Source organism: Ranitomeya variabilis, chromosome 3, assembly GCF_051348905.1.
Source record: "Ranitomeya variabilis isolate aRanVar5 chromosome 3, aRanVar5.hap1, whole genome shotgun sequence".
Lineage (NCBI taxonomy): Eukaryota > Metazoa > Chordata > Amphibia > Anura > Dendrobatidae > Ranitomeya > Ranitomeya variabilis.
The window spans coordinates 117,205,852-117,273,290 of record NC_135234.1 but is presented as its reverse complement, the minus strand read 5'-3'; the positions used below and the strand labels follow the sequence as shown (position 1 = coordinate 117,273,290).

The 67,439-nt window shown below is 44.2% G+C and overlaps 1 protein-coding gene across 1 annotated transcript; it reads left to right on the top strand.

The window, feature by feature from the left end:
- The first annotated feature begins 18,655 nt into the window (after positions 1–18,655).
- On the top strand, positions 18,656–51,998 carry EIF2S3 (eukaryotic translation initiation factor 2 subunit gamma). The gene is made up of 12 exons (XM_077294587.1): positions 18,656–18,986; positions 24,576–24,639; positions 26,009–26,136; positions 26,459–26,580; positions 26,970–27,064; positions 29,786–29,944; positions 30,567–30,701; positions 31,456–31,550; positions 32,576–32,720; positions 33,308–33,477; positions 33,586–33,758; positions 51,605–51,998. Exons 1-12 carry the CDS (start codon positions 18,918–18,920, stop codon positions 51,666–51,668), a joined length of 1,419 nt encoding a protein of 472 aa, XP_077150702.1. The 5' UTR covers positions 18,656–18,917; the 3' UTR covers positions 51,669–51,998.
- Positions 51,999–67,439: the final 15,441 nt, after the last annotated feature.

Genomic DNA, 67,439 nt, shown 5'->3' with positions numbered 1-67,439 from the left:
TGTCATGACTACCATTGCAGCCTGCGATTACCTTGCTGGATTGCTGATTGGATGGGAAAGGGAGCCTCCTCACTCTCCAAACTTTCTAAATGCTGCGATAGCTATTGATTGCAGCATTTAGAGGGTTAAACAGCTAGAGATCTACTGTCACCTAAGCCGAGCTCCACATGGCAGTTGTGCCGGTAAAGCTCTTGTACCTGCATAGTTGTCAGTATGTACCTGTACGTCCATTTGCGGGAATGCAATTCAAAATAGGACATACCAGTACGTCCAGTGATCTTCCCATCTTCATAAACTTTATAAATAAATGATTGATAAGAAAACAAAATTAATAAACTAATAATGATTAATTATCAGGAAGTGCAAAACTAACACTGAAATCTCATTGTTAATATCAAAGTCCAAATTGCTGAAGTGTTATAGTCATATACTGCTAGTCTTTAATTTAATATCTTCTTTCCGAGAACATTTGGCGCAGATATAGTCAGTTGGCAATTTGTTTGCATTTTGTTTTAAGACACTCCAAATGCAAACAATTTCTGCAACCACACCAAAATACCATTTCAAGCAGAGGGGTATAGTTTCCCTGACAAGTCTCAGCTAGACAGTTTGACCATCTGCTATGATCATCCATAAAGTTAATTGAGTAATCTATCAAGGGCATTTCAGACAGTTTAATGTCTGTCATGGTCCATTTTTTTTAAAGACCAATGCAATTTACCAAAATTGTCAGTCTGCTTTTTCAAGACCAGTTTGGATTTGGGCTCTTTGCTGTTCTGCTGAAATTTTAAAATATGTTTAAAATAAAAGTTAATTTTTAATAGTATCCTCTAGGCTGGATGTGCTAATTATACTGAGGAGGTGCCCTGTAAAAGACACAAACAAGGGCCTTTTTTTGCGTAATACCCTTTCACTAACACCAGTGAAACAGAGTGCTGTCAGCCCAGTAGGACTGCCACCAGTTCCTCGTTAGATATAAGCCCGTTATCGGGATTATATCGGACCAGAAACCAGCACCGGTAGCATGGAAAGTTAAACCGAGAAACACGTGTGGATTCATGGATCGAGATAAAAGAGCAGCCAAGGTTAAAATATATACAGTATTTAATCACCTTAAGGGCACACTATACAATACACTATATACACGATGGTTATACATATACAATGGTCAGATTTGCAAATACAGTAGTGGTAGGGCAAAAGATATAAGCAGAATATATGGATCAGTTACCAGTAGATGTAAGGTCCGGCTTTCTGGGAAGAGGGCTACCACATGGGAAGCTTGTGGTCCCCTCTGTTCCTTTACTTCTCCCCACGCAATATGTTGTCTTGACCTACCCATAGAAAAAGCAATACGCCACGATTTGATCTGAAGAATGTAAGTCTGCAAGGACAGGGTCCTCTCCCCTCTGTACCAGTCTGTCACTGTAAATTTGTTTACTGTTAACGATATCTATAACCCTGTATGTAACCCCTTTTCACATGTACAGCACCAAGGAATTAATCATGCTATATAAATAAATAATAAATAATGATTTACACAAGCATTTAACCCCTTTCGGTCAATCCCCTCCTGCCCTCTGTGAACCTAAAATCCTCTACCTTTGCCTCTGGCAGCTAAAACTCAAAAGCCCAAGATGAGTCATAGCTTTTTAATGGTCAGTCCTAAGGAGGCTGGTTTGGCGCAATCGGATCCAGCCGGGCCCCTGCTATGTATTAAGACCAAGCTCAGCTTTGCTATTTGCTTTCTCCTTTCTGTTCTATGTATCTCCACACCTCTGGGTGCTAGAACGGGTCGAGACACAGGTGGGCGTTCGCCATGTTCTGGTAATCTCGGAAATATACACAATGTACACCTAGGAAGCATAGTATCTCTATAACTCCTTATGGAATCATAGCTGACTCAACAAAGCAGTTTAGACCACATGGTATCTACATGGCAAACAAGCCTTTTGTTCTGAGCTTAGCTGGCTCAAGGTGTGAGATGTCACTGCCTTTTGACCCCCTGCTGGTGCTAGCTGCACACTGAGGGGGGTCTAGGTTTTCTGTTACACCTGCACGTTTTCAGGATTGTAAGCTGACAAATCTCCCTATCCTTCATACCCACAATTAGGTATTTGTATATATTATATATTTAGCACGGCTCCCACTATGGTTTAATTACTCATTGATGTCCCTTGTCTTTTATTTATTTATTTTGTCAAACAATCAAAAAAAGCCTCACTTTTTGAAGGCTATGGATTCTTTAGAGTGTACAATCATACCAACTGCTTTCTTGCACAGCATCCTCACACAAAAAGATATTTCATTCAGTCATGTTACATTTTAAATTACCCAACTGGTAGCATGCTGCAGTGTGACACTAGTCGCTACTCATGGCCGAGCCGTGAGGCAGGATAGTTAAACGTTCCGGGGTCAGATGCCTAGTGGCAGTAAACAAAAGGAATAAGACAAAGGCATAGTCAGATAATGGTCCGAGGTCAGAATACCAGCAAGATACCAGATCAAAACAAAGGAGCTAGGCAAACGAATGGTCAGAACTAGGTCCAAAGTGTGGGGGCAATAGCTCAAAAAACAGCACAGAAATACAAGGCAAAGCACCAGCGACCAAATGCTATGATTGCCAGAGATCTGTGGCTGACAGGTTAGCTAAGTAGCTGGTTAACAATCTAGAACAGGGAACACCTGTAGAAAGCTCAGCACCTCAGTCTCAGATTAGACATGTCACGTACCCACTTCCCAGCACGTGACGTGGGTGTGTCAGCAAGGGTTCATTTATCTCTTTTCACTCAATCCAGCAATCTTACTGGCTATAAAGTGAGCATAAATCACATCCCCAGCACAGACTACGCAACACGGATACGCAACACGCTGCCACCACTCATCAAACACATGGGATAATGAGTTTCCGAAATATGTTACTGTCAGGCAATCAAAAAAAGTCCGCACAATTTCTGAAAAGCTGTGGATTCTTTTGAGCATACAATGCTTAGACTTAAACGTTTCTGTCTACAGTTATCTTCTGTTTCCTTGATTGAAGGAGAAATGAATTAGCAATCACAATCGGCAGACGCTGATTCCCACATGTGAACACGTTCCTATTGCGTCACCTTTTATATGCCTGGTCCTGTGCTCATATTTCCAGGTTGGCCTGGATTGTACTATTTAAAAATTGTTGTTGGGCTAATTTATGGGCCAGAGCCTTGCATTTCAAATATCCTGTGTCTCTAGCTACAGTACATAGGTAATATTCAGCTTGGTTATAATCACCATCTGTTCACACTTTGAAGCTTGGCTCTCTAGACCAAGGTGTCACAATTGACATTTCTCAGTATTCTTCCAGAAGACTCTTAGGCTACGTTCACACGATCCTTTTTTCACTGCGGATTTTTCAGGTCCTTTTTCGGGCAAATCCGCAGTGAAAAACGGCGGTGCTTCTCTCTGCGGTTTTGTGTCCTTTTTCTACTGCGGATTCCACTGCGGGTTTCCAACTGCAGTTTCCTATTGGTGCTGTTGGAAACCCGCAGCGGAATCCGCAGAAAGAATTGACATGGTACCGTATTTTCCGGCGTATAAGACGACTTTTTAACCCCCGAAAATCTTCTTAAAAGTCGGGGGTCGTCTTATACGCCGGGAATCGACTTGTACGCCGGTGTATATGGTGGGTGGGGAGGGGGAGTGATCCTGATGACGAGGGGGCGTCTCACAGGAAAGTGAGTAATCCCCATTACCTTATCCTAGCGGTGCAGCGTGGGGGTGTCAGTGCTGGGAGCGGCGGCGGCTGCTGTGTTCTGGTGCGGCGGCTCCTCTTCTGTGTGGGGCCTCTGTGCTGTGAGGTGGCGGCGGCAGCGGCGTATCTTTATCCAGTTGGGGCTCCTCCGGCATCTCCTTAGCCCTGGAGGCCCCGCCGCAACTCCATCGGTGCAATGTGGTGGCCTCCGGGAAAATGGCCGCTGCTCAGATTCAGATCTCGTGTCCCGAGATTTCGGGACGAGATCTGAATCTGAGCAGCGGCCATTTTCCCGGAGGCCACCGCATCGCACCTATTGAGCTGCCTCCGGGAAAATGGCCGCTGCATTGCACTCATGGAGTTGCGGCGGGGCCTCCAGGGCTAAGGAGATGCCGGAGGAGCCCCAACTGGATAAAGATATGCCGCCGCCACCGCCACCGCACAGCAGAGGAGCCGCCGCACCAGAGCACAGCAGCCGCCGCACCAGAGCACAGCAGCCGCCGCCGCCACTCCCAGCACTGAGACCCCCACGCTGCACCGCTACGATAAGGTAATGGGGGATACTCACTTTCCTGTGAGACGCCCCCTCGTCATCAGGATCACTCCCCCCCCCCAAAAGGCACATATTCACCGGCCCTATAAGACGACATAGGGTGTATAAGAAGACCCCCGACTTTTAAGAAGATTTTATATTTTAACTGGTAAAGTTGGGGGGTCGTCTTATACGCCCAGTCGTCTTATACGCCGGAAAATACGGTACTTCTTTTTTCTGCAGGCAAATCAGCGCGGATTTGCCTGCGAAAAAAAGGATCGTCGGCACAGCGGTTTTTGTTTTCCATAGGGTAACATTGTACTGTACCCTGTATGGAAAACTGCTGCGGATCCGCAGCTGCAATTCCGCTGCGGATCCGCAGCAAAAACCGCATCGTGTGAACATAGCCTTATGGTTCTGAATTCTTGCAATAAGAGTAGGCAGAGATTATGTCCTTTGTGTAGAGACAGTCATGTGGATGCAGACTTAACTAGTTATTTTACTGAAGTTATATATTCCCCTACAAGTGTATATTTCCTTCACAAGAAGGCTGAGCAGTTTATCAAAGTACCGACAGATCGGCACACCCTCGCACTACATTGGACGGCTGAGCTGTCACTCACTGCATCCAAGACACACTGAGCAGAGGAATCTTGACATGCAGCAATTGAAACAAGCTTTGAAATGTTTGCTTGCGCGCTTTCAAAGCTTTGCATGAATCAAGAATGACAATCTCCTTTGTTTTAAGTATAATCACTCCTAAGCACCAGTGCAGACTAGTCCATATACATCTGTAATAAAATGAACTAGCAAAATATCCTTATTAGGAGTGGGGTTGTTTGCTAGAAAACTGTAGAATAAACTACTGCGCCCTCTCACAATGCTCAGATAATTATAAACTGGACACAAGATGTTTTTCTGCATACTTTAATTTACAAATAAAGTTCATAATGACTTTCTCTACATCTTCTCCCCAGAGCCCGGCAAATGGTTCAAGGGTTTCTTTTAAGTCCTCCTATAGATTTTCAAATAGAGTAAGATCTTGTTTTTTAGGTTGCACATTCCATGGTTCACAAATCAAGTAAACATTCAATGCCTTTTTTGTTTGGTGTTACATGTTTTGGGAATAAATTATTCCCCAAAAAAATTGTTAGAAAATTAATCATTCACGTTCTCATTTGTATCATCTCCTTCAAATTTTCTTTGAGAAACAGTGTTATGTTAAGAATCTGGAGCAGGTAAAATATCATAATCGAGCTTTAGCTTCTTCCCGATTTGGTGCTTCTGTCTCGCATGCATTTTAGAAGCAAACGCAATGAGTAGGTATGTCTATCATTCCCACCATTTAGACTAACTGCTATTTCAGCTGCAATAAAATGGTAGCATTTCCCAGTACTATTATAAGAGCATGTTGGTTCTGGTGCAAGTTTTACAGCTTGAACTTTAGGACCCCTGAAGTCTCTAATTGTGAAAGTGAAACATGTCCAGAGTTAATAATCATTCTAGCCATTGATTTCTGTGTCGGCCTGAATTTTTTTGAAATTTTCTTTCTTCCATAGCATTTCTTCACAGAAGCTGGAACTTCTCCTTTTATAGCCACAACAATTTTTTCTAGTTCGTAAAGTATGGGAAATTCTACTTCATTGCAGTGCTTTAGCAAATAGGAAAACTGCTCTTTCACGTGATATTTCCCCATGTTACAATATGCTCGCCGAAATTCAAAAAGGTAAAAACACCGCATCTTGTACATTGCAAGCACTAGTGCTTCAACGGGTTAATTCTTTCCATTCAGTTTATTCTTTCACCATTTTCTTCTAATTCAAAATTTGTATTGGTTTTAATATAGGAAGATACAAACAAATCATACTCCACAATCGAGAGATAAGAAAATGCAATACCATGAAACGGGTCATTTAGCAAATCCAAAATTACAATATATGAATGAAGTTGATATCCTAATGCCTGTTCATTTGGCATGATAATTAGAAGTATAAATGCATATTCTTTCACCATTTTGTTGAAATTCTCACATATTGTTTGTTGCTGTACAGTCTTTTCGAAATACAGCAAACTGTTCTGTAAAGAAATCTGTTGAGAGTTTAGGAAAAGCCATCTTGAATTAGAGATCAAAGTATGTTTTAAATGCACTGATCCACATTTTGCTGTAGTGTTTGTATTTTTGGCTGTAGTCTTCAAAAGAATTGCTGTTAATTAGCTGAATCTTAGGATCCCTAAGGACCTTCAAATCCTCTTTTTTTGGCACCATGATTCTGAATCCATAAAGCAACATCTCTTAGTATATGGTTATCACAGTGCACATTTTTTGAGGAAAGTATTTCTGCAGTGCTCCTGTAAATCCGGGTTCTCTATCTGTGACCAAAAGCACCAATGTCATATTTGTGCAATCTAGTTGGTGGAGATTGTCACTTAAAAAATATTCATGATCCCTCATAAATGTTTTCACAAGGAGGAATGCAACAGGGAATAATGGATCTCTTACTAATGCTACATTTCTCATAATCAATGGAGACAGGTATCAAATCTCCAATATTGAAAGTTGTGTCAAACTTGACAAGATTGCCGTATAAGAGTACATGCTTATTGATACTGTAAGTTCTGGAAACATTTGAATTCTAATAACTCCAATTGATTGCATAGCTCAAACAGAAGATTTCGTCATTACCGATTTTCTTATTTAATTTGTAGCCCAAATTTTGAACCTGTTTTAAATCACATGGCAAAACCACAGCCATCTACTGTTCATTAGGCTGTGACATATTGGCCAACAAACTGCTGTGGACTTTTTTTTTTTTTTTTTTTTACAGTTCTTTGACGTCATAATGTCTTTTCTTAAATCAGTGAACATAGTTTTTGTTGTAGGACCGAAGGATCGCTTTGACAGTTTTTCATCACCAGGAATCTGTTCCTCTCTATTGATTTTCTGAGAAAATGTACATGTTTTTTGAAGCCAATGGTTGTTTTTTTTTCTTTAAGGTAGTAGTATTGTTTAATAACTGTAGTTTAATTTGTGAAATCATATTAGAACCATTGCAAATATACCTGTACAGGTAATATTTGAAATCCATTTGACGCCTTTTCCGGTGATTGTGAGCAGCACACATATACTTTTCCTTTAGGCAATGCAGGGGGCATTGGAATAACTTTTCATTCATTTAGTTCTATCTTGCTAAGAACCTTAACATCTTCATCAAATGATAATTGCTCATGCACCCCAATTATATGGGGTAATTGTAGGCAACATTTTTGAGATTTCTCAGAACTCGTTTTTTTACACAAGTGTGACTGTCAGCTCGTCCTCACTCCACAACCTTCAGCAAATGCTGACACATACCTGCAAACTGAGACCGTTATGCTCATCACATGATACAGGAAAACAGAGGAACCAGTTAACGTACACCAGATTTGAAACTTGTAATAAAGTGTCACCCCAAGTTAGCCTACATGGACCATAATGTATTTAAGCCTCCATTAGCATTCCCTGTCCTGCATCTGGTGGGGTCATGTGTGCCTTTGTTAGTCTCTGTAGGGGGTCTGCCTGATATACAATATCACAGGCTAGCCAGAGTCCCAAATTCAGTGACCTTCTTCCACACTTTGAATTGAATATAGCATTTAAACTACTAAAGCAGAATGGCACCGTTTAAGCTCTAAAAAAAAAAACTATAGGGAGAACAATACTTTATCTAAAAAACTAATTAAAGCTGCCAAAAAGAAAACAGAGAAGCACATTGCTAAGGAGAGCAAAACTAATCCCAAACTGTTCTTGAATTATATCAATAGTAAAAGAATCAGAAGTGAAAGTGTAGGCCCCTTAAAAAAATAGTGAGGAAAGAATGGTTGTAGATGACAAGGAAAAAGCTAATATATTAAACACCGTCTTCTCCACGGTATTCACGGTGGAAAATAAAATGCTAGGTGAAATGCCGAGAGACAAAGAAAACCCTATATTAAGGGTCACCAATCTAACCCAAGAAGAGGTGCAAAACTGGCTGAATAAGATTAAAATAGATAAATCTCCGGGTCCGGATGGCACACACCCACGAGTACTAAGAGAACTGAGTAATGTAATAGACAAACCATTATTTCTTATATTTAGGGACTCTTTTGTGACGGGGTCTGATCCACAGGACTGGCGCATAGCAAATGTGGTTCCAATATGCAAAAAGGGCTCTAAACGTGAACCTGGAAATTATAGGCCAGTAAGTCTAACCTCTATTGTTGGTAAAATATTTGAAGTGTTTCTGAGGAATGTTATTCTGGATTATCTCAATGAGAATAACTGTTTAACTCCATATCAGCATGGGTTTATGAGGAATCGCTCCTGTCAAACCAATCTAATCAGTTTTTATGAAGCTGTAAGCTATAGACTGGACCAAGGTGTGTCATTGATTGTGGTATATCTTGATTTTTCAAAAGCGTTTGATACTGTGCCACACAAGAGGTTGGTGCACAAAATAAAAGTGTGTACATGGGAAAGTAACTGGCGTAGGCCTCTTTCACACTTCCGTCTTTTTCCTCCCGTCGAAATCTGTCGATTTTTGAAAAAACAGGATCCTGCAAATTTTTCTGCAGGATCCTGTTATTTCCCATAGACTTGTATTAGCGACAGATTGTGACGGATGGCCATCCGTTTCATCAGTCGTGCACTGGCTCCATCAGAAAATAGCGGTCTTTCGTGCGGAGAAAACGTTCAGAGGAACGTTTTTTCTGCACGTCGGAAAAACGCTCAGCGATGGGTCCTGCACTGTCTGTCGTTGGCTATAATGGAAACCTATGGATGCAGGATCCGTCGCTGAAATTCAGGTACTACCAAATTTGACGTATCCGTCAGGTTACTGGATGTGTTACATCCGTTTGCCAATCTTTTTTCAACGTCCGTCAATACGTCGCGCTGACGCATTATGACGGCCGTCTCAAGACGGAAGTGTAAAAGAAGCCTTAGTGATAGAAAGCAGAGGTTGGTTATAAATGATATATTCTCTAACTGGGTCGCTGTGACCAGTGGGGTACCGCAAGGGTACGTATTCTCTTCAACATTTATTAACAATCTGGTAGAAGGTTTACACAGTAAAATATCGATATTTGCAGATGATACAAAACTATGTAAAGCAGTCAATACAAGAGAAGATAGCATTCTGCTACAGATGGATCTGGATAAGTTGGAAACTTGGGCCGAAGGTTGGCAGATGCGGTTTAACAATGATAAATGTAAGGTTATACACATGGGAAGAAGGAATCAATATCACCATTACACACTGAACGGGAAACCACTGGATAAATCTGACATGGAGAAGGACTTGGGGAGCCTAGTTAATGATAAACTTACCTGGAGCAGCCAGTGACAGGCAGTGGCTGCCAAGGCAAACAGGATCATGGGGTGCATTAAAAGAGGTCTGGATACACATGTTGGGAGCATTATACTGCCTCTGTACAAATCTCTGTTTAGACCGCACATGGAGTACTGTGTACAGTTTTGAGCACTGGTGCTCAGGAAGGATATAATGGAACTAGAGGGCAAAAAAATTAATAAAGGGGATGGGGGAACTACAGTACACAGAGAGATTAGCAAAATTAGGATTACTTTATCTAGAAAAAAAGATGACTGAGGGGCGATTTAATAACAATGTATAAGTATATAATATCTCTCCGAGGATCTGTTTATACCAATGAAGGTAACGGTCACAAGGGGGCATTCTCTGCGTCTGGAGGGGAGAAGGTTTTTCCACCAACATAGAAGAGGATTCTTTACTGTTCGGGCAGTGAGAATCTGGAATTCCTTGCCTGAGGAGGTGGTGATGGCGAACTCAGTCAGGGTCAAGAGAGGCCTGGATGTCTACCTGGAGCATAACAATATTGTATCTTACAGTTATTAGGTTCTTTAGAAGGACATAGATCTGGGGATTTATTCTGATGGAATATAGGCTGAACTGGATGGACAAATGTCTTTTTCTGCTATGTTACTATGTTAGGTATTTATAGGGGGTGGGGGTGGGGTATGAGCACCTCTGCACAAGTGGGCTGATCCCAAGAGGAAATTGGTAGATGGGGAAAATAGGGATTTTTGTGTACTCACCGTAAAATCCTTTTCTCCGAGCCATTCATTAGGGGACACAGACCATGGGTGTATGCTGCTGCCACTAGGAGGCTGACACTAAGTGATACAAAGAAAGTTATCTCCTCCTCTGCAGTATACACCCGCCTGCTGCCTCTCAGAGAACCAGTTCAGTGCAAAAGCAGTAGGAGATCAATAACAACATATGAGAGTATAACATGTCAAATCATAAAACAAGCACAAGCTAATAACGGTGGGAGCTGTGTCCTCCAATGAATGGCTCGGAGAAAAGGATTTTACTGTGAGTGTTGGAGATAGGCTGACATCTAACACGGAAGGACTCCTGGATGGTGAAACGAATCCACCAGGCTAACATGGCCGATGAAACGGCTAAACCCTTCCTGTAACCATCAGGAAGCCTTCCTCTTACCATCAGGAAGCCCAAATAAAGTGTCCAACCTTCGGAAGGACGCCATCCTCTATACGTACCTACTCAGAGCACTCACTTTGTCCAGAATATGGGGAACCCATTCCGTTTTGTGCATTGGTGCCGAAAGAGATGAGAGAAGAACGATGTCCTCGTAACAGTGGGAATACAATACCACCTTGGTAACAAGGGACGGGGATGGCCTGAGGACAACGTTGCCTTGATGGTAATAAGGAAAAAAGTCTGAAAGAACAGAGCGACTAGCTCCGAAGACTCATCAGGATGAGATCGCAGAGAAAAAAGGGCGACCTTCCCTGGTAGTAAAGTCTGTCCGGATCAAAAGGAGTCTACTGTAAGACTCCCAGGACCATTAAGGACCCAAAGATCTAACGGTATGCGATAGGGAAGAACCACATGTGAAAACTCCCTGCAAGAAATTACCTACTTGCAGTTTTGTTTCAATAAGACGGAAAAGTACTAGCTCCGCAACGAAAAACCTGACGTGGTCAGTGCAGATCTGCCAGGATCACTGGGGCCCTTCCAGCTTCCGAAAGGCTCTCCGAAGTAATGGAAGCGGGGTTATGGAAACTGGTACCATGGAAGAACCAGAGCATGCACTGCGATGGCTTTTGGATCTCAAGGCCGAACCATGAACTCGAGTACATTGGTGTTCAGTCTGGACGCCATCCGATCTACATCTGGAGTGCTCCAGTGAAGGCAGATCTGATGGAAGACTTCCGGGTGAAGTTCCCACTTACTTGAGGCGGAACCCTGACGACTGAAGAAGTCCGCCACCCAGAGTTCTACTCCTGGGATGTGTACTGCCGAGATCACCGAATGCTAGATCTCGGCCCATCAGAGAATATGATGAGGTACCTCGGCCATGGCGCCTGACCGTGGGTACCTGTTAGATGATTGATGTATGTCACAGCCGTGGCATTATCCGATTGAATTTCGATGGGGTGACCCGCCAGAAGGCAGTGGACCTGCTGTAGGACTAGCCGTACCGTTTGGATCCCCAGAACAATGATTGGGAGAAGAAGACTGACATCGGTAGTCACTAATAACCATTGAACCGGGAGAAAGGATCTCCCCTGGATGGGGGAAGAGCTCAGAGACTACCCTCTGAAAGCCTGTTTGACCTGCAGAAAACGAGCGGACCGAAGGAAACTGCTTCCATTGCTGTCACCATTTTTCCTCAGAACCCTCCTAGCAAATCGAATGGAATGAGGGGATGAGTGATCAAGTGCGCGAGCTCCCTGTTGAAGGGCCACAGCCTTGTCTCAAGGGAGAAATACCAACCTTCTGGAAGTGTCCAGGATCATCCTCAAAAAGGATATCTGCTGGGCTGGAAATGAGGAAAACTTGTCTAAGTTTAGCTGCAAGCCCAGGTGAAAGATGATATCGCAAGTGTTATAGACGACTCGGCGACTGGATACGATGGTCCCCAGGGGTTTGAATGAATCTTTAAGTTTCAGCCCATTTTTGTGATGGCCCTGTACGGTCCTATTTATCCATCGGTTATGCCACTGCGATTGGCAGACTTGCACCATGTGACAATGGGTCACGGCTAGTTTAAGGTCCTTTTGAGACCCAATCAGTATCTCCTTGATAAAGCGGCGTTCCAGCCAGCGAAACGCGCGTCGGGGTCTACATTCTTTTGGGCGTCACCACCAGTCGGTTCTTAATATCCTGGTAAGCCATTCCTCATTTATTGTTAGACATTGTGTGGTATATTTGATCCTAATGGGTGGTTATTAATATGGTTTGGCTATTAGTGAATGTGGTATCATGCACTGGCACTTTATTTGTTGCTACTAGTGGAAAGGTGACCCCTACCTATTGTGAACTGTCCTGGGTATTCCTATTTATTGTACTACTAGCTGTTTCCAGCCAGCTAACGCTCGGCATGCTCATTGCTATCTAATTAACGCTGCTGGTGATTAAACTAAAGTAAATAATGACCACATTCAATAGCACTTACGCAGGTGGTAAATTAACTTAAAATGAAGTTAATAATTGTGGTAATGTGGTGGGGGGGCGGGATTATGTGTGGTAATGTGGTGGGGGACGGGATTATCTGTGGTAATGTGGTGGGGGGCGAGATTATGTGTGGTAATGTGGGGGGCGGGATTATGTGTGGTGATGTGAGGGGGCAGGATTATGTGTGGTAATGTAGTGGGGGGGCGGGAATATGTGTGGTAATGTGGTGGGGGCGGTATTAACTGTGGTAATGTGATGGTGGCGGGATTATGTGTGGTGATGTGGGGGGCGGGATTATGTGTGGTGATGTGGTGGGGGGCGGGAATATGTGGTGATGTGGTGGGGGGGCGGGATTATGTGTGGTAATGTGTTAGGAGGGCCGGATTATGTGTGGTGATGTGGTGGGGGCGGGATTATTTTTTGTGGTGATGTGGTGGGGGCGGGATTATTTTTTGTGGTAATGTGGTGGGGGGCGAGATTATGTGGGGTATTGTGGTGGGGGGGCGAGATTATGTGGAGTATTGTGGTGGGGGGGCGGGATTATGTGTGGTGATGTGGTGGGGCGGGATTATGTGTGGTGGGGGGCGGGATTATGTGTGGTGATTTTGGGGGCGGGATTATGTGTGGTTATGTGGTGGGATTATGTGTGGTGATGTGGTGGGGGGGCGGGATTATGTGTGGTGATGTGGTGGGGCGAGATTATGTGTGGTGATGTGGTGGAGGGGCGGGATTATGTGTGGTGATGTAGTGGGGGGGCGGGATTATGTGGTGATGTGGTGGGGGGGCGGGATTACGTGTGGTGATGTGGTGGGGAGGGATTACCTGTGGTGATGTGGGGGGGCGGGATTATCTGTGGTGATGTGGTGGGGGGCTGGATTATCTGTGGTGATGTGGTGGGATTATGTGAGGTAATGTGGTGGGGGCAGGATTATGTGTGGTAATGCGGTGGGTGGGATGTGATGTGGTGGGGGGGCGGGATTATGTGTGGTGATGTGGTGGGGGCGGGATTATCTGGTGATGTGGTGGGGGGCGGGATTATCTAGTAATGTGGTGTGGGGTGGGATTATGTGGGGTATTGTGGTGGGGGGATTATGTGTGGTGATGTGGTGGGGGGCGGGATTATGTGTGGTAGTGTGGTGGGGGGCGGGATTATGTGTGGTAGTGTGGTGGGGGACAGGATTGTGTTGTAATGTGGTGGGGGCGGGATTATCTGTGGTAATGTGGTGGGGGGTGTGATTGTGTGGTAATGCGGTGGGTGGGCGGGATTATGTGGTAATGCGGTGGGGGGACGGGATTATCTGTGGTAATGTGGTGGGGGGCGTGATTATGTGTGGTAATGTGGTGGGGGGGCGGGATTATGTGTGGTGATATGGTGGGGGGTGGGATTATAAGTGGTGAGGGGGCAGGATTATGTGTGGTGATGTGGTGGGGGGGCCAGATTATGTATGGAAATGTGCTGGGGGGGAGGGATTGTGTAGTTATGTGGTGGGGGCGGGATTATGTGTGGTAATGTGGGGGGCAGGATTATGTGTGGTAATGTGGGGGGCGGGATTCTGTGTGGTGAGGGGGCGGGATTGTGTGGTAATGGGGTGGCAGGAATATGTGTGGTAATGTGGTGGGGGCGGGATTAACTGTGGTAATGTGATGGGGCGGGATTATCTGTGGTAATGTGATGGGGCGGGATTATCTGGTAATGTGCTGGGGGGTGGGATTATGTGTGATGTGGTAGGGGAGCGGGATTATGTGTGGTGATGTGGGGGGCGGGATTATGTGGCATGGTGATGTGGTGGGATTGTGTGGTAATGTGGTGGGGGGGCGGGATTGTGTGGTGATGTGTTAGGAGGGCGGGATTATGTGTGGTGATGTGGTGGGGGGCGGGATTATGTGTGGTGATGTGGTGGGGGGGCGGGATTATGTGTGGTGATGTGGGGGGCGGGATTATGTAGCATGGTGATGTGGTGGGATTATGTGTGGTGATGTGTTGGGGGGGCGGGATTGTGTGTGGTAATGGCGTGGAGGGCGGGATTGTGTGTGGTAATGGGGTGGAGGGCGGGATTGTGTGGTAATGGGGTGGAGGGCGGGATTGTGTGTGGTAATGGGATGGAGGGCGGGATTATGTGCGGTGATGTGGTGGGGGCGGAGCTACAGTGCAGGGGGTGGGATTAGCGAGTAATCACGATGCCTCATATATATACAGATTGTGACTTTTTCTATTGTGATAATTAATAAAATTCATTATTTGTAATTTTAGCACTTGATACTCTTTTTCTCCGATATGCTAATTCTGTATAGAGTGGGTGCAGTTTTTGAGGGGGTGTTTTAGCTACCAAGGGTGCTTCACCCCCCTAGTAGTATGAAACTGGTTCGGTTATCATTAATGCTTAGTGTGTGGCCTATGCAGTGTGCACCAGTCATGCGACTTCTAAGGGTATGTTTCCACGGTCAGTAAACGCTGTAGGTTTGACGCTTCGTACAGCCGCAGCATCCAGATGTTACAGCATAGTGGAGGGGATTTCAAGACATTCCATCTCCACTATGCGTTAAAAGAAGCCTGTGGCTTCCATGCATAAACTGACATGTGGCGCGTATTTCCCATAGACTATCGTTAGATGCGCTAAAACCACATCATCTTTATAGTCACATGCGTAGTAAGTGGGGAAACGCAGCTTACTACGCATGTGTACTAATTTAAATAATGTCTTACCTTGTTTCAGCTGGAAGTTTGCGTACACTGCAGTTCTCGTGATGAGATCAGCTGCCCGCAAGAACTGCCGTGTACGTGACCACCGGGGTTATCTCCGGTCACTAGCAAAGTGTTCAGCCAAAGGCATCCAGTTGTAGCAGACCTGGACTCGTCGTGGAACACTCGGTAATTGGACTACGTCGGACAGGGAGTATTTGTGTTCAGTTTTTGCTGGTAATCAAGGGTGTCGGCGATGCAGTAAGTATGGTTAATTAAGATTATTAAAGGACTTTATTCTGGCCCTGTCTTTATTTACCATACAACTATAGGATTAGTAATGGATAGGTGTCATAGATGCATCTCCATTACTAATCCGTGGGCTTGATGTCACCAGACAATACAAAGGTGACATCAACCCCACAAATATTACCCCACTTGCCACCGCTAAAGGGCTGTCGGATGTGATAATTGTGGGAGCGGCTGCGGGCTGCTATTTTTATCCATGGGCCTCACCAGCCTGAAAATACCAGCTGTGTTTTTTCCTTGGCTGGTTAACAAAAATAGGGGGACCCCACTCCGTTTTATTTTGGAGGGGATGCAACTGTTTTTGATAACCATCCAAGGTAAGCAGACTGCTGCGGCCTGGTTTTATCAGGCTGGTAAGATTCATGGATATTGGATCCTTACAAGCCTGAAATACGAGTCCCAGTAGTCTGCTTTACTCTGGCTGGTTAACATATATAGGGGGACCCCACGCTATTTTTTTTAATTATTAAAAAGGAAGGGACCTCTGTGCTTTCCTTCACTTTCTGTGTCATATATGTCCGGCTGTGTCACAAGATTCACCTTTATTTAAATTAATGCACATGCACAGTAAGCTGCGTTCCCGCACTTAATACGCATGTGATTAGTAAGATAATGCAGTTTTACCGCATCTAATGAAAGTGTATGGGTAATTTACACAGCGGAGACTGAGTGTCTCCACTACATAAATTGACATACTGCAGTCTGGAAAGATGCGTCACATGTCCGTCACTGTGGGTGAGCCAGGGGCATCGGTGCACACATAGTGGGTATGGGATTTCTTGAAATCCCATCCACTATGCTGTAACAGCTTGATGCTGCAGATGTACACAGCGTCCAACCCGCAGCGTTTACTGACCGTGGGCACATATCCCAATATATCTGCAAACAGGAAATCACTTTTTTTCCTTCCCAGAAGCCAACTTTCATTTAGCTTTATTTCAAGTGACAAAAAAAGCATGAAAAATGCATCAAAAACGCAGGGGACCTGCCGGTGACCTCAGATGCCGATTTGGTGCAGATTTTATCTGCGTCAAATCCTGAGCCATTCCTGACCGTGGGAAAATACCCTAATACTATAAGCTGTTACAATACACAGCAGCTCTAAGAGCCCTTAGCTGGGATTCCTTGCATTTCGCCCACGGTCGTGTCTGCAGGTAATTAGATCCAAGCTGCGATCCGTGTCGGTGGTCGGATTGCATCATCTGCAGTGTCGGTGGTCGGATTGCATCATCTGCAGTGTCGGTGGTCGGACCGCATCATCTGCAGTGTCGGTGGTCGGACCGCATCATCTGCAGTGTCGGTGGTCGGATTGCATCATCAGCAGTGTCGGTGGTCGGATTGCATCATTGCAGTGTCGGTGGTCGGACTGCATCATCTGCAGTGTCGGTGGTCGGATTGCATCATCTGCAGTGTCGGTGGTCGGATTGCATCATCTGCAGTGTCGGTGGTCGGATTGCATCATCTGCAGTGTCGGTGGTCGGATTGCATCATCTGCAGTGTCGGTGGTCGGATTGCATCATCTGCAGTGTCGGTGGTCGGATTGCATCATCTGCAGTGTCGGTGGTCGGATTGCATCATCTGCAGTGTCGGTGGTCGGATTGCATCATCTGCAGTGTCGGTGGTCGGATTGCATCATCTGCAGGGTCGGTGGTCGGACTGCATCATCTGCAGGGTCGGTGGTCGGACTGCATCATCTGCAGGGTCGGTGGTCGGACTGCATCATCTGCAGGGTCGGTGGTCGGACTGCATCATCTGCAGGGTCGGTGGTCGGACTGCATCATCTGCAGGGTCGGTGGTCGGACTGCATCATCTGCAGGGTCGGTGGTCGGACTGCATCATCTGCAGGGTCGGTGGTCGGACTGCATCATCTGCAGGGTCGGTGGTCGGACTGCATCATCTGCAGGGTCGGTGGTCGGACTGCATCATCTGCAGGGTCGGTGGTCGGACTGCATCATCTGCAGTGTCGGTGGTCGGACTGCATCATCTGCAGTGTCGGTGGTCGGACTGCATCATCTGCAGTGTCGGTGGTCGGACTGCATCATCTGCAGTGTCGGTGGTCGGACTGCATCATCAGCAGTGTCGGTGGTCGGACTGCATCATCAGCAGTGTCGGTGGTCGGATTGCATCATCAGCAGTGTCGGTGGTCGGATTGCATCATCAGCAGTGTCGGTGGTCGGATTGCATCATCAGCAGTGTCGGTGGTCGGACTGCATCATCTGCAGTGTCGGTGGTCGGACTGCATCATCTGCAGTGTCGGTGGTCGGACTGCATCATCTGCAGTGTCGGTGGTCGGACTGCATCATCTGCAGTGTCGGTGGTCGGACTGCATCATCTGCAGTGTCGGTGGTCGGACTGCATCATCTGCAGTGTCGGTGGTCGGACTGCATCATCTGCAGTGTCGGTGGTCGGACTGCATCATCTGCAGTGTCGGTGGTCGGACTGCATCATCTGCAGTGTCGGTGGTCGGACTGCATCATCTGCAGTGTCGGTGGTCGGACTGCATCATCTGCAGTGTCGGTGGTCGGACTGCATCATCTGCAGGGTCGGTGGTCGGACTGCATCATCTGCAGTGTCGGTGGTCGGACTGCATCATCTGCAGTGTCGGTGGTCGGACTGCATCATCTGCAGGGTCGGTGGTCGGACTGCATCATCAGCAGTGTCGGTGGTCGGACCGCATCATCAGCAGTGTCGGTGGTCGGACCGCATCATCAGGAGTGTCGGTGGTCGGACCGCATCATCTGCAGTGTCGGTGGTCGGACCGCATCATCTGCAGTGTCGGTGGTCGGATTGCATCATCTGCAGTGTCGGTGGTCGGATTGCATCATCTGCAGTGTCGGTGTGCGGCTGCTGTGAAGGCTTCAGAGCGAACCATTAACTACTTCCGGTTGCCCTATTTCACGACCCCCGCAGATGACTGCACTGTGACACCGTCCGGATGAATGAGCAGAGCACGTAACAGAGCAGCTCTATAAACTATACCCGGCGCTCAGAGTGTAACCTCTATGTACCCGCCCCTAAATCATGACATCACCGTCCATCCACCAATCACTTGCTAACCCTTGGCCAGAAGGGGCGTTGGTCCCAAAATGATGTGGAGGTGTGGAACGCAATCTGAACCGGAAGTGGTTTCCGTGAGCATGCTGGGATTGCCTGTCGTCTGCCAGTGACTTCCTCTTCAGCAAGATGGCGGGTGACGAGCCGGGAGTGACTCTGGGACAGCCGCATTTATCTAAGCAGGATCTGACTACTCTGGTGAGCTCTTCTTTATTGTGGCCTCGAACAGTCCCCGAGAGCTGCTGCCGGAGTGTGCGGCAGTGAGGAGGGAGCCGGGGCCGTGCAGGGAGGGGACGCATGACCGCAGCGTGCCGGCTGGGCTTATCTGCTGCCGCGTGTGCTGCCGTGATCCGCACCGCAGGCCCGGGCACAGCCGCTGTGTGCGCACCGGGGCCTCCCCGGTCACCGGCTCCTGCTGTGCACCCGCCTCAGGAATGAGTGTCGGGGGCAGCTATGGCCGGGTGACCCCATGTTCTGGTAATTAAAGGAGGGAAGCCATCACCATGGAGAGTGCGAGCAACCTGCAGGCGCCATGTTACAGAGCAGGGCTGCTGTATAGTTCTGTGAGAGACTCCAGAGAAGATGTGTTCTCATCACTTATTCCTCTGCCCCAGGGGCCTGGCCTGTCACTCTCCGTACCCCTGACATCTCAGTCTTAGCCTCTCACCCCGCCAAACCAGATCTCACACTTTGCACTGATGAGGGGTAGTGCCCCAAAACACTGTCTGCAAATTGAGATTTAGTTTTTATCCGAAGTCGTATTGCAAGGCTCGTTAAAGGCTCAATAGTGTAGGATTGGTGCTTCCACTAGGATAGAGTTCAAGTTAGTGATACAATTAGAGCTATGGAGACTGTAAGGGTATGTGCACACGTTCAGTAAACACTGGGTTGGATGCTGTGTACTTATGCAACATCAAACCTGCAGCGTCCAGATGTTACAGCATATTGGATGGGATTTCAAGAAATCCCATGTCCACTATGTGTCCAAAGAGGCCCCTGGATCAGCTGCGGAGACGGACATGCGGTGTCTTTTTCCAGACTGCGGCATGTTTCTTTTGCGGAGGCGCGAGTCTTCACAAGAGAAATATCACCCATAGAATGTATTGGACGCGGTGAATCCGCACAGGTCAGTGATCACATGCGGCTTTACCTGTATTTAATAGACACAAACATGTTCGCAGCTTCCAAATCGCTGCCAGTTCTGGATCGTGGGCACCCGGCCTAAACCAACTTGCGACTCCGACTCCTTTATGGAGTAGGTATAAAGTCCTATGAAAGTAGATGTGCAGAAAGCTGTGCATTCTACTAGTGATACATGATCATATTTCCTGTTGGAGTCGGCCATTTCTACCTCTTGTGACTCCACAGCTCCGGTTACAATCTGTCAGATTGCAGATATAATCACATTGGCTTCACTGATGTTCATTAGTTTTCTGACCACTATGAGATGCTGCTGACAAACAAGTTAGCTAAAGTGCGGAGCAGCAGGGTCTCCGTGATGTCCCTATGATTACAGATCCAGCATGGCTGTATTGGCCTGTTCGCTTGTGATCTAGTTATTTTGATAATGTTAAGAGGACTACTGTATATTTAGATGTTTTCCCACAAACAATGTACAGATAAAACGTAAAAAAAAAAAAGGCCGAGAATTGTTTTCCTTCACAGAAATAATCAGCTGGTATCCCATAGTATGTTGTCCTGTCTGTATACACTTTTTTGCTTCCTCCCCTGCCCAGGAGATGTGGTATGATCAGACCATGTCCCTGTACAGTCATTACACAGTAAGGGCACATTTCTAAGATTATCTCAGCACAGGAACATTTTTTTTTAACACCTCCAATTGTGGAAATTATTATTATTCCAAGATCTGTTGCATAAAATGTACTTCGTGGGAAATCCTTTTTAAGTATACAGTAGGTCCTCTTTACATAGGACACACGTGAACAAGCCAATACAGTCATACTGGATCTTGTAAGCACAGTGACACAAATCATGCATCCACAGAGATTGCGGCTTTAAGTCTCCTCATCTCGGCATGCTTAGCATGTCAATCTCCGCAAGGAGAAACGATACTTCTTGGATATCGATTGGACGCCTCACACAGCCATACCAGATCTCCACTTTGCACTGACGAGGGGCAGTACCCCGAAACACAGTGTCTGCAAATTGAGATTCTGGTTTGGCTTTTATCCTAAGTCATGTGACAAGGCTCGTTAAAGGGTCGACATTGACCTGTAGGATTGCTACCTTCCAATAGGTGGCACTAGAGTTCTAGTTTTCTTCCTCTCTGAAGAGACAATTGGCATAATTAGCAAATTTCCCAGAGGAGCATTGTGGCTTTAAATCTCCTCATCTCTGCATGGTTAGCATGTCAATCTTCGCAAGGAGAAGTGATACTTCTTGGATATCCACAGGGACTCAAACATATTATTCGAGCAGGCCCAAGATACTCTGACAACACGACGGCCCAACACCAGGTCTCTGACTGGTTAGGTGTTGTATGGAGCCTGAACAGCATGGCCCTGTACACTGTGTATGGGCTGTTTTTCCGCTCCTACTAATGAGCTCTGCAGCGGCAGTACATTGGGTGAATGGTGAGCGGTGCAGAGTATTACTATTGAGCCTGTACACACCGTCCACATGCAAGAGCTGCTCACTTCAAAGCAGTATTTTGTGGGATCTGGGGGGTCTCTGGAGCCAGTCCCCCATTGATCGGAGGCTACTTGCCGTGTCTGTAAAATTGTTATATATATGTTTGACAGTCACACTCTACTATTAGTATGGCGGCATGAAAAGCTTTTACTTAATATATTTTTTGAATTCTGAAAACGTGTATGCCAATGTATGTTCTATGGGAAGTCTGGAGGTAAAGTGCTCTCTATGCTGTGTAGAGAACTGACGCCTAGTGATGAGCGAGTGTACTCGTTGCTCGGGTGGTCTCCGAGTATTTGTTAGTGCTCGGAGAATTAGTTTTCGTCGCTGCAGCTGCAAGATTTGCGGCTACTAGGCAGCTTGATTACATGTGGGGATTCCCTAGCAACCAGGCAACCCCCACATGTACTCAGCCTGGCTAGCAGCTGTAAATCCTGCGGCTGCGTTAACAAAAACTAAATCTCCGAGCAGTTACGAATACTCGGAGACCACCCGAGCAACGAGTATCCTCGCTCATCACTACTGACGTCATGTGCCCTACTTGTACCCGCTATATGCCAATTAATATCTAATAGCAGGTTAGCGTGGTGTTTTTATGCCCTGTTTTCGCATATTGACATAATACAGGGAATCCAATACTTGGGACTATCCGCTGAGCTTGACCACAGTCGTACGGAGAGCAGCTCCAGTTCTAGCGGACACAAGCCATCCCTGTATTACATGGACATCTTTGTACATGGCCACTATATAATCCTGCACTTCCCATGCCGCTCTCTTACAGAAGAAAAGCTTTGCTTGCTGTATGTATCACTGGCTTCAGCTGATAAGAAAACCTTGCTGGTGTGCATTATTTGTGGTGTGGATTATTTCTCTGACAGCTGGAAACCTGGTAGAGAAGCATTCCTAACCCATGGCCTTATTCAGACATCTGTTTGTATGTACATCTTAGCAGTGCATTTTCAGTTAGAACACCTTCCCATTATAATCCATGGAGCTGTTCACATGTCCGTGTTTTTTTACAGCGCTGGCAAAAATTAGGGCTACTTTCACACTTCCGTCGGTACGGGGCCGTCGCAAACCGTTGGCCCGACATACCGACGGACGTTGTGCTAAATTTAGTACAACGTGGGCAGCAGATGCAGTTTTACAACGCATCCGCTGCCCAGTGTGATGAGCGGGCAGGAGGGGGTGGAGTTCCGGCCGCGCATGCACAGTCAGAAATGTCGGATCCGACGGACAAAAAATGTTACATTGAACTTTTTTTTTGTCACGACGGACCGCAAAAACACAACGCATCCATCGCACGACGGATGCGACGTGTGGCAAGCCGTCGTACATTAAAGTCAATGGCAAAAAAACGGATCCTGCGGGCACATTTGCAGGATCCGTTTTTTTGCCATAACGACGGATTGCGACGGAGGAAAAAAGACGGAAGTGTTAAAGTAGCCTAAGAGACCACCACATCCCAAACCCTGTCATGGGCAGCCCAATCTCCAGACCTGAACCCCATTGAAAACCTCTGGAATGTAATCAAGAGGAAGATGGATAGTCACAAGCCATCAATAAAGAAGAACTGCTTATATTTTTGCACCAGAAGCAGTGTGAAAGACTGGTGGAAAGCATGCCAAGACGCATGAAAGCTGTGATTAAAAATCATGGTTATTCCACAAAATATTGATTTCTGAACTCTTCCTCAGTTAGAACATTAGTATTGTTATTTCTAAATGATTATGGACTTGTTTTCTTTGCATTATTTGAGGTCTGAAAGCACTGTTTTTTTTTAACCCCTTTCTGTCAGCTGACGGAATAGTACGTCAGCTGGCAGAACCCCCGCTTTGAGGTGGGCTCCGGCGGTGAGCCCACCTCAAAGCCGTGACATGTCAGCTGTTTTGTACAGCTGACATGTGCGCGCAATGAGCGCGAGCGGAATCGCGATCCGCCCGCACCCATTAACTAGTTAAATGCCGCGTCAAGCGCTGACAGCGGAATTTAACCAGCGCTCCCGGCCGCGCGGCCGGAGATGCTCCCACCGCTGACCCCCGTCACATGATCGGGGGTCAGCGGTGCATTGCCATAACAACCAGAGGTCTCCTTGAGACCTCTATGGTTGTTGATGGCCGATTGCTTTGAGCGCCACCCTGTGGTCGGCGTTCAAAGTACACCTGCATTTCTGCTACATAGAGGTGATCTGTGCTTCACCTCTATGTAGCAGAGGCGATCGAGTTGTGCATGCTTCTAGCGTGCCAAAATTTAAAAAAAGTGTTTAAAAATATAAAAAAAATAAAAAATATATAAAAGTTCAAATCACCCCCCTTTCGCCCCAATCAAAATAATACAATTAAAAAAAATCAAACCTACACATATTTGGTATCGCCGCGTTCAGAATCGCCCGATCTATCAATAAAAACAAATGATTAACCTGACCGCTAAATGGCGTAGCGAGAAAAAAAATCAAAACGCCAAAATTACGTTTTTTTGGTCGCCACGACATTGCATTAAAATGCAATAACGGGCGATCAAAAGAACGTATCTGCACCAAAATGGTATCATTAAAAACGCCAGCTTGGCACGCAAAAAATAAGCCCTCACCTGACCCCAGATCACGAAAATTGGAGACGCTACGAGTATCGGAAAATCGCGCAATTTTATTTTTTTTTTTAGTAAACTTTTTTTTTCACCACTTAGATAAAAAAATAACCTAGACATGTTTGGTGTCTATGAACTCGTAATGACCTGGAGAATCATATTGGCAGGTTAGTTTTACCATTTGGTGAACCTAGCAAAAAAGCCAAACAAAAAACAAGTGTGAGATTGCACTTTTTTGCAATTTCATCACACTTGGAATTTTTTTCCCGTTTTCTGTTACACGGCATGGTAAAACCAATGGTATCGTTCAAAAGTAGATCTTGTTCCGCAAAAAATAAGCCCTCACATGGCCATATTGACGGAAAAATAAAAAAGTTATGGCTCTGGGAAGGAGGGGAGCGAAAAACGAAAACGGAAAAAGCTCCGGGGGTGAAGGGGTTAATTTTGACTATTTTTCTTTGTCGGAAAAAAAATACAAAATTTATTATAAAATATTCATGAAATATCTGTCTTCTAAATGCTTTCTTTTTTTTTTTTTTTTTTTGACAGGATGTCACCAAGTTGACGCCACTTTCTCCAGAAATTATCAGCAGACAAGCCACAATTAACATAGGTAAAATCTGCACGCTGTATAGATAACAACCTTATCCTGTGTATGTCCAGTACAATAAAATGTAGCCCAGCTCCCCCCAGAATTGTGAACTGGGCATGCCAGGGACGTACGCAGCTGATACGGCCGTAGTATAGGAGACGCCATCAGTGTCTCACCACCGTCTCCTGTGCACTAAGGCTGCCGTATCTGTGGTACATGTTGTTCTCTGACACACACCAGAAAATAAAAGTGGCAGCCCCCAGTGGCTGAAGAAAGACATGATCCGTTTTAGTATAGTAAATGTTACAATATTTTTACAAAACAAAGAGAAACCAGAGTCCACGCTACTTAACAATAAACAATAAAATAATATAACAATAAAAGCATATATTGTTATTGAAAACCATTGACAAGCACAAAATACATAAACAACGGGCAAAAAATCGAAGTAAAACAGTTACAGTGACCCAGAAATAATGGGGCTTTAGCACTGCACTGCTAATATGGTAATAACCAATGGAGCATTTGTAAATTATTCCCTATTAGTGTAAATCATAGCTATCCTATAGAAAAAGATCAAAATAATGATCAATTTAAGGACAAAAATCCATACAATGTGTGTAAGTAACATAATATATATGTCTGCATGGAACCAGAGCTTTGGTTATTTATGCTCTGGCAAGATGCAGTTTCATTCCATGCATATAAATGGGTTGACAGGTTACTGACAGACAAGACCATGGGTGGATAAATGTCTTAAAAATGCATTGAATGATATCTTAAATAGATGAATACAGAGAGGATAGTGATAAAAAGAGGTTAGTAAGCAAAGGAGCAAATACCCATCAGTGTGAATGTAGCAGCGCATTGGCCCGCTATCCCCAATGTACGTTTCGCTGGCTGTTGCTTCCTCAGGGGGCGCCACTAAGGATCTGGTTCCATGCAGACAGATATATTATATTTCTGACACACCATGTGTGGATTTTTCTCCTTAAATTGATCATTATTTAGATATTTTGCTATACGATAGCCATGATTTTCACTAATTAATAGGGAATAATTTGCAAATGCTTCACTGGTTATTACCATATTAGCAGTTCCCATAGCCCCATTATTTCAGGGTCACTGCTTTTCTTTGATTTTTTTTTTTTCTTGGCCCATTGTTTATGCATTTGGGGCTTGTCAATGTTTTTCAATAAAAATGTACACTTTTATGGTTACGTTGCATGGACTCTGGTATCTTTGTTTAGGCTTCTAATTGAGTTGCTGCTACACCCTTTTCTGGGTATAATAATAAAATGTTCTATTGGAGAATTTTTAGAATATTGTTGATATAATTTTTAATTTGATTTGTGATACATTACCTTATTGGTCAGTTTTCCTGTTCTAGGTACCATTGGTCATGTAGCCCATGGTAAGTCCACCGTAGTGAAAGCCATTTCTGGTGTGCACACTGTCCGGTTTAAGAATGAACTTGAGAGAAACATCACCATCAAGCTTGGCTATGCCAATGCCAAGGTGAGTTCACATTGCACATACTTTCAAATACGCACACACATTATTTTTACACACGCAATCTATAGACCTGGGATTATTTTATAATAATGACAATCTCTCGTTATCACTTTCTCTATATTCAGAGGAGATTCCCGAGTCTTCTAGTTCTGATCGTTCAGATTATCATGCAGCTCTAATTTGGAGATTTGTGCTGGATTCCCAGTCCTTGCAATGATGAAATGCTGCCTGCAATAATGTTAGATTAATTATAAACTAATTCCCATAATACTACAAATCCATTGCCCTGATGTGCTTTGTTGCTTAATGACTGTTGGCATTGCAGATCTACAAACTTGATGACCCCAGCTGTTCTCGGCCTGAATGCTACCGGTCCTGCGGCAGCAGCACCCCTGATGAATTTCCCACAGACATACCCAGCACCAAGGGCAACTTTAAGTTGGTGCGGTAAGTAGCCGATGAATGTGTGTACGTTGGGTCACACAGATTTAGCGTTAGTTAGAAAACGGCCACTATGTAGTTTCTATGAACCTGATGACTGTCTGACCAGTGCCCCCCTGGCATATGTCTGGCTACTATGTGTTGGAAAACTTCCTTTCTATTCCATGCCATGAATTCGTTATTAACTTTGTCATTTTACAATTTGAATCGGTTTGAATCATGAATGTCTAAAAACTGAGCATTCAAGAGAAAACTATGCCTAGAAGTGTCACTGTTGCTTAATGAATGAATGAATATTACTGTATGAAAAAGTAATAACTTGTTATTTCAATGCTATACTTGGCTTGTGCCTTTTATGAGGGCACCCATTAAGTGCTTGTTGTCCTGTTTTCCAGGCATGTATCTTTTGTAGATTGCCCGGGTCACGATATTTTGATGGCGACTATGCTGAACGGAGCAGCTGTTATGGATGCTGCCTTATTGTTAATAGGTGAGTTTGTGCATATCTGTAACTTTTTTTTCAGCATAAAGTCTTTTCACATGTTTTATTATGTTTCTTAGTATTTCTGTTGCGCTGTCTATATCTGACTGCAGAATGACTTTACTAAGAATCCGGCAGTCGGCCTGTTCTAATTGAGTTGTAAGTTTCTGTTTTTTATCTGTCTTTTACTGAGCTCTTCTCAGAATGTGTAATGACCACGTGGTAGTGGAGCTGTAATTTTTATGGTGCACAACAAAAAAGTAAAAAAAAAAAAAAAAAAAGTTTGGATCTAAAGTAAATTTCTTTGTGAAAAAAAATTAAATGTTCATTTTTTTACCTTCCACATTGCTTGAGTTCCTGTGAAGCCCCCGAAGGACTTATAAACTTCTTGAATGTGTTTTTGAACACCTTGAGGGGTGCAGTTTTTAAAAAGGTGTCACTTTTGGGTATCTTGTATCATATAGACCCCTGAAAGTCACTTCAAATGTGATGTGATGTCCCTAAAAAAAAATGGTTTTGTAAATTTTGTTGAAAAAATTAGAAATCGCTGGCCAACTTTTAAACCTTTTAACGTCCTTAGAAAAAAAAATTGGTTCCAAAATTGTGCTGATGTAAAGTAGATGTGTGGGAAATGTTATTTATTAACTATTTTGTGTGCCATAACTCTCTGATTTGAGGGCATACAAAAGTTTGAAAATTGCAAAATTTTCGCTAAATTTCCGTTTGTTTGTTTTTTTCACAAAGAAATGCAAGTCATATTGAAGAAATTTTAGCACTATCATGAAGTACAATGTGTCACGAAAAAACAGTTTCAAAATTATTGGGATCCGTTGAAGCTTTCCAGAGTTACCTCGAAAAGTGACAGTAGTCAGAATTGTAACATTTGGCTTGGTCATTAAGGTGTTAGCACTTGTAGGAAAGTGTATTCCAAACACTGTAAAATACCTAAAATAACACAGAAGCAGGTACTTCACCTCCCCTCGTCCAGGACCTGATCCCCATCGCTATTTGACGGCACACATTGAAGGAGCACATCACCACTGCAGCACAAGCTATCTAGCTTGGCAGAGCCACTGAACTTGATTGGCTGCAGCGGTGATAGATGGTGTTGACATGTCACTATAGAAGAGCAAATACTCCCCGGCTTCACGCTACACACTGCGCAAGCACGGCATTTCAGTCACGTCGGCACAACCAGGGAAATCAAATTGAGTGGTTGCGATGCCTGTGACTGACCAGAAAATGAAGTATACCCCTATGACAAAAGGAGCCGCTACCATAAACTATAGAAACACTCTGGGGACAGATTATTGAAATAACGTGACAGGTTCCCTTTAACCCCTTCATGACCTTGGGATTTTCCGTTTTTTCGTGTTCGTTTTTCGCTCCCCTCCTTCCCAGAGCCATAACTTTTTTATTTTTCCGCCAATATGGCCATGTGAGGGCTTTTTTTTTTGCGGGACGAGTTGTAATTTTGAACGACATCATTGGTTGTAGCATGTCGTTTACTAGAAAACGGGAAAACAATTCCAAGTGCGGTGAAATTGCAAAAAAAAGTGCAATCCCACACTTTTTTTTTTACTTTTTTGCTAGGTTCACTAAATGCTAAAACTGACCTGCCATTATGATTCTCCAGGTCAGTACGAGTTCATAGACACCAAACATGACTAGGTTCTTTTTTATCTAAGTGGTGAAAAAAAATTCCAAACTTTGCTAAAAAAAAAAAAAAAAAAAATTGCGCCATTTTCCGATATCCGTAGCGTTTCCATTTTTCATGATCTGGGGTCGGTTGAGGGCTTAATTTTTGCCTGCCTAGCTGGGGTTTTTAATGATACCATTTCGGTGCAGATAAGTTCTTTTGATCGCCCGTTATTGCATTTTAATGCAATGTCGCGGCGACCAATAAAACGTAATTCTGGCGTTTCAAATTTTTTTCTCGCTACGCTGTTTAGCGGTCAGGTTAATGCTTTTTTTTATTGATAGATCGGGCGATTCTGAACGCGGCAATACCAAATATATGTAGATTTGATATTTTTTTTTATTGATTTATTTTGAATGGGGCAAAAGGGGGGTGATTTAAACTTTTATATTTTTTTTATTTTTTTTTCACATTTTTTTTTACTTTTTTTTTTTTAAAAACTTTTGCCATGCTTCAATAGCCTCCATAGGAGGCTAGAAGCTGGCACAACTCGATCGCCTCTGCTACATAGCAGCGATCTGATGTTCGCTGCTATGCAGCAGAAATGCAGGTGTGCTGTGAGCGCCGACCACAGGGTGGCGCTCACAGCAAACCGGCATCAGTAACCATAGAGGTCTCAAGGACCTCTATGGTTACAATGGAGAAGCATCGCCGACCTCCGATCATGTGACGGGGGTCGGCGATGCGCTCATTTCCGGCCGGAAGTGCCGGTTAAATACTGCTGTCTGCGTTTGACAGCGGCATTTAACTAGTTAATAGGCGTGGGCAGATCGCGATTCTGCCCACGCCCATTACGGGCACATGTCGGCTGTTCAAAACAGCTGACATGTCCCGGCTTTGATGCGGGCTCACCGCCGGAGCCCGCATCAAAGCTGGGCTTCTGACCTCGGACGTACTATCCCGTCCGAAGGTCAGAAAGAGGTTAAAGTTCTTTAATACCACTGATCTTTACGATCCTATATCACCAGTTCTCCATCAGTCTCCATGTCCTGATAAACACTGACTTTCTATTGTCTGATTTTATATTAAAGCTGGTAATGAATCCTGTCCTCAGCCGCAGACTTCAGAACATCTGGCTGCCATTGAAATCATGAAGCTAAAGCACATCCTCATTTTACAAAATAAGATTGATTTGGTTAAAGAAAGTCAAGCCAAGGAGCAGTATGAGCAGATCCTGGCATTTGTACAAGGTAAGAAAGAAACAAACACACTGGCAGGCGGCTAACTGTAAGGCGTCTGCGCTGAAGCCGAGACTTCATTATTCTTTTCCTAACTATAAAGGGCTTGTCAGGTGTTTAAAAAAAAAAAAAAAACACTGTCATTTATTATCAAAAATATTAATATAGAGGGATAATTAACTGCTGTGACCCCTGTAGATCCAGTAGAGATTGCTTTGGTGTCCAGCAGTGGTTTTGGAAGTGATGACGACGTTCTCTGAATGTTCCAGGTCTGCTGCAGCTGTCAGGTGACTAGAACAGTGGAAGTGTGGTCATCTGCTATTCCGCTCACCTGACCGCTGCAGCCAGTCACATGCGTCACCAGTCCTGTAACATCCAGACGTTGGACAACCCCTTCAAGGTCTTTTGTTGCTTTAGCTAAAAGCTTATGGAACTCTTTAAAATAATTTGGATGTATATACTGGAAGAGAATTTTCTTAAGTGACTTGTAAAACATTCTTTAACATCTCTCAATAATAATAATAATGGATCATTTGAAGTTTGCTCCAGTACCGAGATATTTTTAACAGTGCTTTCTCTATGGCTCCGCTTCCACAGGAGCATTGTGGTCTCACCTTCCCTGCTTTCCCTATAGGTACAGTAGCGGAGGGTGCTCCTATCATTCCAATCTCAGCTCAGTTGAAGTATAACATTGAAGTCGTATGTGAATATATTGTAAAGAAAATCCCAGTGCCTCTGAGAGACTTCACATCTGAGCCCAGACTTATAGGTAAGTAACTTATCTCATCCTTAAAGCTAAAGAATTTAAACCGGATCTTCAGCAAAAATGTGCTGTGGGCAGTGTCTGCTAATGGCAGCGATGTTGTGCCACTTTTATCAGGAAAACCAGAAGGGAATGTGTAATTACAGAAGTAGAACCCATGGGGTCTACTGTACTCGAACAGAATTACAAGCTGATAATGTTAATCCAAAGTTTCTCACTTGATTGATGGAATAAAGTAATGCCTAGCTTTCTCGCTTGATTGGGAGCCTTACAGTCCCACCATCCGCAGGAGATCATCACTGGGGACCAGCACAGCATTTAGTACTCCTACCGATCCTGACAACAGGGTCTGGAAATGCCTGTTTGAAATTGAAGATTGGGCAATCATGCACTCATTTGCTCCATTCTTTCTCTATGGGACTGCCAGAACACCATCATCTGACTGTCTCTGGCACAGAAGTAGAGAATAAAGGGAGCAGGACCGGTTGTCTGATAAATGACCGCAACATAAATTGGCAACCCGTGAGATGCAATCCGCACTGCTCGACTGTTTATGCTGTAGGTTTTGAGATGAGATTTCATCAAATTTAATCTGCAATGTTGATACTAATCTACTAAACGGTGGAATACATTTGTCCTGATTTTACTGGGTGCCCTTTACCTGGGGCCATTGGCTCTGCTGAACACAATACAAGTAGGTGTTTTTTGGTATCATGCCTTTTGTTGTTATGGAGCTCAAAAATATTTTCTGTCTTCTCAGTTATCAGGTCATTTGATGTGAACAAGCCAGGATGTGAGGTTGATGATCTGAAAGGTGGTGTAGCTGGAGGAAGTATTCTAAAAGGCGTATTAAAGGTACGGCTATTAGTATCTAATCCGAAATTCCAACCACCACAAAAGTAATTCTGGAACCCCAAATAATGCAACAAAAAAAGGAAAAGACTTGAAGAGATGCCTGAAAAATATAATGACCTATATTAATATGCAAAAAAGACATAAAAGATTAAAAAAAGTAATAACAGATGTGTACAATACATCAAACCTAGCCAAGAAAGGACTAGGTATGTTCTCCCTAACAGCGAAATATTAGGTTAAGTATTGATATACCAAACATTAATAGAAAAAGTCTATCTAGCCCTCGGACCTCAAATTCCACATGTAGCACATTACATAATGCTAGTTTTGTATGAACAAAGTATTATAATCGGTGATTAATTAGATTTCATCAACAAAGCGTCCATGTAGTCATGTGATATATGATAAATAATATTCAAAGAAGGAAATAAGCATAGGTCACATTATATAGTAATAAATAAAATATGGAAAAAATGTGACCCACCAGGTCCGTCATCCAATATGGTCTGTGTAGAGAGTGTCTGAGTCCCGCCGCATTACGCCACCTGGTGTGGCTTCCTCAGGAGTGAGATAATGTCAGATTGCATGCCCATATATATGTAATGTGACTAACAAACAAGTCTGTACCTAGCTACCTTTAATTAAGACCATCGTAACCAATGGAGAGACAGATGCAGTCCGGGTCCTCTTTATCCTGTTAACGGCGTGCATGTCATAATAGATCGCACTGGCGAAAATTAGGCTGTGGAAAGTATCGGCGTGCATATCGGAGTGGAGCACATCAAAATTGGAAATTGCGCATCTGTCTCAATGGACCGTGTCACATAATGAGACCCCAAATAATGGGCATTAGATCAGCTTTGCTGTTTCATAGAACATGCTTTAAAATGTCTAAATCTTTACATTTGTTTCACTTGGTACATTAATGTTATATAAATCCCATTCAGCCATTGTAATGTAATGCAATATTTTCAGGCTAGTCTCCAAATATATAGTATTTTGGTTGTTTGTTTTTGAATCCATAGGTCGGTCAAGAAATAGAGGTTCGCCCTGGCATAGTTTCTAAAGACAGTGAAGGCAAGCTCATGTGCAAGCCTATCTTCTCTAAAATTGTGTCTCTGTTTGCTGAGCACAATGATCTACAATATGCTGCTCCCGGAGGCCTTATTGGTAAGAGACTATCAGTATAGGCTTGTCTTCATTTTTTAAAGGCGTTTTCCGCTTTCATCAAGTCTCAGCTGGCTGGCATAGTTAGACATAAACAGTGTCTGTTTGAAAGTACGGTAACATTATTTTCACTGCGACAGTGCTGCAGACAATCACTGAGCTTAGCAGGTCTGTAGCAGTAGATGGCACGAGTTGTTGATCTCAGAGATGGGCTGCAGCACTGTTTGCCTAACGATAATGCTGCAGCAAAGCATAAACCAGGGCAGCGTCAGAGTGCTGGACCCAGGGAGTAAAATATTGTTCATGTGTCCCACCTGGTTTGTATGGACACCAAGCCTCAGTGCTGTTTCATGTGATGTTACCTTAGTATGGACACATTACTGACGCCTGGTCTGTATATAGGCCCAATAAAGGCTGGAGAGCACTATCACATGCCGAATTACAGGACATTCACAGTGGGAATTAAATCGTAGGCCTTTACTCATGGCAGCAACTTCTACTGACTGAACCTCTTTTGACTAGCATCGCAATCAGTTATAATGTGTAGTTAAGAATTATTCGTCTATTTTCTTTTTTTTTTTTTCATGCAGGTGTTGGTACCAAGATTGATCCAACTTTGTGTCGTGCTGATCGTATGGTCGGGCAAGTATTAGGTGCAGTTGGAGCATTGCCTGAAATATTTACAGAGCTGGAAATCTCCTACTTCCTCCTGCGGCGACTCCTTGGAGTACGTACAGAGGGGGATAAGAAGGCTGCTAAGGTAAGGGCTTAACACAAGAACAAAATTGCAAATTTTCCAGCCGTGATGTGGTGTATGTCCACATCCATTTTTGAATTTCTAAAAAAAAATATATATTTTGTTCTTCAGGTTCAAAAACTCTCTAAGAATGAAGTTCTGATGGTCAACATTGGATCTTTATCCACTGGTGGTCGTGTGAGTGCTGTGAAAGCTGATTTAGGAAAAATTGTGCTTACAAATCCAGTGTGCACAGAAGTAGGAGAGAAAATTGCTCTTAGCAGAAGAGTTGAGAAACATTGGCGGTAAGATTAAATGTCCAGTGTAAGTTGTTGTGGGACAGCATGAAAGGGGACTCGCCCTCTGCAGATTTTGAAGGAATTTCTGCAGTGTGTATTCAGAATCCATTATGATGCATTAACAACCTAATGGAGCTTTGAGTTTTTGTAGGACTTAAGTACAGTGCCTTGTGAAAGTATTCGGCTCCCTGGAACTTTTCAACCTTTTCCCACGTATCATGCTTCAAACATAAAGATACCAAATGTAAACTTTTGGTGAAGAATCAACAAGTGGAACACAATTGTGAAGTTGGATGAAATTTATTGATTATTTTAAATTTTTTGGGAAATTCAAAAACTGAAAAGTGGGGCGTGCAATACTGTTCGGCCCCTTTACTTTCAGTGCAGCAAACTCACTCCAGAAGTTCATTGTGGATTTCTGAATGATCCAATGTTGTCCTAAATGCCTAATGATGATAAATATAATCCATCTGTGTGTAATCAAGTCTCCGTATAAATGCACCTGCTCTGTGATAGTCTCAGGGTTCTGTTTGAAGCACAGAGAGCATCATGAAGACCAAGGAACACAACAGGCAGGTCCGTGATACTGTTGTGGAGAAGTTTAAAGACGGATTTTGGATATTGTTTCCAAAACTTTAAACATCCCAAGGAGCACTGTGCAAGTGATCATATTGAAATGGAAGGAGTATCATACCACTGCAAATCTACCAAGACCCGGCCATCCCTCTAAACTTTCATCTCAAACAAGGAGAAGACTGATCAGAGATGCAGCCAAGAGGCCCATGATCACTCTGGATGAACTGCAGAGATCTACAGCTGAGGCGGGAAAGTCTGTCCATAGGACAACAATCAGTCGTACACTGCACAAATCTGGCCTTTATGGAAGAGTGGCAAGAAGAAAGCCATTTCTCAAAGATATCCATAAAAAGTGTCGTTTAAAGCTTGCAACATGCCACCTGGGAGACACACCAAACATGTGGAAGAAGATGCTCTGGTCAGATGAAACCAAAATCAAACTTTTTGGCAACAATGCCAAACGATATGTTTGGTGTAAAGGCAACACAGATCATCACCCTGAATACACCATCCCCACTGTCAAACGTGGTGGCAGCATCATGATTTGGGCCTGCTTTTCTTCAGCAGGGACAGGGAAGATGGTTAAAATTGATGGCAAGATGGATGGAGCCAAATACAGAACCATTCTTGAAGAAAACCTTTTGGAGTCTGCAAAAGACCTGAGACTGGGACGGAGATTTGTCTTCCAACAAGACAATGATCCCAAACATAAAGCAAAAACTACAATGGAATGGTTCACAAATAAACGTATCCAGGTGTTAGAATGGCCAAGTCAAAGTCCAGACCTCAATCCAATCGACAATCTGTGGAAAGAGCTGAAAACTGCTGTTCATAAACGATCTCCATCAAACCTCACTGAGCTCGAGCTGTTTGCCAAGGAACAATGGGCAAGAATTTCAGTCTCTCGATGTACAAAACTGATAGAGGCATACCCCAAGCGACTTGCAGCTGTAATCGCAGAAAAAGGTGGCACAAGTTAAAGGGGCCGAATAATATTGCACGCCCCACTTTTCAGTTTTTGAATTTCCCAAAAAATTTAAAATAACCAATAAATTTCGTTCAACTTCACAATTGTGTTCCACTTGTTGTTGATTCTTCACCAAAAAATTTACATTTGGTATCTTTGTTTGAAGCATGATATCTGGGAAAAGGTTGAAAAGTTCCAGGCAGCCAAATACTTTCGCATGGCACTGTAACAAAATGTTAACAACAGTTGGTAACAAATTTTAAAATGCATCTTGGTGGTCTTTTGTGGTCATTAAAAAAAAAAAAAATGTGAAAAAGACATACCGTATACACACCCTGACAGAAGTTATGTCGCTTATCCATGTTATATAAGTAAAAGCTTATAAACTGGCGTTAAATTCATCCATTGGGTGTATAAATTATTATTTTGAAAGCTGAAACCCTCCAAAATGTGGTTTAGGTTAAGAAAATAAATTGGCAGAAATCAGTTTATGGACACAGAATGGTCAGATTTTGGCAAGACAAAAGTTTTGTCGCCCACAGAAAGTAATGTGATATTCAAACAAATAATTAACTTAAAATACAAATATATGTTGCATAACATTAGTGAATGCTATTAGAGTCATATTTAATATTTTGTGTGACTTCCATGAGCTTGAAGGACTGCATCCATGCGGTTCAACAATGATTCATACAATTTATTAATGAAGTCATCAAGAACAGCAAAGAATGCAGTCTTGCATGCCTCCCAGAGTTCATCTAGATTCTTTGGTTTTGTCTTCCAAGCTTCCTCTTTCATCCTACCACAAACATGCTCAATGATGTTCATGTCTGGTGACTGGGCTGGCCAGTCCTTGAGCACCTTGATCTTTTTTGCCTGGAATAACTTTGTTGCAGAGATGGATGTATGAGATGGAGCATCCTGCTGCAGAATTTGACTCCTTTTATGATTTGGAATATAAGAGGTAGCTAATACTTCTTGATATTTTAGGATATTGATATTGCCTTCCACCTAGCAAATGTTTTGCACACCCCCATACTGAATGTAACCCCAGACCATGATCTTTCCACCATCAAATGTAACTGTTTTCTGTGTGTATTTTGGATCCATATGGGCTCCAGTAGGTCTCCTGCAGTATTTGCAGCGGCTGTGGTGTAATTCTACTGAAGATTCATCAGAGAAATCCACCTTTTGCCATTTTTCCAGTGTCCATCTGTTTCGCAGGCTGTGGGACTTTGCAAACGCCACACGGTTTTTTATTTGCCTTTTGTTTAGTGCTGGCTTCTGGGCACTGATTCGACCATGGAGGCCATTTTGAGACAGAATCCTACAAACTGTTCTAGTTGACACAGGGACTTAAGGTGACCAGGCCTGTTGGAGCTCTGCTGCAGTGGAAGAGGGGCTTGCTTTGGATTTTCTAACCAACAAATGTTCCTACTGAGCAGTTGTCTTGCGGGGTCTGGCGGACCTGGGCTTGTCAAACACATCTCGTCTCTTCAAATCTTTTTTTATTCTTTGTACATGACGCTGAGACACATTAAAGGTGCCAGCCACCTCTGCAGTGGATCTGGTCTTCAGCCTCTTGATAATCTAGGCAGGGTGGATTTTTGGCATGTTGTCAAAGCTCAAGTTGCAGTTCAAGTGAAGGTCTGGGGTGCTGGGTTTCTTTATTTATTTATATATATATATATATATATATATATATATATATATATATATATATATATATATATATATATATATATATATATATATATATATATATATATATATATATATATACACATACACATACACATACACATACACATACACATACACATACACATACACACACACATACACACACACACACACACACACACACACACACACCCACCCACCGATCATTTACTGAGCACAGGTGAGGATGTAAACTAGGATTGGGTGCATTATATGACCGGGCGACAACTTTTGTCTTGCCAAAATCTGACCATTCTGTGTCCATTAACTGATCAATATTTTTGCATTGATGCCAATTTATTTTCTTAACCTAAACCACATTTCGGAGGGTTTCAGCTTTCAAAAGAATAATTTATAGAACCAATGGATGAATTTAACATCTGGTTATAAGCTTTTATTTTCTCTTCGCCACGACAGCACCCACTGAGAGAGGGGATCCGCCCCTAGGAACAGGAAACCCTATGGAGAGATAAAAAGGGGCGGTCCCCTCGCTCCCACAGTTTGGTTTCCTGTTCCTACGGGAATCCATGGAGAGAAGAGGATACCTAGCCTGGATGCCGCCTGCGCAGTTTACCTTAGAGGACGGCAGGGGCTCCAGAGCTGGAAGCAGCGTCGGGGGTCCTGGCTCAGTTTCCCCCCTCTGCTGGCAGACGCCGTGAGGCCAGGACGGGTGGTTGCTGGCTCTCGGGATACCAGCCGGATTCGTCTGCGGGAGCAACGCTGTGGTGCGGTCAGCGTCGCGCCGGCATCGGCGGACGCATACACAGCTTGGAGCCCCAGTGTATTCCCCCGGAAGTACAGGTAAACTTCCGGGGTGATGGAGGAGGAGTACAACGCCTGCGCTGACACCGGCGGCAGCGCAGGCCCATGCAGTATGGCCGCGACCCGGAAGTGACTAGCGCTTCCGGGTACAACCGGAAGAAGATGGCGGCCCCCATATGAAAGGACGCCGGCGATGTCGCTCCGGCGTCCACTATGGATTCTGCGCAGGACGCTGTGATGTCTTCGTTAGAAGCCACCGCATCCACTCCACGCAGCCATGCCAGCACCAGCCGCTCTAAACAGAGCGGATCTTCTAGAAAGAGCAAGTCGGATCGTGTTATTCCTCAACCCGTGCCTCAGTCTCCTCCTCATCAGCCGGTACCTTCACAAACAGCTTCACTGGGTGAGTGTATATCTACCCTATTTAGGCTGATTACTGTTCCCTCTCCCTCACACCCTAGGCCAAAAGGACTGAAAAAACGAAACACAGACAGTGTGCGTTATGTCTCCAGCCCCTTCCGGATAGTCATAACAAGAGGCTGTGTAAACCGTGTATTGACTCTACCCTGCGGGAAGAAGCCTCGGTTAGATCTGAGGATATTAGGGTCATGATCAGGGAAGAATTACGGGCCTTACATAGTTCTGACAAAGAGCCGCGTACTAAAGTGAAAAAAGGGTACGTTTCCCCTATATCTGACCAGTCGTCTGACAGAGAAAATGCAGACTCTGACATTTCCCGTGAATACGTTTCCTCAGATGAGGACCAAGATACATGCTTTCCCACCGATAGCATTGATAACCTGGTAAAATCAGTCTGCAACACCATGGGTATTGAAGATTCTAAGGTCCCTAAAACGCAGCAGGATATCATGTTCGCTGGTCTGTCAGAAAAGAAAAGGCCCTCCTTTCCTGTAATATCAGCGGTAAAAGATCTAATCAAGAAAGAGTGGGAAAGCCAGGGGCAAAGGGGTTTACCACCAACCTCAAAAAGACGTTATCCCTTCAATGATGACGAGTTCTTATTATGGTCAAAAGCCCCGAAGGTGGATGCGGCAGTGGCATCCACATCCAAAAAATCCTCACTGCCCGTGGAGGATTCGGGTTCATTACAAGACCCATTAGACCGCAAAACCGACTCTCTTTTAAAAAGAGCTTGGGAGTCATGTACGGGAGCCTTTAGGCCGGCAATATCGGCTACATGCACCGCTAGGTCCATGCTAGTCTGGCTAAATGACTTGGAGGAGGGACTAAAAAGCGGTCTCTCTAGAGACAGGTTAATGTCCTCTATACCCCTGATCAGAGGGGCTACAGCCTTCCTGGCGGACTCATCTGCTGACTCCATACGCTTGGCGGCTAAGTCAGCGGGACTCACGAATGCAGCACGTAGAGCCCTGTGGCTTAAAGGATGGAAGGGTGATCCCCAAACAAAATCTAAATTGTGTGGCCTCCCGTGTCAGGGTGAGTACCTGTTTGGTACTAAACTAGACGAAATCTTAACTAAAGCGGGAGAGAGGAAGAAAGGCTTCCCTAACGTTAATTACCTTCCATCCTATAGGAGAGCATTCCGGAAGCCCGTGTTTAATAAAAGGAGAGATTTTAAGAACCAAGACCGCTGGGCCACTAGAGACACCAAACAAAGGGGTGCATTCTTTGGGAAGCGCCCTTTCAAACCTGAGGACAAACCCCGTTAGAGCGGATCTACCTGTGGGAGGTAGATTATCCTCCTTCTCAGATAAATGGCGGCTGATAACATCAAATAGTTGGGCAAATGATCTTGTCACCTCCGGCTTAAAATTAAAATTTTCCCGCGTCCCTCCGGACTCATTTCTATTGACTTCATTAAAATCTCAATCACAACAGGAGGCATTGGAGCAGGAAGTAATGAGTCTTCTGTCCAAGGGGGTTCTGGAGGAAGTTCCACTTCTTCAGGAGGGCAAAGGGTTTTACTCCCCTTTATTTCTAATACCAAAACCGGATGGATCATTCAGAACCATTATAAACCTTAAGAAATTAAACACCTTCTTAGAAAATCAAACCTTTAAAATGGAGTCTATCTGATCCACCATAAAACTCCTGTTTCCCCATTGCTTTATGACGGTTCTGGACTTGAAAGATGCGTATTACCATCTCCCAATCTTTAAAAAACATCAACAATATCTCCGCGTTGCGGTTGTCATAAAAGGATATATACGACACTTTCAGTATGCAGCAATGCCCTTTGGACTATCAATTGCTCCAAGGGTATTCACTAAACTAATGTCAGAGGTCATGTCATATCTAAGATTAAAAGACACCCTCATAATCCCATACCTAGACGACCTTCTAGTGGTAGGAAAATCCCCCTCACAATGCCAAGAAAGATTAAGTCACATGATTTCATCCTTGCAGAACTTAGGATGGATAATAAATTGGGAAAAATCTAGGCTGATCCCAACGACTCGGCAAGTATTTTTGGGGATTATATTAGATTCTATAACTCAAAGATGTTTTCTCCCAGAATCTAAACAAATAACGGTGGGGAAGAAAGTTCAGTCTATACTAGATAAACCTATAATTTCCCTTCGGGAAGGTATGTCCTTACTTGGCTCCTTCACGTCATGTATCCCGGCGGTTCCATGGGCCCAATTCCACTCGAGGTGCTTACAATATGCAATTTTACATGAGGAGATAAAATTGCAAGGGCGGTTAGACGGTAAAATTTCCCTTTCTAATGACGTAATCCAATCCCTAACCTGGTGGCTACAGCCAGATCATCTAATTGGCGGGGTTCCCTGGGATATTAAACCCTCAAAAATAATATTTACGGATGCCAGCCCTCATGGTTGGGGGGCACACTTGGGGGACCAGGTTGTCCAAGGATTGTGGTCGGCTTCGGAGTTAGACGATTCGTCTAATAAAAAAGAACTAAAAGCCATCTATCATGCCCTATGTGAATTCCTCCCACAGTTGCGCGGAACACATACCAGGGTACTCTCAGACAACATGACATCAGTGGCTTACGTCAACCATCAAGGCGGAACGAGATCAGGCACTCTCATGTCTATAGCCGAAAACATCTTGACTATAGCCGAAGATCATCTTCTGTCCTTATCAGCACTACATGTCCGAGGAATAGACAACGCAAAAGCAGACTTTCTCAGTCGTCATACCCTCCATCAGGGGGAGTGGGTGTTAAATCGTCGGATATTCAATATGATAACTATAAAATGGGGTATACCCGACATAGATCTCTTCGCTACAAGAGACAACAGGCAAGTGAAAACATTCGCCTCAATGTTCCGGACAGACAACCCCGATGTTCTCGACGCCCTCCAGATCCCGTGGACATTTCAGAAAGCGTATGCCTTTCCCCCGATGGTTCTTCTTCCAACAGTAATCAGGAAGATAAGGGAGGACAGAGCGAATGTGATCTTAATTGCCCCGTTCTGGCCAAAGAGACCATGGTTTTCTCTGCTCAGAGCCATGTCCGTCTCGGATCCATGGATTCTCCCAGAGAATCAGGATCTGCTTTTCCAGGGGCCCTTCAACCACCCTCATGTGAAGGGTCTGCGGTTGACAGCCTGGGATTTGAGAGGCAGCTATTGAAACTAAGGGGCTTCTCTGATAGAGTAATTGATACCCTACTGCTGAGTAGGAAAAGATCCACTACATCGATCTATGTAAAAGTATGGAAGAAATTTTTAAGCCTCTATCCCTCAGCCCTGTCAAAGGAAATTCCAGTCTCCTTTATTCTCGAATTTCTCCAGAAAGGACGGGACTTAGGCCTTTCAGTTAATACCTTAAGAGTGCAAGTTTCTGCGCTAGGGGCTCTGTATAGTCACAACGTTGCGGGAGATAGGTGGATATCCAGATTCATTTCAGCCTGCCAGAGAGCAGAACCGGTCCAAATTCCCCACTCACCTCCTTGGGATGTTAATCTGGTCCTTGAAGCCTTGACGGATCACCCATTTGAGCCTCTACATTCTGCTCACATTAAACATGTCTCCCTCAAGACGGCTCTTCTTGTCGCCTTAGTATCGGCAAGAAGGGTAAGTGACATACAGGCACTATCGGTAGATCCTCCATTTATGTCAATATTGCCAGATAGGATTGTCCTAAAAACAGACCCTTCCTACTTACCTAAAATGTGTACTAAATTCCATAGGTCTCAAGAAATTCTTCTTCCTACCTTCTATAATAACCCTACTAATCAGGAGGAAGAAAAGTACCATACTTTAGACGTGAGAAGGGCTGTGATAACCTATCTAGACAGGACTAGTCCCTGGAGGAAGAGCAGGGCTCTCTTTGTTTCCTTCCAGGGTCAAAGGAAAGGAGCTGGTGTTACTAAGGGCACATTATCCCGATGGATTCGGGAGGCGATATACCTGGCCTATTCATCTAAAGGGGAAGATCCACCTGAGACTGTGAAGGCACATTCCACCCGGGCGATAGCATCATCCTGGGCAGAGCGAGCAGAGGTTCCGATAGAACTCATATGTAAGGCCGCAACCTGGTCGTCCCCTACTACCTTCTATAGTCACTATAGACTAGATTTATCTGCCTCCACTGACCTGTGTTTCGGTAGATCAGTTCTTAACACGATAATCCCCCCCAAATGACTGTCTCTGAAAGTCTCTCAGTGGGTGCTGTCGTGGCGAAGAGAAAACACCGGATTACGTACCGGTAATGCTCTTTTATAGAGCCACGACAGCACCCCTTCACTTCCCTCCCTTATATATTAGTTTGCATATGAGCACGGATAAGGGTGATTGGTTCTTGTAAATATTAGTAGTCTAAGATAAAATGATAATAGAATTGCCTACTAATACTGGTGGGCGGTTCCTCGCAATCTCTGTAACCCAAACTGTGGGAGCGAGGGGACCGCCCCTTTTTATCTCTCCATAGGGTTTCCTGTTCCTAGGGGCGGATCCCCTCTCTCAGTGGGTGCTGTCGTGGCTCTATAAAAGAGCATTACCGGTACGTAATCCGGTGTTTACATAACATGGATAAGCGACAACTTCTGTCAGGGAGTGTATTCTCGTGTGTAAGCCGAGTTTTTCAGCACATTTTTGTGTGCTGAAGACGCCCCCCCTCGCCTACCTGCGCGCCCTTGGTGCTGGCACTGCATCTTGTTCCGGCGCCTGCCTGCAGCTCTTCTTGTGCTCAGCGGTCACGTGCTACCACTAATTAATGAATATGGACGCATCTCCACTCACATACAGGTGGAGCGCATATTCATCACCTTAATGAGCGGTACCGTGTGACCGCTGAGCACAGAAAAAGCTGCAGGCTGGTGCCGGCGGCCGGAATGAGATGCAGTGCCAGCACCCAGGGCACGCATGTAGGCGGGTATGGTTTTTTTTTTTTTTTTTCAATAGGAAACATGCACACAGGGATAGGGAATAAGAAGTCATGCATACAGGGCCTGAACGGCGGAGGCATTCATACATGGAAGGAACGAGGGAGGCATTCTTACCAGGGAAGGGGGGGGGAGGCATGCAGACAGGGATGGGGAGGCATTCATAGCAGGACAGGGATGAGGGGACAATGCATACCCGGCTTATACTTGAGTCAATAAGCTTACCCAGTTTTCCATGGCAAAAGTAGGTGCCTCGGCTTATACTCGGGTCGGTTCACACTCGAGTATATACGGTACTTAATTTATTTTCCCACCAATATTGCTCGATATCGGCAAAATAAAAGTGTGAAAACATAAAATTAAGCCTCAAGAATACAGAAGAGTGACGCAAAAATGATGTACTGTATTTTCCGGCGTATAAGACGACTTTTTAACCCCTAAAAATTGTCCCAAAAGTCGGGGGTCGTCTTATACGCCGGGTACGGCGTGTGCAGGGAGCGATCCTGGATGTTCCCAGGGTCTGAAGGAGAGGAGACTCTCCTTCAGGCCCTGGGATCCATATTCATGTAAAAAAAGAATAAAAATAAAAAATATGGATATACTCACCCTCGGACGGCCCCTGGCTGTCACCGCTGCAAGCATCTCCCTCCGTTCCTAAGAATGCAGAGTGAAGGACCTTCCATGACGTCGCGGCTTGTGATTGGTCGCGTGACCGCTCACGCGACCAATCACAAGCCGCGACGTCATCGCAGGTCCTACACACTGCATTCTTAGGAACGGAGGCAGACGCTTGCAGCGGTGACAGCCAGGGTTCGTCGGAGGGGTGAGTATATCCATATTTTTTATTTTTATTCTTTATTTTTTACATGAATATGGATCCCAGGGCCTGAAGGAGAGTTTCCTCTCCTCCAGACCCTGGGAACCACACGCCGTATAAGATGACTGGGTGTATAAGATGACCCCCGTCTTATACGGCGGGCATATCCCAAATTCCATATTTTATATGGAAAAGTTGGGGGTCGTCTTATACGCCCAGTCGTCTTATACACCAGAAAATACGGTAATTTAATAAATGTTACAGCTCTTTAATCCGCATGTACAAAAAACAAAACAAAATATGCTTGCGAGTAGTACGTATTGGTTCCATTTTGCTGTCCACATGATTTCTGTGATATTTTTTATTTTTTTATATTGATGTATGTTTTTATTCAATGTATTTTATGTTTTTAATTAGCATGTTTGTTTACTGAGGAGACTATCGCTAGATCACCTATACAATACACTGTACTATGATAGTATTACAGTCTATTATATTTGTTATAAATATTAATTGCCAGCCTCCTATGGAATTTATGTCCTGCTCTGAAGGTGTCTTGCCTACACTGTAATATTGCAGTGTATTGGTAAATTGATGCTTTCCCTATGCAATGCTTCATAGAAGTAGTAACTTGGAAGACAGACGACCTTTACTTAGGCCGCATTTGCCATGACCGCCCATCAGCACCCCGCAATCACGTTGCCAACTGCCACCATGTATTCCTAATAGTGATGAGCGAATCTACTCGTTACTCGAGATTTCCAGATCACACTCGTGTGTCCTCCGAGTATTTGTTAGTGTTCAGAGATTAAGTTTTTATTGCGGCATCTGAATGATTTACATCTCTTAGCCAGCTTAATTACATGTGGGGATTCCCTAGCAACCAGGCAACCCCCACATGTACTCAGCCTGGCTACTAGCTGTAAATCATTCAGCTGAGGTGAGGAAAACGAAATCTCCGAACAATAACAAATATTTGGAGGACACACGAGCGTGATCTGGAAATCTCGAGTAACGAGTATATTCGCTCATCACTAGTTCCTAACCTTAGAAATGCTGCTGTCATGACTGACGTGTCATCTAAAAGGTTCAACTGTTGTGGTCGAAATTAACTCCGACTGCACCAGTTACTTTCAGGGGTTAACTGGAGCAGGTCTTCTTTGAGCACACATTATATAATGATAGTGCACCACCTCTGTAAATGGCGACAAAGGGTTAAGATGCTCCATGTTTTTAGCTTAAAAAGTGGTCTAAAAGCAAGCCAACTAATAGAATAAATTTAGACTACACTGTCTACAGGTGCCAAATTTATCCTCCAGCTTGACCCTCTGTGATTAATTTAGTGCATAAGAGGGGGTACCCCCAAAAAATGAGCATTATTTTCTATAGTCAAGTCAGTTGGAGGTGCTGCCCTCTCTCCCTTCTCAGTTGGCAAAATAGCATTCATGAGAAACCATCGCAGACAGAGATTGTTTTCTTAAGTCCCTCCCAATGTCCAAGGCGATTTTGCGGTGGCAAACTTCAAGGAGTATCGCGCCAACATCAAATTCTGTTTCGTATTAAAGAAAACAGCTGCAGAAATAGTTTCAATGCTGAGGGAAGCCTTATGGGAAGGAAGCTCTAAGCCAGGCAAGAATTTGAGTGGTTTGCCCAGTTCGGAAGTGGCCAAATGTCACTTAAAAATGAACCCCCCTTCAGGTCACCCCACAACTTCCAGAACAGATGAAAATGTTCAAAAACTGTGCCATGTTTGATTGTCACAAAATAATTGACAAATTGGAGGAAATAACTGGAATTTCCTGGAGTTTATGCCAGAGAGTCCTAACTGAAGATTTGAACATGAGACGCATTGCGGCAAAGTTGCACGACTGCTTTCCGATAACCAGAGGGAGAACCGCCTGAGAGTGTCAGGAATTGAAAGAACGGGCACAAACTGACCCTGGTTGTTTTATTTTTTGTCAAAAATGATCACAGGAGATAAATTTTAATGTTGCACTTACAATCCTGAAACAAAACTGCTGTCCAGCCAGTGAAAGATAGCTTCATCGCCCAGACCAAAAAAAAACATGGCAAGTGAAATAAGATTTTAAGTCCACAATGATTTATATTATTTATTTATTTTTTTTCATCAAAGGAGTCGTTCACTTTGGATTTGTTCCTCAGGGCACCACAGAGAGCCAACATTACTATCAGCAAGTGCTGAAGCGATTTCCTGAGGCAGTGAGAGAAAAAAACGACCTGAATTGTTCCGACCGAGGGACTGGCTGCTTCATCATGACAATGCGCCTGCCCACACAATGTTGACAATCAATGAGTTTTTGGCGAAAAACGTCATGACGCCGGTTTCTTACTCACCCGCCCTAATCCTATGCGACTGCTTCTTATTCCAAAGAATGAAGAATAACCTAAAGGCAAAGCGTTTTCAGGACGTAGAAGAGGTTAAAAAAAAATAGCTGGAGACTTTTAACAGCAATAGTTGAGAAAAGAAAATAAAAATATATATATATATATATATATATATATATATATATATATATATATATATATATATATATATATATATATATATATATATATATATATATATATATATATATATATATATATATATATATATATCTATCTACTATATAATTGTCTAAGGGGTACTTCCGTCTTTCTGTCACGGTTATTCGTTCGCTGATTGGTCTCGGCAGCTGCCTGTCATGGCTGCCGCGACCAATCAGTGACGCGCACAGTCCGGAAGAAAATGGCCGCTCCTTACTCCCTGAACTCACTGCCCGGTGCCCGCATACTCCCCTCCGCTCACACAGGGTTAATGGCAGCGGTAACGGACTGCGTTATGCCGCGGTGTAATGCAGTCCGTTACCGCTGCTATTAACCCTGTGTGACCAACTTTTTACTATTCAGGCTGCCTATGCGGCATGAATAGTAAAACGATCTAATGTTTAAAAATAATAAAACAAAATAAAAAATCGCTATATACTCACCGTCCGGCGGCCCCTGGATCCACAACCGGACTTTCCCTCTTGCGACGCGGCGGTGTCTGCTCCATGCTGCGATCTCGCGAGATGATGACGTTGCGGTCTCGCGAGACCGCTACGTCATCATCTCGCAAGACCGCAGCATGGATCAGTCACCGGCGCGTCGCAAGCGGGAAAGCCTGGTTCTGGATGCGGAGGCTCCGGAAGGTGAGTATATAGCGATTTTTTTATTTTCTTTCTTTTTTTTACCAGGCATGTGATGCCCACACTGCTATTTACTACGTCGGCTGGGCAATATACTCCATGGGCTCTGCTATATACTACGTCGGCTGGGCAATATACTCCATGGGCTCTGCTATATACTACATAGGCTGGGCAATATACTCCATGGGCTCTGCTATATACTACGTCGGCTGGGCAATATACTCCATGGGCTCTGCTATATACTACGTCGGCTGGGCAATATACTCCATGGGCTCTGCTATATACTACGTTGGCTGGGCAATATACTCCATGGGCTCTGCTATATACTACGTCGGCTGGGCAATATACTCCATGGCCTCTGCTATATACTACGTCGGCTGGGCAATATACTCCATGGGCTCTGCTATATACTACATAGGCTGGGCAATATACTCCGTTGGCTGGGCAATATACTCCGTTGGCTGGGCAATATACTACGTGGCTGCCCAATATACTACGTGGCTGCCCAATATACTACGTGGCTGCCCAATATACTACGTGGGCTGTGCTACTACGCAATATACTACGTGGCTGGGCCATATACTACGTGGGCTGTGCAATATGCTACGTGGGCTGCGCAATATGCTACGTGGGCTGCGCAATGTGCTACGTGGGCTGCGCAATGTGCTACGTGGGCTGCGCAATGTGCTACGTGGGCTGCGCAATGTGCTACGTGGGCTGCGCAATGTGCTACGTGGGCTGCGCAATGTGCTACGTGGGCTGCGCAATGTGCTACGTGGGCTGCGCAATGTGCTACGTGGGCTGCGCAATGTGCTACGTGGGCTGCGCAATGTGCTACGTGGGCTGCGCAATGTACTACGTGGGCTGCGCAATGTACTACGTGGGCTGCGCAATGTACTACGTGGGCTGCGCAATGTACTACGTGGGCTGCGCAATGTACTACGTGGGCTGCGCAATGTACTACGTGGGCTGCGCAATGTACTACGTGGGCTGCGCAATGTACTACGTGGGCTGCGCAATGTACTACGTGGGCTGCGCAATGTACTACGTGGGCTGCGCAATGTACTACGTGGGCTGCGCAATGTACTACGTGGGCTGCGCAATGTACTGCGTGGGCTGCGCAATGTTCTGCGTGGGCTGCGCAATGTACTGCGTGGGCTGCGCAATGTACTGCGTGGGCTGCGCAATGTACTGCGTGGGCTGCGCAATGTACTGCGTGGGCTGCGCAATGTACTGCGTGGGCTGCGCAATGTACTACGTGGGCTGCGCAATGTACTACGTGGGCTGCGCAATGTACTACGTGGGCTGCGCAATGTACTACGTGGGCTGCGCAATGTACTACGTGGGCTGCGCAATGTACTCAGAGGGCTGCGCAATTTACTGCGTGCGCTGGCCAATATACTACGTGGACTGTGCAATATAATACATGGGCTGTGCTATACACTACGCATACATATTCTAGAATACCCAATGCGTTAGAATCGGGCCACCATCTAGTATGTGTGTGTGTGTATGTATGTATATATATATATATATATACATATATACATATATATATATATATATATACACATATATATATACACATATATATATATATACACATATATATATATATACACATATATATATATACACACTCACCGGCCACTTTATTAGGTACACCTGTCCAACTTCTTGTTAACACTTAATTTCTAATCAGCCAATCACATGGCGGCAACTCAGTGCATTTAGGCATGTAGACATGGTCAAGACAATCTCCTGCAGTTCAAACCGAGCATCAGTATGGGGAAGAAAGGTGATTTGAGTGCCTTTGAACGTGGCATGGTTGTTTGTGCCAGAAGGGCTGGTCTGAGTATTTCAGAAACTGCTGATCTACTGGGATTTTCACGCACAACCATCTCTAGGGTTTACAGAGAATGGTCCGAAAAAGAAAAAAAATCCAGTGAGCGGCAGTTCTGTGGGCGGAAATGCCTTGTTGATGCCAGAGGTCAGAGGAGAATGGGCAGACTGGTTCGAGCTGATAGAAAGGCAACAGTGACTCAAATCGCCACCCGTTACAACCAAGGTAGGCCTAAGAGCATCTCTGAACGCACAGTGCGTCGAACTTTGAGACAGATGGGCTACAGCAGCAGAAGACCACACCGGGTACCACTCCTTTCAGCTAAGAACAGGAAACTGAGGCTACAATTTGTACAAGCTCATCGAAATTGGACAGTAGAAGATTGGAAAAACGTTGCTTGGTCTGATGAGTCTCGATTTCTGCTGCGACATTCGGATGGTAGGGTCAGAATTTGGCGTAAACAACATGAAAGCATGGATCCATCCTGCCTTGTATGGAGCATCTTTGGGATGTGCAGCCGACAAATCTGCGGCAACTGTGTGATGCCATCATGTCAATATGGACCAAAATCTCTGAGGAATGCTTCCAGCACCTTGTTGAATCTATGCCACGAAGAATTGAGGCAGTTCTGAAGGCAAAAGGGGGTCCAACCCGTTACTAGCATGGTGTACCTAATAAAGTGGCCGGTGAGTGTATATATATATATATATATGTATGTATATATATATATATATATATATATATATATATATATATATATATATATATATATATATATATATATATATATATATATATATTCTAAAAGTGGAAAAAATTGTTGGGACATGTGCATATAATGATCAGTAGTTTGACTGGGAGTAATGTTTTCAAGATGTTATCTAAAATAAAAAAAATGTAAAGTCATTTTTTGGGGTACCCCCGAATTTAATGGAATGTGTCACCATGTTTTCCTTACTTCAATTATATCCACCACCTATGAATAATCTTTAGTAGCACTCCTGCAACCTCTTCATAAGAGCGCAGCCTTCCCTATACTTTAGAAAATGCTTTTCATAATTTTGCCATGCCATCTAGTCTGTTGGGGTTCTTTGGACATTGCCCTCCTGCATTGATTGACATGGCTGACGTCATCACAACAATGTTTTGCTTGGCATTTTTTCCCTATTGTGCAGACACGAAGGTTGATCAGACTGGATTTCGTAGGAGACATTATTCACATCAATAAAGGCATAAGAGATGGCGACTGAAGGGCACAGGGGAGGAGCTGAGCACTTTCTGGAGACATCCATTGAACCAGAAGGTGCCAATTAACATATTGTGAGGAAAAAGGTGTTTTCTTGGGTATTCAAGGCAGGTTGGCTCTAAAGTGAAATGAAAACCACTGAAAGGTGGTGATAGTTAATATAGGGATAACCTGGTGACAGTCTAAGTAGTCCCTGTGTAATTACACACAGGATTAATAAATCTGCCCTATTTTGCCAAAAAATGTAAAGAATATCAGAAAAATAAGCAGCTAATGGAGAGGTGAAGAGTAAGAAGTGGCAAATAATGTGCTCCCCGAGTGTGGATAAATAGTGACTCTGGGGTGGAGGCGGCTGAATTTCCCCTTCACATGAGTGATGTATCTAATTTTGTATGAACCACTATCACTGGAACTTCCTGAGAAGCCAGTTTGATATACAGTGAGATTTATTCAAAAGGGGCCCCGAATATTCTGTTTTAACTCTTATTGGGATGAAGCAATCTGAGCCCAAAAATAGGTCTAATACCTTGACGTGTGATTGATTGCATTACAAACGATACTGGAAGTGATCTCCCAGACACATTTCAATGCCGTGTTGCATTTTCTCGTATGTATCTGCAAGCATATAGAGGGAGGGAGTAATAGCAGAAATTTCACATTGGGGTGTCTTTGTTTTTTTTGTTTAAACCTTCCACAGAGGCTTGTTCGGATAAACGGCCATTATTTTACTTTGGGCATGCCTCAAAGAAAGAAGTCTGGTGGTGGCCACAGTCCCTATGAATTTACTCTGTTGCCAAAAATGACTCCATTCCCGCCATACTACTTGCTGATCGTGTGACATGTTGCTCCATCTTGCTGGAATTAATCTTCCATTAACCTACGATCATCCAGTTGGTTCACGAACTGTTCAGAAATGTCCAGGTGCACATTGGTGTCCAGATGATGTAAACAAAAATGAGCCCTATGATGCACAACCGAGACATTGTGCACCATGCGCCAACTTTTTGATCATAGGGTCCTTTTCGGTGAGTGGCAAAGGGATTTTCAGCAGCCCATATGTTGGCGTTTTGCGAGTTTTCGTAACCCAACAAATGGAACCATGCCTCATCTGAAAACCATCCATATACTACGAGCGCATTGCATTTTGTTTAGTTCAGATTGCTTCGTCCTAGCAAGAGGTATTACAGAATATTCTGGGCCTCTTTGAGTCTAATTAATCTCCTCCATGATCCATGTTGCTCTTTGGACTGCAGTCTTCATGAGTATTTCTACTGTTCTCAACTTTATATTTGCCGGTGCCTGCAGAAGCCCTCTGGATATCATTACTGTGATCACGGTTATGTATTTTCCCAGTGTACACATTATTTTGACATCTATTTTTTTTCCTCTGCAGTTTGATTGGCTGGGGTCAGATAAGAAGAGGAGTGACAATAAAGCCAACCATAGATGATGACTAGAAACAAACACCCCGATGCTGCTAAAATGTTTTTTTTTAAAAGAGACACTTGCTTTATATTTATTCGGCAAGTGCTACTTGGATAAATTAACTCTTCATACAACAGAAGTCTAATATTTACAGGCCCCAAATTCTAACTTACAACTGAGCAGGTTCTCAGCACAAGAACGCTTGATGCTGTCCAGACATCACCTGCTGTGTAACACATGAATTGGATGCTTTTCTTACAAAATATACCGTTTTATTTTCATTCTGCCTGAGGAGGTTGAAATCCTCAGAACTTAATTTCACCAATGAATGAATGTCCTCAGAATAAACTTCAAAAGACCAAGTGATTTGTTATTCTTACTAATGTTCATTTAATTAGAATATAGTTTAGTCTACTAAATGAGTTGGTTAGCTCTGTCAGAGAACTGTGAGTGAACAAATTTAGTGAGTGGTGATTATTTGTGTCAGTGGGGACCCTTGTAATAAATGGCCATGAGTCCACAAGACCTGGAGCTTCTTTTTGCTCTGGATAATATAACCTCCCCTAGATAACATCCAAAAGCTGTAACTGTAAGTTATGTTCTGTGAATAGATATAATATGTAATGAAAATAGGTGACGGACACAGGTCACCTCCTTCACGTGCTACCTGGTCAAAGAACATGCATGCTTCAAACCAGTCATTGGGGGACATGTATAAATCCCACCTAAGCCAGTTTTCCCCTATACCTTGACATCACTGTACAGTGAGAGTATCCACCTACGCAATAAAGAGGTGGAACCTCTCCGTAGGAGTCGGTGTTTCCTGTTCCTGTGAAGAGGAGACCTACAGCCCTGCAGGGTGAAGAATGATGTTCCTGGAGAATTTTTTTTTTTCGGAAGTTGCAGGAGGCTTTCCCAGGGTGAGCAGTCGACGTGGCTCCCATGGGCTCATTGACTTCGTGACTGGTGCCTTCCCTGTCTTTCCATGCAGTTGCTGGTATAGGGACGGGATAATGCTCAGCTCCCTTTATGCCAATTCAGGGTACGGAAGACGGGGCAAGATGTGCATTCTGCAAGCTTATGCCAGCGCTTTCAGGTTAGTGGAGGTGCATACAGTCGGTCTGGCTGCTTCCAAGTTCACAATGTGCATCAGTATTTCAGGTGATACGACTCACCCCAAGATGTGTTAATTCTCCAGTCGGAGTAGCAGTCGTCCCCTCACCCCACCTCGAAACACCTCCCTGACAGATACAAGGGGCTTGTGAGTACTTCCTGCTGACAGTAGATGTGCAGCTACGGTGGGAAACTGCAGCATGGATGATCCAGTAATGCCCAGCGGTGATACAAATGACCCAAAACCTCCTCCTAGCACGGTTCTTTCCAGTGCATAAGATGGGCTGAGTACTTCAGATGTGATATATCATTCTGATTGTTATTGATATATTCCGTAGGATAGGCCTAGAAAGGCGTTGGCAAAGACAAGAACAAGGAATGTGCCTCATGAAAAGGAAATTTACCTAAAGCATATACTAAAAGCCTTTGTCTCTCCTATATAGAGAAAAGTGGCTGAAGAAACTCCATCCCTGGTTTGAGATTAAAGGGAATCTCACCACATTTGACCTATAAGCTATTAATATGGGCATACAGGTTATAGACTGCTGAAAAAAAGATTGACCTGTATGTTTCATATCAAATGCCTTCTTGTGGATAAATCATTTTTTTATGACTTTATATAAATGACCTCTTCCAAGCTCTGGGGAGGATGCTGCCTGCAAGATAACTCTGCCTCCGGAGCTTATTTTACATGATGGGTGAGTTACCAGTGTGAGACAAGTAACCAACACAGAACAGGAGAACTTTGTCGTCTTGCAATAACATTTTTGCAGCTTTTGAGCTCTGCTGTATTGCAACAATATTCTAACATAGTCTGACTGTGAGATGGAAGATGGAGAGAAACCTGCAGATGTCAGGTGTAATCACCCACAGCTCTGCAGTGATATCATGAAAGCAGAGAGTGACCATTACCTATCACACTGGTAACTCCTCCTTCATGTAAAATAATCTCTGATGGAAGAGTTATCTTCCAGGCAGCATCCTCCCCATAGCTTGGAAGAGACCATTTATATAAAGTGATAAAAGATTTATCCACAACGAGACATCTGATATGAAGCATACAGGTATCATTCTCCTTAGCAGTCTGTAGCCTGTATACCCATTAGGTCAGATGTGGTGAGATTCTGAGTCATTAAACACAAAGTTAAGAGTACTTTCAGAAGGGAAGTGTCAGACTAACGGTCCTCCCTCAAATAAACATTATGCTCCTTCTGATGCTAGTTCTGAGCAAGAGATAGATGAGAATGGTGAAGGAATTTGTAGTTATTGTTAAGAATCATCCTCTGTTGGTGAATATGGGCTACTGTGCTCTGTTGGTGAATATGGGCTACTGTGCTTTCTGGTAGAAGATTCTGCAAAATTGCTTAAAACCATTAGATATACCATGGGAGTAGAATGGTACTCATCTTTCCAGGACTGTTTATTGGGTTAGAGGAACGTAAACATGATGTGTATTCATTCCATAAGAGATTACTCTTTCATTTAAAAAAAAATTGAAAGAAAACCTGCTAAGATGATTTCAACCCCTAATTCACTTGAGGAAATACCCGTTTCACAAAGAGTTGTGTGAAATTTGATTAAAAAAAAACTCTTCCTTTTCACAATTTGGGATGTTCTAAGGACCCTTTACATTGGAAACCTGACACTTTCCTTAGGGGAGCATGGGAAGCGAGTGCTTGTTTCTTTAAGCCCAGTATAATGACCACTTCTACAGCTGTGTTCCTAATTAAATGGCTACAGGAATTAAATTCCAAGATAAGGAATAAGTATCTAAGAGATCAATTAATAGAGGCCTTACCTACTATTCAGTAGGCGACTGTTTTTTGTTTTTTTTTTGCGTGCGCATCTGTGGACATTAGATTTGCCGTCTGCTCCTGTGCCCTTTCAAACTGCCCACAGAGTGCTTTGGCTAAAAAATTGGGCAGCTGCTTTCTAGTCTAAAATGAAGGCGTCTGCTGTTCCCTGCCAAGGGGTTATTTGTTCAGCTCAGTTTTTGATGAGGAGAGAGAGAGTGCTGATAATAAGAATATTCCTTTTTTCCTAACTTCAAGAGATCTTTTCGGGGTTCTGAGGGTAAGGGGAGGAGAAAGGACAGTGGGACTGGTGGATGTACCTGAAGGGAAGATCCAAGCAACCATGACGCCAGGCTCCGGACAGGGGAGGCTAAAGGTCTTATTACATCAGTTGGCCTTGCTGTCAGCCTACTGTTGAACACTCACCGAAGGACTGGGGCTAGATTCCCCCCTCCTGGATGAGTAGTAGTAACATGATTAGGAACAAAGGACTTTGGATATGGGAATTCTAAAGCTGTTAGAAAAACAGCTACTGGTCAGATTACCAGCAACAGACATTGGGAAAGGTTTCAGCAATCTGTTTCTAGTTAAAAAATGGATGGTTCTCCCAGAACAGTTGTCAATTTAAAAGCTCTGAATTGCTATCTAGAAGCCACAAAATTCAAAATGGAAACCCTGAGATAAACCTGTTTTGCTTCATGTCAGTGATGGACCTGACGGAAGCATATTTTCACATTACAATCCACCTAGGTCATCAGAAATATCTGAGTAGCGGTAAAAATTAGAGACAGGCTTCAATTACAATATCAATGACTTTTCTTCAGCGTTTCTATAGCACCCAGAATTTTCACCAAAATAGTGGCAGAAATTGCATATTACAGAAGGAAATAGGACATTTTAATGGTACCCTATTTATACTACTTCCTAATAGAGAAATCCGAGGAAGACTGTGCAAATGCCGTCAAACAGGTCCTCGCTATCTTATCAGAACTGGGTTGGCTAGTGTACAAGAGCAAGTCAAGAATGCAACCTCTACAGGTTCAGGTTCTTGGGTTCTGTTTGGATTCAATCTCTCAACGTTGTTTCCTCTCGCAAAAGATTCTGAGAATCTGGCAGAAAGTATTGAAAGTCCAGAGGATTCAGGAGATTTTGGTAAAATGAGCAATGTCTCTGTTAGGCTCTCTGGCAGCCATGATTCTATCTGACCAGTGGGCCCAGATTCATTCAAGATGCCTTCAGTGGGAGGTCCTTCCAGTACAGACCAGTGGGTCATGTCATCTAGACTAGAAATTCTAATTGTCAGCAGAGGTTGTGGACTCCTTAGTCTGGTGCATGGACAGAAAGAACCTCTTAAAAAGAGTTCCATGGACAATTCAAGAAATGATAGTAGTTACCATGGATGCAAGTCCAGAAGGCTGGGAGTCCACCTGGACGATCACTTTTTTCAGGGTCTGTGAGATACTGCAATAAACAGTTCATCAAATCTGAAAGAAATGAAAGCAGTAAGGAAGGCTATACAAGTTTCTTTAGAATGGATTGCAGGGAGAAATATGGCTGTCATGTTCGACAACAGAAGAACAATGACCTACAAAAATCACCAAGGGGGTTCACTATTGACCAAAGTAGGCAAAATCTTCTGTTGGCGGAAGAAAATCTTTCATCCATAGCCGCTTGGAATGCAAAAGGGGCAGAGAATGTTATAGCCAACTACCTAAGTCCGCCATTCACTCAGCTAAGGAGAACGGACATTGAATTGAGAGATTTTCAGTCAGATTTTTGCCATGTTTAGGTCTTTGTTAAACATATTTATTAGCTACCAGAGGGAATCGCTAGGTAGAAATACTTTTCTCCCTGAATCCAGGGGAATTACCAAGTAAGGTGGATGCCCTTCAGCAGACGTGTGATTTTCACCTAGCCTACGCCTTCCCTCCCTTCTAATTTCGATAGTGTTGAAGAAAATTAGGGAGGAGGGAGCCAGTCATAATAATTGGCACAGAAGGGAATGGTTTGCTTGGCTATGAATTATGTCCGTCTCTGACCCCCTGGACATTACTTGACATTCTCCGTTTTTTGTCCCAGGACCCAGTCCTCCACCTTCAGGTTCACAACCTACATCTGACTGCTTGGCACTTGAATTAGGTCCATTATCAACCACGACCGCACCATGGAGACAGGATCTGTCCAAAAAAGACAGGAAACCTACAGCTTTAAAAGACAGAGCCTCTCTACTCACTTTACAGGTTTCCTGTCTTTAGAAGAACTACACACCCCGGTAATGCCAGGGGTGGGATGATAGTTTTTGTTACTAGGGACAGTGGAGTCAGTAAGCCAAAACTCTGCGTCTGACTCTTCAATTTCCCTGACTCCTGACTCCACAGCACTGCCTCACTACTGAGCATCTACATAAAGTGCAGCATGAATGAAAAGTGAATTTTTCGGCTCACGCTTAGATTTCCAGTGATTTCCATGGGATGAAGCACAAGCTCCACGTCTCTGCCAGGCTAGAGGCGAAGTGCACGTAAGTAGAAAAGATCCAGCTTCAGCAATATAAAATCACAAAGTCTTTATTGAAGCCTTTAAAACAGACAGTTGTTGTGACATAATTGTAAGTATCATCGGAATGTGGAAGGTGCCAAGAGAATAGAAAACTGGATGCGTTTCGAACATAAAGTGCAGTACAGATTCATCTCAAGAAAAAGCCTAGATTCTTAGATAAGGAATAGAACAGACATTTATAGGACATTTCATAACTTTCCCAAATTCTTATGAAAACATTTGCAGCACATCCTGTACCAAATTTATTATATATTTTAGGAGTCTGAGTGAGTCCATTTTATACCGACTCCACAGCCCTGCTTGTGACTTGGGGCAGTCGCTCCTGGAAATGCCCTGTCCAGCACAGAGGAGCTAGAGTCAGAAGGAGGCTCCAGGGTGCTGTCATTTCCCAGTGAGAAAAGAGTTGTAGGTATGGTGAGTGCCCAGGACTCTGTTGGATAAAGTCATGTGTGCATGGAAGTGATGCTAAATCCTATGGCTAACTTTTGGGGGGCATAGTTTAGTATGGTGCGGTCACTCTACACCCACAGACCAATGCTGGGATAACCTGTAGCAGAACATCAGAGGTCATTTCCAGGAGAGGGCACGGCTTGGTACAGCACACTCGTTTAAAAAGCAGCATACAGAGGGTTGAAGGAGCAACTCCAGAGCAGGCTTTCCAGAGAGAAGTCTGCATTCTGTATCTACAATGTTGCAATTAGGACATCAGCCAGTGTAGAGGTTCAGTCCCACCAAGCTTAGTGTGGGTGAATTACAAGTTTTTGCCCGTGTAATACTGTTATTTCTTTTAAATGTATTCTAGGACAGACTTAAGAAGGCACAAGCAAAAAAAGAAAAGCGGAATGTGCATTATACAGAATTAAACTGTTACCGACATATAAGATGTAATGTCAGCAGTGTATTGTCAGAAGAATCCCCATCTTAACCAAAATTAAAAATTCATTTAAAGAATTCAAGGATAATGAGTTCCATAAGGCTTCATGAGGGAGAAGAGACATCATGCTAGACTAATTCTCCATCTTTTCTTCCGAGCTAGAGGGGGTTTATTTAGTTGTCTACCTCTGCTCCCTCCAACAACTATCGGGGCTGGCGCCATGTTTTCTTGTGGAGGATACAGATAAACTGGTAAAAGCGGTTAGATCCACAATGAAAATAGAGTATATAAAAAAAACAAACGATGCAAGATTTGATGTTTGGTGGCTTGAAGGTCATAAAAAACGTGCCCTCCCTCATCAAAGTGAAAGAAGCCAGAGAAAAAGGGATTTATTCCAAACTGAGTTGATAGTATCCTTTTGAGGCTGATATTTGTGAAGTTTGGGATAAAGAGACCAAGATCGACATGACCGTTTCTAGGGTGTCTCGTAAATCTGCTTTACCTTTTGATGACACGGGTCTTCTAAGAGATCCATTAGACTGGAAAGCATAAAGCTTCCTGAAAAGAGCCTGGGAGTAAGGAGTAGCGATGTTTAAAACAGATATAGCGGCTACGTTCATGGCAAGATCTTCAATCATATGGCTCAACTACCTGTAATCTGATTAGTAAATATATGTCCTCAAGACCAGTTTCTGGAAAACCTCTCGAGTGTCCTAAAGGCAGACTTTTTTTTTAGCTGACGCTTTAGTGAATGGGATGCAATGAGACTAATGGCATGCAGTTGTTCCTTGGCAAATTTTGCTCTCTGATTGAAGAATTGGTCAGGATATCGTCACTCAAAGTCCAGACTGTGTAGCCTTCTTTGTAAGGGTGAGTTTGTTTCTGCTCCAGTCTTGGATGAGATTTTGGCTAAAGCATCTGATGGGGGGGGAAAAAAGGGATTTCCCTCCACAACCCTCCCGAAGTTTAAAAGGCTATTTTGTCTATCATTGAGGAACAGTCAGTTTTTGTCCCCCAAAACAAACAGATTCGAGATAGAAGTTCCCTAGAAATAAAGGAAAAAAATTCATGTTCTACAGTTTTTCCTCTGATCTCCCTAAAGAATCAAGATGTCAATGACACCAGACCCCAGGTAGGTGGGAGGTTAAGAGTTTCTACCTGCCTAGTCAAAAATCTTAGTGAGTGGGTAGATTGTAGACTCCATAGGCAAAGAATTAACTTCCCATAATGTGGCTCGTAGCTACCAAGTCTAAGTCCTACAAGATAAGCCATAAAGCCCTAGAACAGAAAGTCCTGTTACGACTGCAGAAAGTTGTCCGATCTCCAGTTCCCAAATCTGAACAGAGAAAGATCAACCAGCTGATGGTTCAGCAAATGTGAGTTGATACACTTGCCTAAACACATTGTACAAAACAGGTACAACGCTGAGCATCGTTTGGGTGGTTCCTCCATCGGCTTCAGCTACACCCGCTGGTTCCTGAACCCGTGAGCAATGGAACTGAAGTCTGAGAATTGCGAACCAACAAATCATGGACTTGTTAGGCGATGCCAAAGATGTGGGGAATCCAATGGCGGTATAGCATAAGACTTGATTTGAACCACACGTTTCAGAGTCGATCAGAATTTTTCATCAAGCATCAGTACCTTATGAAGGATCTGATCGACTCCGAAATGTGTAGTTCAAATTAAGTCTTGTGCTATACCTCCTTTGTGTTCTCCACATCCTTGGCAGCACTTACCAAGTTCATGATTTTTTTTTTTTGTCCACAATTCTCAAATCCATACAGGAAAAAGGTTTCTACAGCACTTTTTGAGAAAGAAATCAGGTGGTTTTTTTCATGACTATTGTAAACCTAAAACAGTTCTAAAAGTAAAACATTTAAAAGTGGAAACTATACGGCGGACAAGCTTCTGTTCCAGGGATGCTTAATGGCCATATTCGATCTACAGGATGCCTTCTCTTATATGCCAATCTTTTGAGTTCACCAAAAATATCTTAGGGTGGCAATAAATGTTCAGGTGCTTTTGATTCATTTACAGTACAAGGTCCTTTGGCCTCTCTATGGCTCCAAGGACCTTTTCAAAAATTGTTGCAGAAATGTTAGCCCATATCAGGGTAAAAGTCATTTTATTTAAATCCCATCTAGAGGAATTCTTAGTAATGGGGGGAGTGGGGAGTTAGAATCCAGTTGAGTGGTAAATCAAGTATCTGAGATTCTGGCTTCTGTTGGTTGGCTGAGACATAAAAAAGTCAAGATTGATTTCAGATCAAAAACAGATTTTGCGGGGTATTCTACTGGATTCCAGCAAATAAAGGTCCTTTCTTTCAAAGGAAAATGTAAAGAAGATATTCGATTCCATATCCAGTCATACCAAGACCCCTTAATCGCTGAAATAAGGGCCATGTCTGTGTTAAGAGCCCTAACATCTTGCATTTCAGCAGTTACCCTGTCACAAATCCACTTTAGGGATCTATAATGGTAGATTTTGGAAGGGGGAGAGAAGTCGAGGGAAACTTAGAAAAATTCTAGTTTCAAAATTGACAACAAAAAAACTAGATTGGTGGTTCTGCATGAAAAACCTGGCCCAGGGAGTTCCCTGGGAGATCCTAAACCCCTCGGTCATCATTACAGATGACATCAGCCACTAGGTTGGCTATGGTGGAAGCCCTACCCTGGCTTGAGGGTCGCAATGTGAGAAACCACTTGGACAAGAAGACAGCAGTATCTTTTGAAAGCTGGCACGGGCACAAGGTCCAGTACCCTCATGACTGAAGCTGGAAAGATAATATTGGCAAAGAGTTTTCTGTTGTTCACAGGTTACCTAAAAGGGAAGGAAAATTTTAAGGCAGACTATCCAAGTCGTCATCACTTGAGCCAAGACGAATGGTCCCTGAATCCAGTGGTTTTTCAGAAAATCAATCTTTGGTGGAGGCAACCATTTTTTCAAAAGGTGGGAACACAAAGGTCCTAATATTTTTCTCCATCAATTCCAGGGAATCCCCTTATGGGGAGGATGCCTTCCTCTACAAGTGGTCTCACAGCTTAGTCTATTCTTTTCTACCAATCTTCCTCATTCCAGCCATGCTGAGTAAGTTTCAGAAAGATCTGGCCAAAGTGATCCTGACGACACCCTTCTGGCCCAGGAGAACTTGGTTAAAGTGGTTAGGTCTAGTAGCAGTAGAGGACCCATGGGCCCTTCCAGATATCCGGAACTTTTATCTCAGGGTACAGACCTGCATCCCAGTGTGAAAAGCCTTCATTTGACGGTTTAGCATTTCGGCAGCAACTCATGTCAAAGGGATTTTCCAAGACTTTGATTTCCACCCTGTTGAAGTGTAGGAAAAAGGTTTCCATGTACTCTTCCAAACTGTGGCATAAATGTATTTTTTAGATTTGTGTGTTTTGAGGATAATCCAGTACTATGGTTTACAATTTTGGAATTCTTTGCGTAAACATCCTTAAGGTTCAGATTTTAACCCTGGGTGCTCTCTTCAACCATAGAGTAGCCAATCACCCTGGCTCAACCTCAAGTCCCACCATGGGACCTCAGTTTAGTTCTGGGTGCCCTAACTAAACCCCCATTTGAACTACTGGCATCATCCCCAATTAAAGTCCTAACCTTTAAAACTATCCTTTCTGATAGCCCTTTCTTAAGCTAGAATGAATGATAGAGGAATTTCAGGCACTTTCAGTGAACCAACCTTCTACCAATATTTTTTCCGATAGGGTCATCATTAGACTTGACACTACGTTTCTCCCTAAGGTACCCTCCGCATTTCACAGATCTCAGGAAATTGTGTTGCCCTCTTTTGGTAATGACTCTAAAAATTCAAGAGGGTCAGAATTTTATTATTTAGACATCGGGAGATTTTTTATATAATAGATTCTATAGCTAGTTTCACAAAATCTGTCTAGCTGTTCTTTCAGAGATCTAGTAAAAGGCCAGGCGGCAACCAAAGGGCTTCAAACTAGATGGGTTAAAGCAGCTATTTCATTAGCTTACACTTCAGGTGGTCATGCCCCTCATGGAAACTTAAAGCACACTCTACTAGAACATTATCTACCTCATGGGCAGAAAGGGCAAATGCTTCTCTTGAGCAGATCTGTAGAGCGGCTATTTAGTCTGCACTGTCTATCTTTTTTTTTTAAGCACTATCGGTTGGACTATGGGTCTCCTGACCTGTTAGGGTATGTGCACACGTTGCGGATTTGGCTGCAGATCCGCAGTGGCTTGGCCCCTGCAGATTCACAGTTGTTTTTCATGCGGTTTACAGTACCATGTAAATCTATGGAAAACCAAATCCGCAGTGACCATGGTGTGGAAAATACAGTGCGGAAACGCTGTGGTGTATTTTCCGCAGCATGTCAATTATTTGTGCGGATTCCGCAGCGTTTTACACCTGCTCAATAGGAATCCGCAGGTAAAATCTGCACAAAAACGCAGGAATTCCGCGGTAAATCCGCAGGTAAAACGCAGTACGTTTTACCTGCGGATTTTGCAAAAATGGTGCAGAAAAATCTGCACACGAATCCGCAACATGCGCACATAGACTTACTTTGGGAGAAAAGTTTTTAAAGCGGTGGTCCCTTCCTAGAGATTCCTTTGTAATCACTCTCCATGGTGCTATCGTGGGGACAATGCACTGCTGAGAATTATGGGTTTTTGCTGCGAAAAAGATCATTTCACCTTATGAATGATCAGCAGCCTGTTTACACTGCAAGATTTTCACTAGGCACTGCTCCTAATAGCCATTTTCCTACTTCACACTGATGAGGGGCAAATACCCCGAAACAGCTGTCTGTGGATGGATACCATGTTTTTGCATAGGTGTTTTTCCTTTATTGGATGCTACCCTTCCCGTGGTTGTTCCTTCCCGGTGAAAGACCTGGCTATTCATTGCTTGCGTTGAGAAACACGTGATGGTGTCTCTGCGGCTTTTCTACATGCATTTGCATATTTCCCTTTAGGGATGGGGGCAGTGTTCTGGATCACTGCGTTGAGAAACACGTTATGGTGTTTCCGCAGTGTTGGATGTTTTGATCTCCCCGAGGTCATTCATCCTTGTGTTTATACTGCAAGATAGTCATGAAATGAGCGTTTTGAACAACAATTGTTCAGGATTGTCTTGCAGTTTAAATGTAGGTAGGGGGCTGCTAAAGGTACCGTCACACTCAGCGACGCTGCAGCGATATAGACAACGAGCCGATCGCTGCAGCGTCGCTGTTTAGGTCGCTGGGGAGCTGTCACACAGACAGCTCTCTCCAGCGACCAACGATCAGGGGAACGACTTCGGCATCGTTGAAACTGTCTTCAACGATGCCGAAGTCCCCCTGCAGTACCCGGGTAACCAGGGTAAACATCGGGTTACTAAGTGCAGGGCCGCGCTTAGTAACCCGATATTTACCCTGGTTACCAATGTAAAAGTAAAAAAAAACAACACTACATACTCACCTTCTGATGTCTGTCACGTCCCCCGGCGTCCGCGCTGCTGCTCAGAGCTTCCTTCACTGAATGTGTCAGGGCCGGCAGAGCACAGCGGTGACGTCACCGCTGTGCTCGGCTTTACGGCCGGCACTGACACATTCAGTGCAGGAAGCTCTGAGCAGCAGCGCGGACGCCGGGGGACGTGACAGACATCAGAAGGTGAGTAGTGTTTTTTTTTTTTTTTTTTTACTTTTACATTGGTAACCAGGGTAAATATCGGGTTACTAAGCGCGGCCCTGCACTTAGTAACCCGATGTTTACCCTGGTTACCATTGTAAAACATTGCTGGCATCGTTGCTTTTGCTGTCAAACACGACGATACACACCGACCTAAAGACGAAATAAGGTGCTGGCCTTCTAGCTCCGACCAACGATATCACAGCGGGATCCAGATCGCTGCTGCGTGTCAAACACAACGAGATCGCTATCCAGGACGCTGCAACGTCACGGATCGTTGTTGTTCTCGTTGGAAAGTTGTTCAGTGTGAAGGTACCTTAAGGCCCCGTCTCACATAGCGAGATCGCTAGCGAGATCGCTGCTGAGTCACAAGTTTTGTGACGCAACAGCGACCTCCATAGCGATCTCGCTATGTGTGACACGTACCAGCGATCAGGCCCCTGCTGCGAGATCGCTGGTCGTGTCGGAATGGCCTGGACCTTTTTTTGGTCGTTGAGGCCCCGCTGACATTGCTGAATCGGTGTGTGTGACACCGATCCAGCGATGTCTTCACTGGTAACCAGGGTAAACATCGGGTTACTAAGCGCAGGGCCGCGCTTAGTAACCCGATGTTTACCCTGGTTACCAGCGTAAATGTAAAAAAAAACAAACAGTACATACTCGCCTTCTGATGTCCGTCAGGTCCCTTGCCGTCTGCTTCCTGCTCTCACTGACTGCCGGCCGTACAGTGAGAAGTGAGAGCACAGCAGTGACGTCACCGCTGCGCTCTGCTCTCAGTGTACGGCGGCTCAGTCAGAGCAGGAAGCAGACGGCAAGGGACCTGGACACCGAAAGGCGAGTATGTACTGTTTGTTTTTTTTTACATTTACGCTGGTAACCAGGGTAAACATCGGGTTACTAAGCGCGGCCCTGCGCTTAGTAACCCGATGTTTACCCTGGTTACCGGGTGCTGCAGGGGGACTTCGGCATCGTTGATGACAGTTTCAACGATGCCGAAGTCGTTCCCCTGATCGTTGGTCGCTGGGGAGAGCGGTCTGTGTGACAGCTCCCCAGCGACCACACAGCGACTTACCAACGATCACGGCCAGGTCGTATCGCTGGTCGTGATCGTTGGTAAATCGCTTAGTGAGACGGGGCCTTTAATGCATGTTACTGTTATCTTGGAGTTGTACAACCTCCAATTATCCTAGGAGGCTTATACAGGAGCTATTCTTGATGCTATCATCCCTTTTGTCAATGAGAAAGGAGATGAGCACTTTGATTATGGGGGAGAATTTTTTCTGCTAAAGTATTGTAGGTATACTTTGTTGGATTCCTTATCATGAGGCCTTTAGGGATTAGGTTTTCCTTCTTGCATCTGGATAGAAAAAAAATGTTGCTGTTCATTTGTGCCAGTTTCTTCAGGAGGTTTTTCAAATCCATCTGTGATCGGTACATTGGGGGTATCTTCCATTATAATGATGTACAATGCCATTCTGCTAAAGTAGTAACAAGATCATGATCTTTTGCACAACTAACTACAGCACCTAATGAGACCTTTTGTTTGCTCTACAACATGGGTGTTAATGGCACCTGGACAGCGGATTTGTAATATTTCTTGTGCATGTAGACATACATTTATTACATATGCATATTATCCCTGATCTGCTTGGCTCAGACTTTTACCCATAAACCTGAATTGCTATGCTTTTTAAAGTATGCAACTTAGCTACCTTTTCCTATTATTAGTGATGCAGCCAATTTTTATTTTTGTGCTTTTTGAAATTCCTAAAAAAAATTAAATAAATTGGTGTTTCACCATTTTCCAGAGAGCCATTACTTTTTCATTTTTCCATTAGTGGTGCTGTACAAGCGCTTGTTTTCTCCTTTGTCCATGAAAGCACCACGGAGAGAGGGGAGATCTGCCCTTGAAGGACAGGAAACCTACAGATAAAAAGGGTTGTACCTCTACCTCACATCAGTTGGTTTCCTGTCCTTGACGGGGAACCTTCAGTATGGCGTACCTGAAGAGATCGTGTCAAGGCCTGGCCAGACAGGTACAGGCAGCGGGGATTCCCCTACCATGGCTGGTGCGGTGTCCTGAAGTCGCCACCGCTGGGACTGAAGGGTCTTTTCAGGGTGTGTGGGAGGGAGCACAGCCATCACACAATGCTTCGGTGTCGGTTTCCGGGCATCTTGTCTGCGGGACACTTCGACTTCGCCCCCTGATTACGTGACCAGCGGGTCACATGATCGGAGCAACTTCCGGTGAAGAAACCTGAAGGAGCAGAGGGGACACGCCTGGTGGCTTGTATTCAAAATTGAAGCTGGGTAAGACACTTGCTGCAGCATAGGCGGTCCTCTGTAGGAATGAAGGTGAACGACAGTAAACCACCACCACAGCAGCAGCAGCAACCAAGAAGACAAAGGAGATGCAACTGCATGATTCTTCGTCCCGACGAAGTGGACATTCCAGCAGCCATTCTACCCAACAGAGCAGAAACTCCAGCGCAGTGGATAAGTCTCCAGCCCCCAAAGGTCCATCAGCGGACCTCATTCCTCCTTCAAAACCAGCACGAGTGGCTGCATCTGATTGGTGAGTGATCTTCGTGAAAGTTCACTTTGTATTTGGGGTCCCCCGTTCTCTTATTTATTTAGGGAGGAAAATGCTTGGCTAAGACCTAGCACAGGAGCTGACCAGTGTGTGTAAAGAGGATTTACCTGGTCTGGGAAATACTCTACCACTCATGCATAGAGCAGGTGCTGTGTGAGGAGACCCCAAATTTTGCCACCGTGTTGAGATCTGTAATCAGGACAGAGGTTGAAAACACTTTTAAATCCCTTTCCCAGTGGGGTAGTGTCAAGAACCAAAGACTAGCAGAAGGTGCTCTGAATCTGAGACCAATAGTTAAGAGGAAGAAAAGAGAGACTCGGTTTGTTGGACTCTTCTTCATCCTCAGAGGAAGAGATGGGAGGGCGCCATTGTTTCCCATTAGAGGAGATAGAGGGTCTGGTAAAGGCAGTAAGGGCCACGATGGGAGTGATGGACCCTCGTCCAGGAAAAAAAACAGTGCAGGATGTGATGTTTGGAGGACTTGGACAAAAGAAACATAGGTCATTTCCTCTTAATGAGAATATACAGTCCCTAATTAAAAAGGAATCCAATAGACCTGTTCAAAAAGACACCTCTGTGCCATCCCTCAAAAGAAAATATCCTTTTTGATGATTTGGCATCCGCATCCTGGGATAAAGCCCTGAAGTTAGATGTAGCGGTTGCGAAGGTATCTAAGAAATTTGCCCTTCCCTTTGAGGGCATGGGAGTTTTGAATGACCCACTAGCAAAAGGGCAGAATCCTTCCTTAAGGGTGCATGGGAAGCATCAGGGAGCAGTTTAAGACCTGCTATAGCAGAAAACTTCACAGCTAGGTCTTTAATTATATGGCTAGACCAATTAGAGAAACAGCTCCGGGATAGGGTATTTAGGGATAAGATACTAAAGTCTATTCCCTTAATGCGGGGAGCTGTGGCTTTCTTGGCTGATCCTTCAGCTGACTCAGTTCGACTGGCGGCAAAGTCCGCAGCTTTCTCTAATGCAGTCCATAGAGCTCTCTGGCTTAAGTGCTGGCCTGGAGATAGACAAACTAAATTATGTTCTATCCCCTGTGAAGCTACTATTCTCTTTGGGTCAACAGAGATGAGATTACATCCTTGAAAGAGCTGGGGATAAGAAAAAGGGATTTCCTAACCTGTATATTCTCACACATAAAAAGTCCTTTAGTAGTAAAACAACATTTTCGTAGGAGGGCCCCGAGACAGCAAAGTAG

What these genes read in the sequence shown, in the direction of transcription:
- EIF2S3 (XM_077294587.1), top strand. Translation starts at nt 18,918, where the DNA reads ATGGCGGGTGACGAGCCGGGAGTGACTCTGGGACAGCCGCATTTATCT. An exon ending in TGCTCCCGGAGGCCTTATTG is followed by an intron (nt 32,721 to 33,307) that starts GTAAGAGACTAT and finishes TTTTTCATGCAG; the next exon opens with GTGTTGGTACCAAGATTGAT. An exon ending in GGGATAAGAAGGCTGCTAAG is followed by an intron (nt 33,478 to 33,585) that starts GTAAGGGCTTAA and finishes TTTGTTCTTCAG; the next exon opens with GTTCAAAAACTCTCTAAGAA.